Source organism: Salvelinus alpinus, chromosome 36, assembly GCF_045679555.1.
Source record: "Salvelinus alpinus chromosome 36, SLU_Salpinus.1, whole genome shotgun sequence".
NCBI classification, from domain to species: domain Eukaryota; kingdom Metazoa; phylum Chordata; class Actinopteri; order Salmoniformes; family Salmonidae; genus Salvelinus; species Salvelinus alpinus.
Genome location: NC_092121.1, coordinates 9675308 through 9747396, shown reverse-complemented (window position 1 = coordinate 9747396; position 72089 = coordinate 9675308). Strand labels below are relative to the sequence as shown.

Sequence of the window (72089 nt, the reverse complement as noted above, 5' to 3'; positions counted from 1 at the left end):
ATGACAGGTAGGCTAGTTGAGAACAAGTTCTCATTTGCATCTGCGACCTGGCCAAGATAAAGCATAGCAGTGTGAACAGACAACAACACAGAGTTACACATGGAGTAAACAATAAACAAGTCAATAACATAGTAGGGGAAAAAAAGGAAAAAAAAGAGAATCTATATACAATGTGTGCAAAAGGCATGAGGAGGTAGGCAATAAATAGGCCATAGGAGCGAATAATTACAATTTAGCAGATTAACACTGGGGTGATAAATCATCAGATGATCATGTGCAAATAGAGATACTGGTGTGCAAAAGAGCAGAAAAGTAAATAAATGAAAACAGTATGGGGATGAGGTAGGTAAATTGGGTGGGCTATATACCGATGGACTATGTACAGCTGCAGCGAACAGTTAGCTGCTCAGATAGCAGATGTTTAAAGTTGTTGAGGGAGATAAAAGTCTCCAACTTCAGAGATTTTTGCAATTCGTTCCAGTCGCAGGCAGCAGAGAACTGGAAGGAAAGGCGGCCAAATGAGGTTTTGGCTTTAGGGATGATCAGTGAGATACACCTGCTGGAGCGCGTACTACGGGTGGGTGTTGCCATCGTGACCAGTGAACTGAGATAAGGCGGCGCTTTACCTAGCATAGCCTTGTAGATGACCTGGAGCCAGTGGGTCTGACGACGAACATGCAGCGAGGGCCAGCCGACTAGAGCATACAGGTCACAGTGGTGGGTGGTATAAGGTGCTTTAGTAACAAAACAGATGGCACTGTGATAAACTGCATCCAGTTTGCTGAGTAGAGTATTGGAAGCTATTTTGTAGATGACATCGCCGAAGTCGAGGATCGGTAGGATAGTCAGTTTTACTAGGGTAAGTTTGGCGGCGTGAGTGAAGGAGGCTTTGTTGCGAAATAGAAAGCCGACTCTCGATTTGATTTTGGATTGGAGATGTTTGATATGAGTCTGGAAGGAGAGTTTGCAGTCTAGCCAGACACCTAGGTACTTATAGATGTCCACATATTCTAGGTCGGAACCATCCAGGGTGGTGATGCTAGTCGGGCGTGCGGGTGCAGGCAGCGACCGGTTGAAAAGCATGCATTTGGTTTTACTAGCGTTTAAGAGCAGTTGGAGGCCACGGAAGGAGTGTTGTATGGCATTGAAGCTCGTTTGGAGGTTAGATAGCACAGTGTCCAAGGAAGGGCCAGAAGTATACAGAATGGTGTCGTCTGCGTAGAGGTGGATCAGGGAATCGCCCGCAGCAAGAGCAACATCATTGATATATACAGAGAAAAGAGTCGGCCCGAGAATTGAACCCTGTGGTACCCCCATAGAGACTGCCAGAGGACCGGACAACATGCCCTCCGATTTGACACACTGAACTCTGTCTGCGAAGTAGTTGGTGAACCAGGCAAGGCAGTCATTAGAAAAACCGAGGCTACTGAGTCTGCCGATAAGAATATGGTGATTGACAGAGTCGAAAGCCTTGGCCAGGTCGATGAAGACGGCTGCACAGTACTGTCTTTTATCGATGGCGGTTATGATATCGTTTAAAGAGTGTATTTATTGATGTACTTGGTAAATATTTTTTTTTATGTATTTGGAAATGTTTTGTAAAATATATTCCAACATGCATTTAAATGTATTTGTAAGAAATACATTCTTAAATTAAAATGTATGGCAAATATAAAAAAATTGCCAAATCATATTGTAACAAAATGGTGAGTGTCTTAACAATGAAACTTTAGTAGGCTCTTAAGTATCACATGCACTTTTGTCAGTGTCATTAAGACTGTAGAACTAGCACTGTACAAGCTTAACCTTTCTTCTTCTTTGGTATTATGGCGGTCAGCAAACAAATGCTATAGGTGCATGCTGCCACCAACCGTATCGGCTCTAAATAAGCCTACTATTCTGTAGTATAAATTCATTACACATTGTGAAGAAATTGCCCTACCAACTAACCCTACAACCATTAAAACCTCATCACTATTCCACTACTTTGGCTCTATCTGATCCTACACCAGGTCAACAGCCTACGAGGACAGGACACTATCATTCAAAACTCTTTTGCAGTAAAATCTTGTATACCCAAGTATTTTTCTACAGCTGCAACCACAACATCTTTCTTCTGTGTAGATGTCCGTTTCATTCCTACGTTACAGGTGACAACCATGGCCATGAATGCCAAGAAAACAACCTTACTGAAGCATGTTGTTCCCATCACTCTCTATTGATCTCTGCCTGCTCACAGGGATCCTCTTAGGATCCCTCACCCTGGACCCATCTCCATCTACTACTCTCTTCACTGCTTCAGCATATGACACCTTCTGCTCTACTCTGATCCTGGCAACCTAAACCTGCCTTTCTCTCACCTGACACATCTGACAAAGCAATGTGTACCCCTACCATGGCAGTTTACACACACAACTTTTTACAACGACACTAAACATTCCTCCTGCACACTTCTCACATCTAGGAATCTCCCTCATACTCACAGCTGCCACATGACCATAACTTGACTTTATCTTGTAAAAACTCTGCATCAAAACTCAGTATTAGAGAGTGTCTTCTCTGTTTCACCATGCTCTCTCTGCATCGCACCAAACGGCAGGTGTCACAGACACCGGGAATCTTCAACTTCAGTTGGCCCTCCTCAGCACTTAACGCCACTCCAGTTATCACTCCTTTCAACGGCGCCCTGCGATGGAGAGGAAAGCAAGTCACAGTTCTTGTCCTTCTGGATGGCAGAAACGCAAAAAATTCAACATGATTCTACTTCGAGTCACTTTCACCGACCCGACATTCTCCAACCTCTTCTCCACTCAACCCGACACCACATATGGATCAGCCAGAAGGCAAGGACACATTCTCTCCAAAACTCTCCCTTACACTTAGCAAAAAAACTATTTATCCTCATCGGACGAGGCTCAAACTCAGCGGTCTTCCAGACACCTGCCACCGCAGTTAATTAATCCTCAGTCTCGTCATGTTCAATTTCCTTCTCCAGCACTCTATATTTACTCTTAATATGTTCCACTTTATTCCTTCTTTTCCTACCCACCTCAATGGGTTCCCCTGGCTCCATCCCCAAGTCCGACAACCATTCAGGTGTACTCCCCATCTTGGGTCTCCCCAGCAGCTTAACCTTTACAGAACACAATTTAACACATTAACTGGCATGACAAACCATCTCATGGGAGACTACACTCCAATCAAGCCACGCCTCCAAGTCTTCTAATAGGCTGCCGCCAATTATTGTACTTGACACATGCCAAAAGCGTACCAAAAGCACTAAGAAGCATTTAGATGACTACATAAATGACTACACACATGATACATTATCGGTCATGCAACCAACGTCCAACTTAACGTCTACTGGGTAGCTTTTGCATTCAATTGGCCCTCCCTGTTGCACAAAACAAGCTTCCATTCCCCCTGTCATGGCAGATTTAACTAGTAATTACCAATAATTTATAGATACACTAGATGACTGGTAGGGGGCGCTGTGTTGAAGCCACCGTGTCTCCATCTTGGCAATCCCCCATTGTAAAAAAATTATGACGAGTGCATTGCAATCAACTTCCAACTGGCAGAACTTAACATGTACTGGGTCGTTCCACGAAATTAGTGCCTTTGAAATGTTAAGTTGAAATGATGCAGCAATATTGCATTTTAAAAGGCTCTTATATGAAATGAAGTGCCCTTTAATATAGGTCACATGGAGAATTCAATAAATCAGATTTTCAATATGAATAAAGACTTGCTAAAGTGCCAATATTCAGCATTTTGACATATTCCAATGTGCACCCTCTGTGACTTCTAGTAACATTTTAACCTACTAACCCCAGAAAATACATAAACATGACATAATACGGAACATTAATAGACAAGAACAGCTCAAGGACAAAACTACATACATAATATGGTGAAACTAGTTATTTTTTAAATATTTCTTTCACAAGTCAAAAGTCAAATCATAGTGTGAAAGCAGGTGGACTGGTTCTTCTGTTTTTGGCCATTTTATGTTTTTTTATTGTGAAAAACTGAGCAGGTTGAGCATAACACGTCAACCTTGCTCTACCCTATGATAGACGGCTAGAAATGTTCTAACAGTTTAACAATTTTCGTGAATTTTCGCATTCACTTGGACCTCCCTGTTGCACAAAACAAGCTTCCATCCCCCTGTTACAATGGGGATTCATGTCTGATTTAACTAGTAATTATCAATAATTTATATTCAGTGCCTTCAGAAAGTATTCACACCCCTTAACTTTTCCACATTATGTTGTGTTACAACCGTAATTTAAAATTGATTAAATGTAGATGTTTTTGTCATTGGCCAACACACAGTACTCCATAATGTGGAATTATGTTTTTCGAAATGTTTACAAATGAATTAAAGCTGAAAAGCTTAAATGTCTTCAGTCAATAAGTATTCAATTCCTTTGTTATGCCAAGACTAAATAAGTTCAGGAGTGAAAATGTGCTCAACAAGTCATATACTAAGTTGCATGGACTCACTCTGTGTACAATAAGAGTGTTTAATATGATTTTTGAAGGACTACCTCATCTCTGTACCCCACACATGCAATAATCTGTAAGATCCCTCAGTCGAGCAGTGCATTTCCAACAGAGATTCAACCACAAAGACCAGGGACGTTTTCAAATGCCTCGCAAAGAAGGGCACCTATTGGTAGATGGGTACAAAAAACTAAAAGACATTGAATATCCCTTTGAGCATGGTGACGTTATTAATTACACTTTGGTGGGTGTATCGGTACACCCAGTCACTATACAAAGGTACAGGCGTCCTTCCTAACTAAACCGCTCAGGGATTTCACCGTGAGGCCAATGGTGACTTTAAAAGAGTTACAGAGTTTAATGGCTGTGATAGGAGAAAACTGAGGATTGATCAACAACATTGTAGTTACTCCACAATACTAACCTAATTGATAGAGTGAAAAGAAAGAAGCCTGTACAACAACAAAAAATATCCCAAAACATGCATCGTGTTTGCAACAAGGCACTAAAGTAATACTGCAAAACAAACTTTTTGTCCCAAATACAGTGTTATGGATTGGGCAAATCCAATATAACACATTACTGAGTACCACTCTCCATATTTTCAAGCATAGTGGTGACAGCATCGTGTTATGGGTAAGCTTGTAATTGTTAAGGACTGATGAGTTTTTCAGGATAAAAAATTAACTGAATGGAGCTAAGCACTGGCAAAATCCTAGAGGAAAACCTGCTTCAGTCTGCTTTCCACCAGACACTGGGAGATGAATTCACCTTTCAGCAGGACAATAACCTAAAACACAAGGCCAAATCTACACAGGGGTTGCTTACCAAGACAGTGAATGTTCTGAGTTACAGGATTGACTTATATCTGCTGAAAAATCTATGGCAAGACCTGCAAATGGATGTTTAGCCATGCTCAACAACCAATTTGACAGAGTGTGAAGTATTTTAAAAACAATAACGGGCAAATGTTGCACAATTCTGGTGTGGAAAGACTTACCCAGAAAGACTCACAGCTGCATTCACTGCCAAAGGTGATTCTAACATGTGTTGACTCAGGGGGTTGAATACTTATCTAATCAAGATATATTAGTGTTTTATTTTTCATAAAATATTTAATGTTAGAGTATTTTGTGTAGATCAGTGACACAAAATGCCAATTAAAAACATTTTTATCCCACTTTGTTACACAACAAAATGTGGAAAAAGTCAAGGGGTGTGAATACTTTCTGAAGGCACTGTATACACTAGGTGACTGATAGGGGGCGCTGTGTTGAAGCCAGTGTGTCTCAATCTTGCAACTCCCCAACCATTGTAGAAAATATTTTAGAAACTATAGAAATGCATGTATTAATGTCTACATTCGGGTTTGCCGAATGTATTATATTATAGACAACTTGATGCATAGTTTTACAGTGTGAGCTTAACATGTGAGTTATGTGAGCTAAACATAAAAATTAAAAATATATAAAAACATGTTCCTTAAAGTATCATTTATAGATGTTATATAGATGTTACTGTCCCCACGACAACAACAAAAATACTTAAATACATGTTATATTGTCCTTAAAACATTTAATCGAAATACTGTACAATTACATTAATTAATATGGAGGAGTGCCTCGACGAGCCAATGTGGCCGACTGGTTGCTTCAAAGCCTCTCAATGGCCAATACATAGCATCAACAATCCAGGGTTTGTATACGTCATTGGTAATTACCAGTTGAAGGGCCGTACAAGTGGATTTTTCCCCAGATGTGGTAAATTCCCACTTCCCACTTGGCTACGAACGCACCAAAACACAGCTAACCATCCACTGTAGAGCTGTATAATATAACTCAGTGGAAGCACAACACATACAGTGGGGAGAACAAGTATTTGATACACTGCCGATTTTGCAGGTTTTCCTACTTACAAAGCATGTAGAGGTCTGTAATTTTTATCATAGGTACACTTCAACTATGAGAGACGGAATCTAAAACAAAAATCCAGAAAATCACATTGTATGATTTTTAAGTAATTAATTTGCATTTTATTGCATGACATAAGTATTTGATCACCTACCAACCAGTAAGAATTCCGGCTCTCACAGACCTGTTAGTTTATCTTTAAGAAGCCCTCCTGTTCTCCACTCATTACCTGTATTAACTGCACCTGTTTGAACTCCATTTCCCACCTCACAGGCTATGCCAAGAAAAGAGCCTCTGACTGCCAAGGAGTTCGTTTCTTGGAGCGGAGCAGCCCTTTGTGGGAAATGTGGTGTTACATCACAACACCTATTGTCACATGACCAAAGACAGGCTGAACTGGAAAACATTTCTCATGTGCTTCAATGTTTTGAATATTACTGTAGCTGTTTGGCAGGCTCTGCTGTTTCTCATAAAAGTGAACACAACAAGGTTTCACTGTCTTGAAAAGCTGTCTACATCTGACATTTTTCAAACGAAAGCTTACCTTGACTTGGAAGAGTTCCAGCGTTGGATAGCCAGCTAGCTAACATAGCATCCCTCTCTGTCAATGTACCCAGAGGAAGACGGAAACTCGATATCCTCAGGCTACACCATGGTGCTGCCCTACAGAGTGCTGTTGAGGGTACTGTAGACCTTCATTGAAAAACAGTGTGTTTTAATCAATTATTTGGGGACATGAATATATTTAGTATAGTTTTATTTAAAAACAATAACTTTTTTAATGTTTCACTATTTTTATATTTAAGGATGGTCCTCCCCTTCCTCCTTTGAGCAGACTCCACTGATGTAGACATGATGAGGAGCAGCTGTGATCATTAATACTACCATCACCCAACAAAAACCTACCACTGAGGTCCACTCAGCCTGCTGAGTCACCATGTTGCCCATCATTCACATGGCAACTTACAGGCCTGTAATCAACCGATGACTGGAGTGTGTGTAATCTGATAATGAAGTTAGAGGGATCCGTCTCCTCTCTTTCATGACTCGGAGAGGAAGTAGCTCTCTTGTAGATCCCTATACAATGATTATGAAAATCATTCAGTGAACTGTATTTCTAATCACCAGCGGGTCAAACCGAATGAGGGATATGAAGGACTTTTATCTTCACTTCTTTTGTGAGAAAAGACAAAAGGGAATGTGTGATGATTCACAAGGAAATGTCCTGACTTGCAGCAGAAGAAGGTGAAAAAGCTTTGCAGCAACTGAGGGTTTTGCTATGTGCAGTGAAACATGTATTAACCTGTCTTGTGGGATATGACTTTAGCTAAATAGGAGAGAAATGTAAATTCTTTGGATTAATTGAGGTTGGGTTAGAAGAGTATTTCTCATTAAAATACAGAGGGTTGGAGCCATGCAATTCAGCTCAGTATAACCTGTATGTGGATACAGGGGCGTCGTGCACCCATTATTTTAGAGGGTTCACAAAGTACGTGATGATGGAGGGGTAGGGCATTGGGACTGGCTAGCTAAAGCAGAGCTATAGCTAAACTCAGCAAAAACAGAAACGTCTCTTTTTCAGGACCCTGTCTTTCAAAGATAATTCGTAAAAATCCAAATAACTTCACAGATCTTCATTGTAAAGGGTTTAAACACTGTTTCCCATGCTTGTTCAATGAACCATAAACAATTAATGAACATGCACCTGTGGAACGGTCGTTAAGACACTAACAGCTTACAGACGGTAGGCAATTAAGGTCACAGTTATGAAAACTTAAAACACTAAAGAGGCCTTTCTACTCACTCTGAAAAACACCAAAGAAAGATGCCCAGGGTCCCTGCTCATCTGTGTGAACGTGCCTTAGGCATTCTGCAAGGAGACATGAGGACTGCAGTTGTGGCCAGAGCAATAAAATGCAATGTCCGTACCGTGAGACGCCTAAGACAGCGCTACAGGGAGACAGGACGAACAGCTGATCATTCTCGCAGTGGCAGACCACGTGTAACAACACCTGCACAGGATCGGTACATCCGAACATCACACCTGCGGGACAGGTACAGGATGGCAACAACAACTGCCCGAGTTACACCAGGAACGCACAATCACTCCAACAGTGCTCAGACTGTCCGCAATAGGCTGAGATTCACGTTTATCGTCGAAGGAATGAGCGTTACACCGAGGCCTGTACTCTGGAGCGGGATCAGTTTGGAGGTGGAGGGTCAGTCATGGTCTGGGGTGGTGTGTCACAGCATCATCGGACTCAGCTTGTTGTCATCAGCCCAGATCTCAATCCCATTGAGCACGTCTGGGACCTGTTGGATTGGAGGGTGAGGGCTAGGGCTACTCCCCCAAAAAACTTACGGGAACTTGCAGGTGCCTTGGTGGAAGGGTGGGGTAGCATCTCACAGCAAGAACTGGCAAATCTGGTGCAGTCCATGAGGAGGAGATGCACTGCAGTACTTAATGCAGCTGGTGGCCACACCAGATGCTGACTGTTACTTTTGATTTTGACCCCCCCCTTTGTTCAGGGACACATTATTCCATTTATGTTAGTCACATGTCTGTGGAACTTGTTCAGTTTATGTCTCAGTTGTTGAATCTTGTTATGTTCATACAAATATTTACACATGTTAAGTTTGCTGAAAATAAATGCAGTTGACAGTGAGAGGACGTTTCTTTTTTTGCTGAGTTTAGTATTACAGAGAAACAACAAAACATTTTTGTCTTATGTATTCATCAAGAAGGAATCAATAGGCTACATAGCTTGTTCAAAATAATTTACAAACAAACCTCCTGCAAGTCCTGCTCATCACCAGTAGCTAAAATCGAATCAAATGCTGTGTGTCAATCAACACTCTCTCTCCTCCTTCACTGGCGATACTGTCTGCACACACTAGAGTATCTAACGTCCTGCCTAGCATATGTTTGCTCATGATGCACCTTGGAAGGAATCACTTACTAGGGAGGATGTAGGGGTACTCTTTGCCTGGTCCAATCAGTGTGCCCGCTCTGCAAAATAGGTATTTTTAGAAATAATTCATGCATAATAATAAAATGTTTAGTTATTATTTTAACAAAAGCAGGAAAAATATGAGGTCCCCTTGTGGCACTTATGGCCATGACACCTCTAAGTGGATATAGCATCCTTTTTTATCATGTGTTCACCATGAGTGTAACGGTTGTCGTCTGGAGGAGAAGAAGAGGACCAAGGTGCAGCGTGGTAATTGTTCATCTTGTTTTAATAAAGGTGAACACTCAAAATACAAAAAAAACAAAAGTGACAACCGAAACAGTTCTATCTGGTGCAGACACACAAAGACTGAAAACAACCACCCACAAAACCCAACACAAAACAGGCTACCTAAATATGGTTCCCAATCAAAGACAACACAAAACACCTGCCTCTGATTGAGAACCATATCAGGCCAAACACAGAAATAGGAAAACATAGAAATACAAACATAGACTGCCCACCCCAACTCACGCCCTGACCATACTAAATAAAGACAAAAACAAAAGAAATAAAGGTCAGAACGTGACAATGAGAATGCATTTTGGCTCTATTTATTGCACTTTAATTAGAGACACTATAGACGCAAACATAGACGGCCCAAACAGATTCTGCCAAACAAGAGGCCATGCAACAAAGTTGTTTGTCTTAACATTTTCTCTGTTGTTCGGTCCCCGTCCTCTACTCGTCTCATAATAGACATTCATTCATTTGGTTTGGCTGCAAAAGGCCTGCATGTGCTTCTGGTTAGAGGCTGGGCTGCACTGCATTAATCAGCAGAGGAGGCGTGGTTCAGCTCAGCCCGACCTATCTCCCCATCCCTCTTCCTTGACCCCATGACTCATGAAAATTAGGAGTATGGTTCTGTGTGGACTAGCAATGATCTTCTCTCAGTCAGGCAATACTAAAACAAAGAATGCAGACTACTAGGTCGCCACGCAATTATCCCATAACAGGAATAGAGGGAGCGAGAGAAAAAAACACTTGGCCATGGATCATGAAATGTCCCACTGGGCACAGACGTCAATTCAAATCAAATCAAATTGTATTGCTCACATACACATATTCAGCAGATGTTATTGCGGGTGTAGTGAAATGAATGTGTTTCTAGAACCAACAGTGCAGTAATATCTAACAATTCACAACAATACACACAAATCTAAATTAAAAGAATGGAGTTAAGAAATGTATAAATATTACATTGAGCAATGTCAGAGTGGCATAGACTAAAATACAGTAGAATAGAATACAGTATATACATATGAAATGAGTAAAGCAGTATGTAAACATTATTAAAGTGACTAGTATTCCATTGTTAAAGTGACCACCCCACTTCACCCCACTTCACGCTTCTACCATCCAGATGGCGAGGTCAGTAGAGGTGCGTCAAAACTGGGACCGAGAGACTGAAAAACAGCTTCTATCTCAAGGCTATCAGACTACTAAACAGCAATCACTAACTCAGAGAGGCTGCTGCCTACATTGAGACCCAATGGCCACTTTAATAAATGTCTCACTAGTCATTTTAAACAATGCACCTTTAAATAATGCCTCTTTAAAAATGTTTACATATCTTACATTACTCATATCATATGTATATACTGTATTTTATAACATCTATTGCACCTTGCCTATGCCGCTCATCCATATATTTGTATGTAGATATTCTCATTCTCCCCTTTAGATTTGTGTGTATTAGGTAGTTGTTGGGGAATTGTTAGATTACTTGTTAGATATTACTGCACTGTCAGAACTAGAAGCACAAGCATTTCGCTACACTCGCATTAACATCTGCTAACCATGTGTATGTGACCAATAAAATTTGATTTGATTTGATATGTTTGGCCTTCCTGTGACATTGGGTGCTGAAGGTGTCCTGGAGGGCAGGCAGTGTACCCCCGGTGATGCGTTAGGCAGACCACACCACCCTCTGGAGAGCCCTGCAGTTGCGGGCAGTGCAGCGGTGATACAGCCCAACAGGATGCTCTCAATTGTGCATCTGTAAAAGTTTGTGAGGGTCTTAGGAGCCAAGCCAGATTTCTTCAGCCTCCTGAGGTTGAAGAGACGCTGTTGCGCCTTCTTCACCACACTGTCTGTGTGGGTGGACCATTTCAGATCGTCGGGGATGTGTACACAGAGGAATTTGAAGCTTTCAATTGAACGTCTATGCCACGTTGATTCAAAGTAATTTCATTGAAATGACGTGGAAACAACGTTGATTCAACCAGTGTGTGCCCAGTGGAGTAGGTCTTGCACGATATTCTATGTAAGTTGTGCCAGTCAGCATTTTAAATCCTATTTGATCTTTTCAACTGGGAGGAGAGAACGCATTCCATTTGGTTTTATATTCAACCTACAGTAACATTTCCCTTAGAACAAATGGCCTCGCAAAGGTAAGAAACATGATCATTTGCAATGATGGATTGAACAAAGGGAGTCTTTCATACTATTTGTCACCATTTGATGTAAGACAAAGGTAAAATAAGCACCATTGTGCAGAGTTAGGGCTAGATGACGAAGCATAGATCCTGGTGAAAATGGAGCATGTCTGTCATGTGAATAGTCAGAACCCTGTCAGTACAGCATCCTTGAAACACTGTCAAGGGGTTTGTTGACATTCTGCCAGAGGGCCGAAGCATAGAGACATATTACCTGCCTCTTTTCCACAGTGTTCAGACTACGGTGGACTCATAATAGCTGGCAGTGCAGCTTGTCATTGACCTACAACAACATGGCTACATCCCAAAGTCATAACCCAACCAGCCAAAATATCTCTGAGTGATTTCTTAACCACTGAATCAACAGGAGGATCTTATTTTGCCTGTGTTTTTACCTGCCTATTTAAAGACAATAACAACACTACCTACATTTATTTTCTGGCAGCTTTGCCTAATGTAGATGTATCTTTAGGTACAGTACATGTCTATTGTGGTTGTTAATTAAGCTGTTACTCCTGGGTCTGCATGCTAGAGAGCACTGGGCCAGAATGCAGTCAGCAGGGCCTGATACTGATTCATTTGGGGGCTTCTCTCCAAGGCCTGGCAGTCATATGAGGAAGCTGAGCTCTACTGCACAGAGCTGGTCTCCAGGGATGCCTGTCAAGGATTCTGGATTTAACAAGAATCATAGATTCAGTTCATGTAAATCCTACTTATTGCTCAGTGAGGAAAATGTGCTATGCTGTGAATTGGAACTTTTAAACCGCCCCCAGTTTTGTTTGGGAATTGTACATGCACTTAGATTTTCAATAGCCGTGTCCAATTGTGTGGTTTGTCTATGCACTTGAGTGTGGTTAAAAACCGTGCTTAGCAGCATGACAGTGAAATAAAGCAGTCCACATCCCCATATGTCTAGTAATTGGTCCACTTTTGATGACCCTCCTGAGTGTTCACAGGATAACGTTCAAGTATGGTTTATAGATGTGATTACTACAATGAATGTTGTCCAAATATGCTCAATGCTAAACACATTTTGCCTTCACAAAGCAGTCTTAGAAAACGAGACATGTGAGATGAGTCATAGGATCCGCACCCCCTAAAGGCATATTCAGTGGTGTAAAGTACTTAAGTAAAGTAGTTTTTTGGGGTATCTGTACTTCACTTTACTATTTATATTTTTTGACAACTTTTACACAGACTTCACTGCATTCCTGAAGAAAATGATGTACTTCTTACTCCATACATTTTCCCTGACACCCAGAAGTACTCGTTACATTTTGAATGCTTAGCAGGACAGAAAATGGTCCAATTCGCAGACTTATCAAGAGAACATCCCTGGTCATCCCCTCTGATCTGGCGGACTCACTAAACACAAATGCTTTGTTTGTAAATGATGTCTAAGTATTGGAGTGTGACCCTGGCTATCCGTAAATTAAAAAAACAAGAAACTTGTGCTGTCTGGTTTGCTTCATATAAGTAATTTTCTATTATTTGTACTTTTACTTTTGATGCTTAAGTGTATTTGAAAACCAAATACTTGTAGACTTTTACTCAAGTATAATTTTACTGGGTGACTTTCACTTTTACTTGAGTCATTTTATATTAAGGTGTCACGGCCGTCGAAAGAACTGGACCAAGGTGCAGCGTGGTGAGCGTACATTTTCCTTTTATTTCAATAAAATGACGCCAACAAAAACAATAAACAATACAAAATGACCGTGAAGCTTAAGGGCAATAGTGCCACAAACAAAGACAACTTCCCACACCAAAAGGAGGGAAAAGGGCTACCTAAGTATGGTTCCCAATCAGAGACAACGATAGACAGCTGTCCCTGATTGAGAACCATACCCGGCCAAAACAAAGAAATACAAAAACATAGAAAATAGAACATAGAATGCCCACCCAAATCACACCCTGACCAAACCCATAAAAAGCTCTCTAAGGTCAGGGCGTGACAGTACCCCCCCCCCCCCCCAAAGGTGCGGACTCCGGCCGCAAAACCTGAACCTATAGGGGAGGTTCTGGGTGGGCATCTATCCGCGGTGGCGGCTCTGGTGCGGGACGTAGACCCCGCTCCACCTCTGGCTCACCCCACTTTGGTGGCGCCTCTGGTGCGGGGACCCCCGTCGCCGACCCCGGACTGGGCACCCTCGTTGCGGGCCCCGGACTGGGCACCCTCGTTGCGGGCATAGAATGCCCACCCAAATCACACCCTGACCAAACCCAAAATAGAGACATAAAAAGCTCTCTAAGGTCAGGGCGTGACATAAGGTATCTTTACTTTTACTCAAGTATGAGAATTGAGTACTTTTTCCAACACGAGGCATATTATAATTTCTCGTGATTCAAATAGGATCTCGGCACGGTAGTTACACAAATGTATATTGTTACAAACCCAATAGCTAGCCTACTGAAGCTACTTGTTAGATATTACTGCATGGTCGGAACTAGAAGCACCAGCATTTCGCTACACTCGCATTAACATCTGCTAACCATTTGTATGTGACCAATAAAATTATCTAGGGGTTCTAGGTGTAGTTACATGGTCTGTAACCTGAATCAATGTGTGCATTTATGTGAGAAATCAGCGTCTGATGACAGTGTTGGATGCACATGTGCCCAGGAGACAGCTACTTACCGAGTTATGGGCCAGCTCCATCTTGACGTATTGGATGGCCATATATGAATTTTGTTTAAGTGAGAGCGACAACTTGGTAATATTTGGCTGGACAAATTTCTATTGTCATTATTACCTTGTCATACCAAGAGAGCACAGCCTACATTCATTAATCTTACTGTGTTAATCATGTTTGGTGTCTGATTCGAGCATAAGAATCAAGAGAATCATCTAAATTCCTTCCCATTTTGCTTCAAATGCACCATGATGTCCTCTGTTCGCCGTTTCTACTGAAGCTCTAAATATAACTGCTGAGGCAGAAAGGGTAAATGTATCCCCCTCGCTGTGTGAGGGTGGCTTGTCATGTGAGATTTTTCAATATACTTTACCATGCAGAGTTCCCCTGCAAGGTCTCTGTGTGTGTCCCTCTCTGTCTAAGTAGTCCTGCTTCAAAATGGGACTTCAGCAGTGTGTGCAGCTCAGTGTGAATGTCAAAGGAATCTGACATCAGCAACAGTAGAGCACTCAATATGGCCTTATCTACAATAGGATTAGATGTGGGTGGGAGTCTTGGCTGTAAGGATTTCATACCGTTCCTATTGCTTCACACATGTCTTGTTGTTTTGGACAAGGAAATATATATTTTTCTTGACTAACATTGTTCTAAAGCATTCCCAAATGGAACAATTCCAAACTTTTTTATCATCAGAATGTGTAACACTTACATTGCAACAAGTGTTGTTATGACATTGTTCTTACACTGTATTTTGGGTCAGGATTACTGTAATTACAATACTTGTTGTATTACTTACAAGTTAAATCAGCATCTGATGTATGCTGAAGGACTGAAACTAAATGTGTCATCCCATCTTGTGGTCCTGTTCAAGTATTATGTGCATTGACAAGAAAAGGCACATTTCATCTTGCTATGCCACCTGGTATTTTGTTTAAAAGCTGTGTGTGTGTGTTTGTGTGTACGTGTGTGTGTGTGTGTGTGTGTGTGCATGTGTGTGCGTGCTCTTGGCCTGCTAACTCTCACACCCTCAGCTTGTTGTATCTGGCAGGCTGTCAGTGTGGGGACCTGCGAGCAGATATTATTAAACAGTAAACTGGGTCTGTGTGCCCTTCTCACTCTGCTCTGCCTTGTCTGAAGACCACTAAATAACACTAGGAGGACTCATGTGCATGAGCGTAGTGAAAGAATGCATGCCACCATCTTCTATTCACTCATACATACAGATCCATTAATCCTATGATGAATAGAGGGAAGGTTCTTGAAGACAGACACATACACTGAGTGTACAAAACATTAAGAACACCCTCTGAATGGCACACATACACAACCATGTCTCAATTGTCTCAAGGCTTAAAAATCTGTCTTTAACCTGTCTCCTCCCCTTCATCTACACCGATTGAAGTGGATTTAACAAGTGATATCAACAAGGGATCATAGCTTTCACTTGGATTCACCTGGTCAGTCTATGTCATGGAAAGAGCCGGTGTTCTTAATGTTTTGTATACTCAGTGAAGTAGAGTACTATACGTTGATGTAGAAGAAGCCTCTATAGAGGAAGGTTGTACAATTAGAAACACAACAGTCTAAGAACTGCAAGGACCAGGAAATATTGGTCACATCTGGAATCTTAACGGTGGTTGTGACAATCCAAACCATTTTGTAGGTCATTGTGAATGTACTTTGCTAATTCAACAAAAAATGATGTTCTCCAGTGCATTCCTCTCCTCTGACGTCAGTTTGTCATAGCAAGAGGCTTTTGGGGATTAATTTTTGCAAAGTTTACTAGTTTATCACAGAATCTAATCAACATGGTTTTGGTTTATGCACAGCAATGCGTCAGAAAACATTCTACGTCGTTAGGATTTGAGGGATCATTTAATAGAGATTACTCCAAAGTATTACATCCATTGGAAAAAAGTCAAACAAGCTTATGCTATTATCTCATTATATTGAACATCAAATGTCTCAGATGAATATCTTGCAGTCCCTTTGAAAGATATCTCAACTATGACAGTTATTCACCTCATCATCTACTTCCTGAGGCACCAGGCACCACATGATGCAGAAATTATACCAACAATTAGAGTTTCTACTATCATTATTAATCAGTCTATAAATAGTTTATCTGTTGCTTTCTCGTCTTGTCATTCACAGTTTAATATTTTAAATACTCATATTGCAATATTCATATTTCAATATTATTACCATAGGCATTCGCTGTGATGTTTTATTTCAAATCAATAAAGGCACAGATCCTTTCTGCTATGTCATTTAGACTGGAACGTTCCGTTGAAGGTATAGGGTGTCAATAATGACTTCCCCAGCTGTAACTGCCTCCCTCACGATAAGCAAAGACAAACCTGTCTGGAAAGCCAGCAAATGCTCTGTGATTCAACACAGCCTGACCATATTCTTCACACACAGCGCCTTCACAGCAAGGGAAGGTGTTTGCGACTCCACCATCACATCTCACGATGTAAATTATGACAGTTTTGATTCCGTATGTCCATGGCTAGGATATGTTTACAATGATATAGATATTTTGAGAGATTATTTAGATGGGCTTAGTTATAGAGGGTTCTCCTCCACTGATATTCTTCTATGAATGCAAATACAACAATGAAATCCAAAATACTTTTGTTTCCTGACCCATTCTGTCAAAATCATTCTGATTCCGTCATCAGTTACAAGGTAAAGGTGAAGAGAGCTAAATATCTATTCTGCTCACTCACAGTATATCCCACATAGAAGGAAGTGCTCTCCTGATAGCAGTAGCTACAGGCTTGTGGACATACAGAGAGCATGATGGGTGTGAATGACCACTAATCACCTGTTTTATGTCTTAGCCCGCTTGCTGTGCAGCATATTTCATGAAGATGAGCAGAATTGCAAATGGCCTACTGAAAGTGTTCCTTTTAATCAAAATTCCTTTGGTCTTCATCTGTTCACCCTCATCTAATTTACAAAACATTTTGGTAATCGAACTAAACCATCGGTTTGGTATTTCAATTAGTTGATCATGAATCCACAGCTGCTGTGACTGCACTACACTGTAAAAAAATATTCAGGGGCTTAGTAAATATTATCCCCAAAAATATATGATTTTCACATACAAATTCAGGTTTCGGGTTTTACTTCAATATTTGTAATACCTTACTTCATTTGTATGTGTTCAAAAAGCATTACATTTGAAAATGTCAATTCAATTTAATATACAGTGTATAATTTGCTACATTTTCATAATATTTACTCTCAGCTTAATAATACATTTTTTTTGCAACAACTTGCCATGTGGCCTCGTTTTTAGAGGATTGTGGGTAATTCAAAATTGTTTGACTTTATGATACTTTTACACAACTTTATATGCATGTTTCTGTATCAGTATTAAGCAGCTTGTTGTGCTATGAGTTATAATGGATAATGATGAACTGATATGAAAACCATCGGGCAAATTGACGTTCAACGATGAGACCACCCATTCCCACCATCAACAAGGTTACACAACCCTTAATGCCAGAGGCACATGCAGCATCTTACAATGCCTGCAGTTCCAACTCCACTGACTGCTAGTGGAATGCGCACTGTGTTCAGCAATGGGTTAAAATGGCAAATAATCAAAGACATAAAAAAATATTTGACATGATCACTGAAAGTAACTGATCAAAAAGATGAATTGAATTGATGAATGGAATTGTATATTATACACAGTAATACCTCATGTTGGAAATACTCAAAAAGCTGAGGCAAACAGCTAATTTTTTAAAAAGTAGAACTAGCACTTTTTTTTTTACAGTGTATAGTAATTCAGTGATCCCAGTCATCTGGAATTTAACAGGAAAGTGATACACACACAGGGGCTGTGAGAGGACCTTGGTGCAAAACAACTTAATTGTGCACTCAAGGCCATCTGTAAGAAGCACAAATTGTAGGCATGACATTATGTGAACTCCCTACCAAACGGCTTGTTCAAGCCAAGGAGATACACTGGTAATGTTAACACAAACAAATATTGAGCAGTGGCTTGTGTTTGTGTCACATGCTCTGAGCACTGAAAGAGTGTGTTCTGGCCTCTGCCTCAGGACTAGGATGGAACAATCTGGGCTTTGAAAGAAGACACGGCTCCTTTCTTTATAGGGAAATTCTAAGAAGTCAAAACTCCCCTGCGTTAATATTTTGAGGAATTTGAACGCCTCTTTACATGTTGTAATTGACTCAAACCTCTCACAATTGATATAAAGCCAATAACCATACTGAATTATGATTTATGCAATGCAATCATTATTTATTCATCATTAGAAGCGAGATAACAATCTATAAAATTATAATTTGTCTCCTACCTACAGTACATGTAATACTATTTATAAACATTACACTGTGGACCTATTTGCATATATGACCAATAAACTAAATACAGGTATAACCTTTTCTTTATCCTTAGGCATGAAATTAACAATTTGACAGAGATGTACTCTCTCGTTCAAAAGTTTGGGGTCACTTTGAAATTTCCTTGATTTTGAAAGAAAAGCAATTTTTTTGGTCCATTAAAATAACATCAAATTGATCAGAAATACAGTGTAGACATTGTTAATGTTGTAAATTACTATTGTAGCTGGAAACGGCAGATTTTTTATGGAATTTCTACATAGGCGTACAGAGGCCCATTATCAGCAACCATCACTCCTGTGTTCCAATGGCAAGTTGTGTTAGCTAACCCAAGTTTATCATTTTAAAAGGCTAATTGATCATTAGAAAACCCTTTTGCAATTATGTTAGCACAGCTGAACACTGTTGTCCTGGTTAAATAAGCAATAAAACAGGCCTTATTTAGACTAGTTGAGTATCTGGAGAATCAGCATTTGTGGGTTTGATTAGAGGCTCAAAATGGCCAGAAACAAAGACCTTTCTTCTGAAACTCGTCAGTCTATTTTTGTTCTGAGAAATGAAGGCTATTCCATGCGAGAAATTGTCAAGAAACTGAAGATCTCATACAACGCTGTGTACTACTTCCTTCACAGAACAGCGCAAACTGGCCCTAACAAGAATAGAAAGAGGAGTGGCAGGCCCCGGTGCACAACTGAGCAAGAGGACAAGTACATTAGAGCGTCTAGTTTGAGAAACAGACACCTCACAAGTCCTCAACTGGCAGCTTCATTAAATACTACCCGCAAAACACCAGTCTCAACATCAACTGTGAAGAGGTGACTACGGGACGCTGGCCTTCTAGGTAGAGTTCCTCTGTCCGGTGTCTGTTCTTTTGCCCATCTTAATATTTTATTTTTATTGGCCAGTCTGAGATATGTCTTTTTCTTTGCAACTCTGCCTAGAAGGCCAGCATCCCGGAGTTGCTTTTCTTTCAAAATCAAGGAAATTTCTAAGTGACCCCAAACTTTTTGAACGGTGGTCTACATTAGCTCATGTTTCAACTTTATTTGTCCCAGAAGGCAATTGGTTTTGCAGCAAGGAGCACATAAGACGTAGAAACATTTTAAAAAAAACTTTTGAATCACAAAGATACCGAATGCAAAGGTAGTACATACAATGCTAGTGCATTAGTCATGGGTGGGCAGCCATCAATATAAATATATCAATATTAGCAATAGTACAAAGTAAAGCTCAGATAGAAGTTAAGTACCTTATCAAATACATCAAGTCAACATCATCATCATCAAAAATATGCTGACCTAAAACTAAACATAAAAAATGATGATTACATTATCATCATCATCAACATCATCATCAACATCATCATCATCATCAGCCCATGTAATGGAATCCAAGACAATAAAGCTAGTTAGGACATTAATCCAAGGGCACTGTGAAATGTATAGAGGGGAAAGAGTTGGGTTAGTTTAATCTGATATATATTTTAGTTTAATCTGATATGTATTTTGGTTTAATCTGATATATATTTTAGTTTAAACTGATATGTATTTTGGTTTAATCTGATATATATTTTGGTTTAATCTGATATGTTTTTTAGTTTAATCTGATATGTATTTTATACACCCCCATAAGCACAGCGATAGGAGATCAGTGCAAGAGCAATAAGGATTTTTAGGGGCATTATGATGGTGAAACTGAAACACAAGTGCCCCCAAAAGCCCCTCATTCTCCCTGCGACGTTACATTTGAACTTCACTGGGCACCACCGCCTGCCACTATTTTGACTATTTATTCTGTCCCAACATAATCACAGTATCATACAAACAAACATAAAGTTGGGCTAATTGGTTTTAAGATGAGAGGGTGAGTCACAGAAGCGGGACTTTGCAGGCCAGTTGGATTCTATTCAAACTCATCTCGCCCCCAAGATCCCGTGACTGAGATCACACTAAGGCCACCTGACATTCTCATACACATTACAATTACTTATGGATACAATATTACATCATCCTCAGCTTTGGTCCTCAGTTCATTTTCAAAGAGTGCAATTTGTATGTAGGCTATTGCATAACTGACATTGGGTTATGGTCTAGGTAGGGGTTTTGTCTGGCTATAAAAGAGATAACACACATCCACTCACTGTTATTGAGAATGTGTCTGTGTCAGCCTGCTATAATGAATAGTAAATCTAGCTACATCCTACATGACCTACAATAAGGCTGGTTTCATAAGAACAACGGCTTTACAGTAGCCTGTGTATTTTATACAAATGATGTGATTACTGATTATGCAATCCTCATGATTTGAATCACTGTGCAATCCTTGAACATGTCCTTTCATAAACTACACACTTGATTAGAATCAAGCTGACATTTCTTGTACAATAACTGGATTATAACGTGCACATTAATATCATATTGCTGCAATATACCCCTCTGTATAGAATGTAAAACAACATGTTTTAATATACAGCTCTTGTGTGCGTTAGTGAATTCAGTGGGCGTTAGTTGAGTCCCAGACAGTGTCTGGTGGTCCCTAGAGAGTTCAGGTACTCTCAGACACAATCTGTCTGCTACTCTGAGAGACCACCCCTTGAAAAAACCAGCACATTTAATACGACAACTAATCATGCATACCTAATATCAAAACAATAGCATTATCTAAACATTCACAGACAAGTTTAGCGTTCATTGTGCTTTTCAAAATGATCAATAACATAGGCCTATAATTATTAGATAATCGGAGTGACAGCAATAAGAATTCCCCTCACACCTGCTGGCCCTCCCAGCCCTGGTAGACAGACGAAATGACAGCCGCTCCGACCTCTCAAGCAAAACATCTTCCGTGTATCATGGATATAACGTCGCTTTAAACTTACCATGATAATATCAGACCAGTCAGCAGGATAGGAAAGAATGACTGTCTGATTTTATGTGTTGTTGTTTCTTTAAGTATCCGTGCTCCTAGTGGTGAGCTCAGCAGTGTCTGGCGGACTTGACTCAATGCATTCAAATAAAATCTCGATACCAGCGCCTCAAACATTGCTTCATGGTCACGCCACGAGGTAAGAGAGGCGGTGAAGGGGGTGATGCAGTCTCAAAAACAGACAACAGCAATATGGCATTTATCCAAATAAATTTGCTTTTGTTGTTAATTATAGGCTGTTGAAATTCAGAAAACCATTCTAGGGGGGGTCGTATCAGAGTCAGTTATGGCGTTGTCCTGCGTTGTTGTCTGCAGCTATTGGGGGGAAGGTTTGGCATATGCTAGGCCCACTGTAAATGGAATTATGAGTTTTATTTTCGTAAAACTATTATACAAATATTGAAACTGGGAATTGCATTCCTCGAAGTCCATGGAAGGTCACACTGTTTTGTGCGTTTATGGTGCCCAGAACAGGCGCGCCAAAAGGTTTTCACAATAATACTAATGATGAAAGGGTTTGAAAATGCAGATGAAATGGGATGTAACAAAAACAAAACATTGCGTTGTTTTATAAAATTCTTACAAAAGTCCCCATGTCTCTTTTAAAATATGAATATATTGCGCAATTTAGCACACTAATTTAGTCAGTTGCTGCCTATATGTCACGTTTCACTCTTAGGTAGCTACAATGTTATGTACTTATTCATTGTAAAGGAAAGATTGTATAGACGCATTAAAGACATTAGTGTTTGCTGCCCCCTATTGATGCTAAAGTAGTCCCACACAATATTTCAAAAGTAATGTATGCAGTCGAAGTGAAAATCAACACAAATATGACTATTGTTGTGGCTAATCACGCTTTCTATTATAAATTCTATTTCGAGTACGGAAATGGTACATCGATTTTTGATTTAGCAGAAATGCTATTGATAATCTCCTAAAAGGCACGGACGGGGTTCGAACCCGCGATCTTCGGTTTACGAGACCGACGCCTTACCACTTGGCCACCGCGCCTGCGCTGGTTAGCGCATGAAAGAGTGTTCCATATTTCATATAGACGAAGTAGTATGTGTTACACAGCTATCTCGTGGCGGTCCTATGCAGTTAAATTCCCCTGAAATTTTTTTAATTTGGAAATGTTTTTTTTTCATGGCTTATGCCGTGTGCATGTATTTTGGTCTATGTTCTACACTCAAACTATTTAAATTGGAAATAGGTCATGTTTTGTTTAAGACAGAAGTAACACAAATTCAGTTGAAAGGGAGTAGCTAGTAGGGCCCCTACCAATGCATGTCAAATATAATGTATTTTAGCATAGGCCTATTTAAATGAACTGTTACTTTGGAAGTGACATTTGGTGTGAGTAAAAAAAAAAGAATGAGAAAAATAAAATGTTTCGCATGAACCACAGGGGGAGGCTATTACACTGCACTGTCTTTCAAAACTTCACAAGACTAGCTAGTACACACACGCACGCACACACACTAAATTTATGAAATATACAGATCAATTAAAATGATTATTCAAACAGCTTTTTACATTTAAATGACCCTTCAAAAATCTGATATTCAATCAGGTTTTCGTTGTTGCAGACATGGGACACATTTGTCACAACATTTTAAGCATGACCAAGCTAGTAATGTAAAGTGAATGTAGTTGCAGTGAAATGTGTTGTTTTACAAGGTCAGCCATAGTATTACGGCGCCCTTGAATGTCTTGTTCAAGGCACATTGACAGATGTTTCACCTCGTCGGCTCAGGTATTCAAACCAGCTACCATCCGGGTAACTGGCCCAACGTTAACACGTCTGTAATTTTCGTCCATTCAAACTGTGCTCAAAATTCTTATTGAGGCCTAAACAGGAATGCAGAAACGACAAGACGCCTAAGCAGAAATGCAATATAATCTGTGAAAAAAAATGTTTTGTTAACGGGATCTGTGAAAAAAAATGTTTTGTTAACGGCAGTATGTGTTCTGTGCTGTTGCCGATGTGTTCTTAGAGGCACAGATGGTTTGGTCAGCTGAGTTACACCAGTTGTTTTACTGGGTCCTTTAATTTTCTCTGTCGGTGGGTTCTTCGACAGTGGGAGTGGGCTTCAGTCCTACAGCCTGGAGGGAGGAATAAACAAACACCTTTGGGAGAGAGGAGAGAGAGAGAGAGAGAGAGAGAACGGAGACAGACTGCTAGTGATGGGGGAGGGGAGAGAGTCATGAGACAGGAAATGTAAGCGTGAGATATATCCTTATTTTCAGACTGTTAATTGCAGAACACTGGGGACAGAAGGATTAACATTCAAATTGGATTGCCTGTTCTAGGGGGGAAATGTTACATTGTTACTGAGGGTGTATGGTTATAGAAATACAAATCTGTATTTTAGAATACTGCAGATATATTTATGTGTTATTTCTGAGTCTACAGGGAAAATGCACCCCAGAAAAGGAAACGAGTTGAGCTGCTCTACGGTATTGATATGGATAGTCAGTACATTTGTATTGCCTCTACATTTAGTGATACAATATGCATGAGGCTGGTGGAGCTCTCACTACCTTCTTCTTCCCCGAAACCTCAGAGAGAAATGCTTGCCTTAGGGCTTTCATTTGATCAGATATCCTAGGGGTTGTTTCAAAGGCTTTCCAAAATGAACAAGACTCATTACCATTGGGAATGAGGCAGTGTTGAAAACCAACAGATGTTGTGGATGAAACCTTGACCTGCTTATCCCTAATCGTCAGTACCGAGAGACGAACAAAAACTTGCTCTGTTTCATGTTAAACTATTCTTGAGGTTTGCTGGTGCTAACAATGTATTTATTACACTAGTGTTACCTTTTATGCTTAGTAAGTATAGCAAGCAACTATACTGAGCCATATTTAAAACAAACATTTTAAAGTTTAAATCAAAAATGTAAATCTAAAAGCACGCAATGAAAAATATGAGTTGTGTTTAGTTTGTCTTTGCTTGCTACATCACGGCACAGGCATGGCAAACATAAATGGAACATCCACCACAGCTAATGAAGTCCCAAATAGTTGTAATTGTTTCGGAAGTAACATGAGCAGAGTGATTTGAGAAAGACAATGGAAATGCAATATGTCTTGATGCAATGTTCAGGACACAAATGGTTTGAATGAGCTCTGCTCCTGCCATAGTGTCTATGACATACAGAATGTGTCAGTCAAGATTAGTTGTGGAGGGTGTCTATTGTTTGTTTCCGTTGCTCATTGTTTTGTTTCTGACTGAATTGTAGGTTGAGATTAAAAGTGACTGCAGCTGCTGGCTGCTACTTTGTCCCCTGTTGATCATCGGTGGAATTTCATTGTGCGCGGTTTATCTCAGGGTTCCATGTTCTGTAGTCTGGGGATGCTGATAGGTGCAGGGCTGCCCAGTTAGTGAAATTAGGTGAAAACAACACCAATAGTAGGAGATTATTTGTTGGTTCACAAGAATTGTGAAATCCATAAATACAGGTTATACAGTGGTGAAGCGATTAAAGTTATGGAATTTGTGGATTACAATAATCATCAACCACAACCCAAAGCATTTCTATGAGGCCTAAATGATGCTCCTTGAGCTCAAAAATACTATTGTGAAAACAATTAAAATTGGTAACAAATCTGTAGCTCACTAACCAAATTCGGTATAAGAATGTCACTTGTATAAAGAGGATGGATCTTATTGTATTCAGTAGTGACTACCCACAGACATCAATACATTTGAGTCATTCTTATCCAGAGTGACTGCATACATTTTTGTACTGGTCCCCTATGGGAATCAAACCCACAACCCAGGCATAACAAGCTCTGTGCCCTACCAACTGAGCCACACAGGACCCTCAGTCAACATCTATTCCACATTGGTTCAACGTCATTTCATTGAAATGACACGGAAACAACGTTGATTCAACCAGTGTGTGCCCAGTGGCTAGAATCATCAAACACAGCAACACACGAGTTGGGTTATTCTTACTTTTCTGCTCTGCCAGGCCCTTATTATAAATGCCAAGCACATACACCTGCCTATAACATCCAGAATATATCACACTCTCCAGTAGCCAGAGCTCAAGGTTCTGTCCAGAGCTCAGTTGGTACAGAAAATGAGGCTCTGGCCTTGGACATCCTGATCCACACAGGAGGACATTCATCCTAGCAGTCCTTACCAGCCATATCCATTGCACTTCTGTTGGTAGGATTTTGTTCAGTGACTTTAACTAGGCTTTACTGCCCATTATGGATGAAGAACAAAGGCCGCAGAACATCTAGTCTTTATAGTAAAGAACAGGTATCTGAGGCATGGAGAATGTAGGGGAACATTTGAAATGAGACTGAAACAATGGTGCCTGCTCTCTTGTTTGAATCTTTATGACAAGAAATTGTATCCTTGAAACTAAAATAGTATGGAGTTTGTAATGTCATACAGCATTGATTCCGTAAATCTGTATACAGAATTGTAAATCAATTCAGTTGTAAACCCTGAGAGCTATTTCTTAGCCTGAAATTTCATCATTATGAGGCATTTTTATTCATGTGGTGAAACACCAAGAAACTCACTTTCTCCCTCCGAGAATAAGACAACTATTTAATGTGGCTATCTTTTTAATAATGCATTGCTCCTTGTTATAGACACACTGGCCAAACTGCTCTTTGATAAGCAGCGCTTGTTTTTCTGTTCATGAGGGGAAATATGGGAGTGAGTGTGTCCATGAAAACACAGTCGGCTTCAAATGAGAAATCCACCACTATGGAATATTACCTGATACACGCACAGAGTACAATATAAAACACTTGTGTGGCCAGAAGTCTTAGCACTTGTAGTTTATTTTGTCCAAACTGAGGTCTTTGAGTGTTTGTCTCTGTGGTCGTACAATGTAGATGTCTTCATTTGTGTACGTGGCGGGGTAATGTTTGCTTTGTATTTTTGCCGTAGTGGATCTGTTTGACGAGTCTCTCTGATGTAGTGAGGACGTCATAGTCAGAGAATGTGCAGAGAATGCTGGAAGGTGGCAATACGAACAAAATCAAACACGATATAGAGAGGACAATATGTTCATAACACACCCATGCACACACAGACTATTTTGTAAAATGTGCATCTACTATAATGGTCACTTCCACCAAATGAAAGATTTGTAGACTGAACTTTGGCGCTGGATTTTTTTTCTTCTCTAATCCATCTGTTCAGGTAAAAATACAAAAAAATGTCAGGCGAAACTTTCGATCAAATTTCCTCTCTGTAGGTCTGCGTTCCCCTGGGGGGGCGTCAGAGAGAATCTACAGGATAAGAAAAAAATAAGACAAAATCCTTGTGTCCATGACAACTTACAACTCATCTTCGATGAAGAGCGAGGTAAATCAAATCTTTCTCCCCAAGCCAGGACTTGACTGCTCCAACATCTCACCCCTCCCGAACATGAATCCCGGCTCTCCTTGATACCACTGGTCAGCTGTTTGTCCTATGGTGCTCTCTTCTTTTTAAGAGTTACATGTCTTTGAGTTTTGTAGCTTCTCTTGTTTCTATTACAGATGCTGGCCAATGTGCCCGAAGGAGCGAAAAGAGAACCACTGAAATCAAGCGAAAATCTGAAAGTAAAATTTGTGTTAGTGTGGCGCAATCAAGGCAAATGCAAGTGGCAGGCGACACCATGGATGTTCGTTGGGGTAGTGTGAATGGAAAATCGGTCATTGTGGGAAGGGTTTGCTAAATCTGACCCTGGCTGCTACAAGACAAGCAAGTGTGAAATTCATATGAAAGGTAAGCAGCTGATAACGCTATACAACAAAGGCAATAATCATCTCTCCCCCTTTTCCCAATGTTCTTTTCACTACTCTCATCTGCTTATACCTCTTCTCAGTGGCTGTTGTGTGTTTTGTGGCATTTCGCAATCTTCACTATCCATTAAACACATGCTAGCTTTGATCTAAAAAGAACCAAACTTCAGGTTTTATAACAAAGCACAGCTATTTCCACCACTCTCCATGGCTAGAGAGTTTATTTTTTAACCAGACTGGATAAAACCAGACTGGATTGCGGAAGAGGACTCCGTTCAGCTTTGTTTGTTCAAAGCCACTTTCATTTTTGTAATTGTCTCCCCTAAGTCTCATCGCAAACTGTGATCATATCCGCTAATAGTAAGTGGGCTATTTCTAATGTTTACCCAGCAATTAGGAGCAAGTCGCTCATGCCTGCGGGATCTGTTGCTATAGTTACAATAGGATTCTGCAGACTATCATCTGGTCCTCGCATCCTCCAATGGGGTTGCAGTGAAGAAGCTGCAACATGAAGTAAAGATGCACATCTTTCAGCAATCCACGAGTAAGAAACAGAAACAGGTTCATGAGTATAAGAAAGTAGTCTAGAGTGGCAAGCAGGCGACTGCGCCCAGTCATGGCGGACCAGAGATATCAGAACCGACGACACACTCAGCAGGAGAGCCAGGTGAGAGCTTCGACCATTTTGAGTCTTAACTGGTTAGTGCACGAAAAAAGTACTTTACGGAACCAAAAAAAACTGTGACAGTAAACAAGATTAGCCTTAAAATCGAGTCACCGACCATTAAAGAGGGAAACGAGTCATGTGAGTGGGGTGTCAGAATGGATGAAGAGCATTGTCGGGATGAAAGCAAAAAAAATGTAGTCAAAGGCCTCAGAATTGTTTTGGTTTCAAAAGCCGCGATCATAGAACTCCAGCTGAGCCCTTGTTTACTTACGATATGTTTTTTTTCTCTCGATTTTTGTACATCGGAAGAACAACAAAGTCGGATTGGTTGGATCAAGCGTTTGTGTCTCTAATACCTTTGTTATCCGTAAAATATGTGACTGAGACTGTACGGGTGACAACAAATTGGCCTAGATCAATCAAAGTCCTCTAAATCTCATTACTCGGAACATCTGACAGAAAGATGTATTCAATAGACTCTATTGAGGAGCTTTGAATTTGGCCTTCCACACATCAAAGGCCTCAGTGCTGAGATACATTTTTGTTTGGAATCGCTATTTTTTTGAGAAAAAGTAGAAATGTGGTCAGCGAATGTGCGGCGAGGTAAAGGAGAGCGGCCAATGCTTCTTGTTTTGAGCTGCCCCCCTACCAGGCGGCACATGAGCCTGTCGATATGGCGGTTTGATGTCAGTCAGAAAATAAGAACCCCCACAACAATCACAGAGGGGGCCAGGACGGAGAGACAAGAACAGAGTAAGAGCGGGGAGAAAGGACAGAACCATCGACAGATGAACTCAGTCGTGATTAAAGATGGCGGCTCCGCATACCGCAGACTGCGTAGCGCGGGACGTGATCCATAGCAAGACAACCGGAGCAGTCTGCATTTCAGCAGAACAAAAACAAGCATCGCGTAACAAGGTAAATTCAAATGGAGGTGGTAGTTATGCTGTCTGCACAGCGTTGAACCGTTGAGAGCGATGGCTGCTTTTGCATTGTTTATCGCTCCATTTCTTTGTCATTTCGAAACAGTTTCCGTTTTTTCTTTCCCAGATGATCTTGCTACTGTCACGGGCCTCCTTGTTTGCCAAGGCAGAGCACATCAATTGTTTTGACTGCTTGAAGTGCATCCCAAGCCCAAAATACTGGGCATAATGACAAGCTTTCATGCCTAATTTCATGTGCATTTGTCCAACCCAACAGATCTTCTATGATCAGAAGACCTTCGCCATTGGGTGCATGGCCACCGCTGTATGTCACTTCAGGGTTCCATTCCATAACAAACATAAAGCAGCCTGAATATGTAGTTATATTATATGCATGTTTCGAAGAGTAGAAAGTAGTAAGTAGTAATATAAACTCAAGACGGCAAATCATTTAATCCTATGTGTCTAATCCACTCTTGGTTTTGTTAGTCACGATATATTCAGCAATGACAAAGAACATCAGCAGGACTCCAGAATACATTTTCTGACAGTCTTTCGGGTATTGCTCTTTTAAGACGTTCAAACACTAAAAAGAACAGCCTATCAATACACCAAAGAGACACTCTTTCTTTTAAGTCCCTTCTATTCAAGTAACTTAATTATTCTTGACCAAAGCTTGACCAAAGCTTGACCAAAGCTTGACCAAAGCTTGCACTGTGGTTCACAGTATCCGCAGCTGGAAAGTAAAAACTCAGCCGCTGAAAACATTTGTGCGTGTTTTATTTCATTGAGTCTTGTTCCGTACTTTTTTAATGAGAACCTTGAGACAAATACATCTTTTTTTATCGCTTTTGTTCTTATGCAAACTTCATTTTTTTGTGAGTGACTTGAAAACGACTGGTTTTGAAACCTGATACCGCCGTGTGTGTACAAAGAAGTAGAGCATTTATTTTAATGTATAGATGGGCTATTGTCAAGTGAAGAGGCCTCTCCAGAGATAAGCCTATTTCAAGCAAGGCCTACAAGGGAGTGAAAATCCACATTGGCAGCTGGAACAAAAGGCAATCGAAAAGAAGACCTGGGGATGTATTAAGTTGTTAAGATTATTCCATGAAAGGAAGCTTGCATCATTCAATTAGATGATTGCAGATTTTTTTTGTTTGTTGATTGCCATCATCTTTTATCCTGTCACGAAGGAGAGGAAACACAAAACATTCTGATGAAGGTGATTTTTAATTCTTCGTCATTCGTTTCCATTGTCTGTATTTTAACCTCAAAACCACCATCATTTATCTTTGTTTATCCTGATTCAGTCCAATGATAATGCAAACAAATTAATAACATCAAGTAACAAATGTGAAATTAAGGATTTATTCATGTTTATTAAGAAAAAATGACGGTGTATCCATTGTATGTATGCTTCGTCCATCCATCTCTGCATCTTAAAACTGTTCCTAGTGCAGCTAGAATGGTGGCAATTACTATATTTGCAGTAGTATTGAGTCGATGCCTATTTCGAAAGATCTCTCTACAGCCAACAGTGGTTCTCCAGAGCAGTGTGAAAGGAAGTCAAAGGAACATCTGCAGGTCGCATTCTGTTCCCTCTCAATCTCAATCAGCCCGTTATGGCTGTCATTGCCTGTTAATTGAAAGCTTGAGCTGCATATTATTCAGTCACGGCCACTGAAATAGTTGGAACAGAACTTGAGCATTTTGAACGGGTACATGAATTAGTGACATACAGCTGAGAGATCGGAATGTCTTTTGTCTTCGTTCCTGCTGATTAGGATGTAGGAGTGATTGTCCAGCATGTCCTCAAAGGAAGTAAGAAACTCAGAAATAAAAAGCAATGAATCAAGTAAGTAGGCTTAAGCGTAAAGTACATGTGCACAGTATCCTAAACTGGGTCGTAAATGCCATACACAAAATAGGAGTTTATGTGTCTGGACTTTTGGCAAAGTGGTATATAGCATGTTGGGTTGGCAAGCATCATGTAAGTGCAGATCCCATTCTCAGTACTATCCACATTTCTACAGCAGTGAATAATGTGTGACATACTGAAGTCATTTCGAGAAATAACTCTGCAGTCAGTAAATTATCCCAAAAAGGAGTGAAATTGCAAAAGAAAGGCATGCCCGTTGTTGCTTCATTACATTTCATGAGCTGATATTCTGGGATGTGACCTTTAACATAGTCACTGTCAAACTTGCACATTGGTCGTTTTTCCCCTCACCAATGAGACTTTACTGTCTTTAAGCAAACACAGCTCTCAGATGTACAAATGAGATAAAATGGGCAGGCCCATGGGAGAGCCCTGAGATTTATTTTGGATTTACAGGAAATGTGTCTGGAAAATGAGAAGCTAAGCAATCTTAAGGAGAGGAAGTGAGGAGGAGGAGACGAAATTGAAATACCACTTGCTATGCAGAAAGCTCATTTCATTCCATCATGGTCTAAGACAGTGCATGAATTCCCTGCGTGGCCCAGGCTCCATTCTTGTGTGATATAACTCACTGGAGGGATCCCTGTAGAAGCATTTTCATCTGCTGTAGGTGAGCAGATGGCTGGGTCACAGACAATGGAGAACATGAAAGACACCTAGAGGCCTGGTTTAGGTTACCTTATCATCTTCGGCAGCTGTGAATTGCAGCACAGGAAATCAAGTGCGCCCTAGCCCATAGGTGGCAAATGTTTAAGCTGCTGTTAATTCAGATATGAACATTTTGACTTCTGGTCGATGAGACATAAATAAAGATGGAGTATTCCATTGCGTGTGCCTGTTCGTTCTATTCACTTGTAACACAATGGATCTTAGTTCAGTGAATATTTAACTATGGGCTCAATTCAATCAAGCTCACATTGCAGTAGCATAAACATGCTTTTCCACATTAGGCCCCCCCCCCCCATACAGGTAAATGTTTACAATTTTCAAAACAAGACTTGTAGTCTTTGGTGGAGAAAAAAACTATACAATTCTATGTCCGGTCTGATTGAATCACAAGTTTTACTTGGATTTTTCCACTAATGATAAAAGGCCTCATGTTAAATTATAACTCAATTCATAACACGTACTATGTTGACGGTAAAGCAGTAGGATGATTAATTGTCCATGAATATTCTCTTGCAATAAAGCAGTATGGTATTTTGCATGCACAGCACAGCAACTTTGTAAACCTTGTACTTTGCACACAATATGTTGATAGTGTACCAACAGATAATAAGTATTACTTGGACCGGTACAATGAATTGAAGGAATCATCCATGCGTATAATATAAACATTGCATTATTGTACCCAAGGGTTTCTCTCCTGATAATTCAGAGAGGAAGACAAATTAAAGCATAGCTGAAACCAAGATATATTCCTCTGTATTGCATCACTTTGTATTGTTTCACGTGCACAGAAGAATCATCAACATTTGAGACATAATTGAACAAAGGCATTCAAAAGGAAATCCTTCTTATGTACAGTATATGTCCCTGTTTTAGGAGCCAACTACCACCATGATGTAATGATGTCAGGTTAATGTGTAACGTAGAGGGTATGATAGGGTTGGGATTACCACTCTGATGTCCTGACCTCCTTACTTATGCTATGCTCTAGCTCTGCTACATGCAATGATAGGATATTTGACCATTTAACTGTTTGTTGATCTTAAAGTGATTATATTACAAGCACCAAAAGGCTACATTTTTCCAATTATACTTATGAGAATAATGTGTAATATTGTTATGTGAAGTTATGTGAATACTTATAAAGGAAGTGACATCATTAGTTATAAGTGGAGATAGTTGGATGGCATGGTGTCAATAAGAAAGAGAGAGCAAGTGCTTGGTTAATGAATGTGTTTTATTTGGTTAGATAATAATACACTGCAGTGGATGACATCATTGTACACTATGGGATCTATTTTGACAAACTAACCTCTAACATAAGCGCACTCAAGTTGTGGGTGTGTCAGAAATATTTTGGATATTTTGACAGCGGGAATTATGAGCGCAAGTTGTAGGTGTTATGAGGGCTTGACCACTCACTGGCCAATGAAAAACTGCTCCGAAGCTTTTTGTGGTTGATTTAAATAGTGTATTTACGGTGTTTGGTGTTCTGTTGTCATAAACTCCGGCGGGAGAAAATGGATGTTCGTCCTATCCGTGAAAGATAGGGCTACTAGTTTATTAAATAACATAGAGTATAAATAACATACAGTAGTAACCCTATAATAGTCCTAGTTATAACACATTTTTATGTATCCACATTTTCATATGACTTTTAAAAAAGATAATATCCTTCAATATGGGAATGTTGCATTAACATTTCGGTAGCCTATAGCCCAAATTGCATTGCATATCCGAACAATAGACATTGCCTACCAAATGTTATAATAAGATTAGCCTACCTTCGCAGTGATATGGCCTGTATGGTGGCTTTGCCATGTGAAGAATTTTACAGGTAAACAAACAAACAAACAGTCAAATATTAGTCTCCATATAGGCAGAGGGGTGGGTTGCCTCCCAAAATGTATCCACCTAGGGTCGGAATTACCAGACTATGCAAATATTAATACAATAACGGATTCAGCAACACGGACAACAATCAGAATTCCTGCGATTTGACATCAGCAGAGGGCAGTGGAAGATTCATTTTTCAACAAAATGATAAACGAGAAACAAGCAGACTTTTTGACAACTTGATGTTTCTAAATAGGTTTCCTACACATAACTACTTGATGTTTCTAAATAGGCTTCCTACACATAACAACTTGATGTTTCTAAATAGGCTTCCTACACATCACTACTTGATGTTTCTAAATAGGCTTCCTACACATAACTACTTGATGTTTCTAAATAGGCTTCCTACACATAACTACTTGATGTTTCTAAATAGGCTTCCTACACATCACTACTTGATGTTTCTAAATAGGCTTCCTACACATAACTACTTGATGTTTCTAAATAGGCTTCCTACACAAAACTACTTGATGTTTCTAAATAGGCTTCCTACACATCACTACTTGATGTTTCTAAATAGGCTTCCTACACATAACTACTTGATGTTTCTAAATAGGCTTCCTACACATAACTACTTGATGTTTCTAAATAGGCTTCCTACACATAACTACTTGATGTTTCTAAATAGGCTTCCTACACATCACTACTTGATGTTTCTAAATAGGCTTACTGACATCTTTCATTCAATGGGCATCGCACGTGTCTAAAGTTTTTTACAGGAGCTGGACATAAATATTATCCAAAAACTGCTCGCAAAAGTGATTTTTTAATATAACATTGGTGATATGCTATTCTATTGATTAGGATACCGGGTGCCTCCGCAGGCTAATTCCATGCCATAGACAACAGCCATACTGCCGAGACCAGCTTTTAGTCTGTCTTTAATACCCCCACAGAGCTGCCTGAAATTGGCACTTTAGCGTACGTTTTTACGGACACACCTCAAATATTTCCACCCCTCCCTCCTCAGCGCAAGCGAGCTGATATAAGACAGGTAAATTACCGACCCTGGCGCAATCGTTTGAAAAGATCAGAGTGCCTGCTTTGGAATTGCAAAAATATTGTGCATTTGAGAATTGTGCTGGGTTAACGGCAGCCCAAAATAGAGCCCTACACCTTTAAGAGGCTGTCATCGTGACATGTGCTGTGTCACGTACCATTCTGTTCTTTAGCTGGGTTTATGGTCAGGGATGCCCTTGAAAGCTAGTTAATACCACTTGAGACAGATAGACTGTGACATGGTGTCATGATTTTAAAGGTCAAGGAGAGACCGTTAAACTCCCTAAGTATATGGTAATGGTGGTACGTAAAAATCTCTTGCCACCCCAAACTTGATGTGCACCCCATCTTTATTTTTGTTACTGCACTGTGCTTTCCCTTGCATATCAACTGTATATTCCAACCAAACCTTGTAAGGCAGATGACAAGATTTGCCATACCTGCAAAGCAAATGTGATTTCGTATAACACAATGGTTTGTTGGACCTTCACTGTACCTTTGCTGCTGAGAAATTGGCATTGGTCAGAAAAGTTAGACTGATGCCGGTTATACTTGTGATTACAAACTCAGTGGAGTTTTCCTTATTCAAACTTGTTCTGAGGGCAGTTCTGCCTTGAGGGCAGGACAGAAGACAGCCCTTACTGTCAATAACACACCCACCCCTCACTAGCTTGTCAGCTGCCTTGTAGAGGGGGCAGGTACTAGCAGCCTGCACCTGTCATGTCATTTGTCAATCAGTCCCAAGGCCAATCAACAGGTAGCTGATTGGCATCTACAGCTGCCAGTCGCAATCCCTACACATCATAGTAGAGGAAAACTGCCAAACACAGCTGTCAAATGATTCTAATAGTTCGCTCTATGGGGGGAACATGATGTCCATACGTTATGTGCAGACATCGATATAATGTCAAATGAACGTGGCCACAAGCCAAATAAAATTCATGCAAGGGTTAACGATTATTTGAAGGCAGCTTCAATGGCTTTATGTAATACTTTATGCAAGACTGACCATAATTGCAAAGGTAGTTCCTCAATCTGTGTAAATCGTATCCATTCGCTTGGCATTACGCCCAAACTTCTCAGTTTTTTCTCTTGCTGGTGAGCTGGTGTTGAGCTGAATTGGTATTCCCTGGAATCCCGGAGGCCTGGGGTTTGTTCGCCGTGGGGGGCCCAGCGATCAAATCCAGGGCCCAGGAAGGCCAGGGAGAGGGCTGTATGTTGTGCAGCTGCTGATGGCATCTGATGGGAGATCTGCTCTGCCGTTTCCATTCAATTGGGGAACACTGCTACAGACTTGTGTTATTATTCACCAGGTTATGGTAATGTTGAAATAGCCCCTTATCTGGATGACAGTGCTACATAGCTGAGAAATATTGAAATAAACACAGTCTTGAGTTAAAAAGGGGTAAGGGGCTTCTGCACAGCAGTACGTCTCCTTCAAGGTGCTGTTTCTGGCAGGTTTTAGATATTATTTTGAGATGCTGGTTTATTCTATAAATAATGGCATAAATTAATTTGATGTTTATGCATTTCTTCAATTTCTATTTGAGTGAGGTGTCAAAACGTTGAAAAATAAAAGCACAAGTAAAATTTTCATTGGCATTTCACATCCTCAGAGCATTGTTGTCAAATTGAAAATATTTTATATTTGGTGATAATGCAACCAAATGTTTTCTTGTTCCTCTGTTTCAGAACCGAATGGATAAAAAATACATCCTGGTATGGCAAGATTCTCCATGGGCAGGCACCTTCATTTTGCTAGTATTGAGAGAGATGTCTTTACTGGCACCTGATTTATCCAATGAGATTGCAATGGGAGCCTCAGCAAATGGGTGTCAAATTGGAGGAGAGGAATCCATCAAACAATGGAGTAACGTTTTACTAAAGGTAAGGCATGTTGCTTTACATAATTAAGAAATATGTTCTTATTTTATTTCAGAACTTGTGGCATTTTTCAATATCGAGCCTATTCATTATGTTATGTCTTCAGTCACATGGGCCTGCAGCCTAAGACTTGAGCTCTTATTTATAATGAGACACAGATGTCAGGCAGATACAGTATGTCTGTGAGCAGTGCTGCATGTCCTCCTCTCTTCATCATCATCATATAGAATAGCCCATGGTTAGGTGTGGTCTTTCAAATGGTTTTCTTCACCCAGAGATTAGAGCATCCTTTTACTAGCACACCACTCTGCTGCTGTTTCTGTATCTCTTCTGAACATATTTCTTGGAAATGTTATACACACCGCACACTGCTTGCTGTGCAGTCATATGTAGACACTCCAGATAATAAATGCTTATACCACGGCAATGTTTGATTACTCGTTTCTGATTGGCTTGAAGGGCATTCTAGAGTGTGCATTATTTCCCTTTGGCGCACGGTAGAATTTTGAAAACAAAAGTGAATTGAAAACATTAATGGCATTGTTGAATTTGATTTTCATAATAGAAAGCTAGGATTGATGGTTTGGTTAGCTAAACTAGGAATAGTGTTTGGTTACCATCTAGTAAACTTGCTAGCTACTTCAGTGGATGTTAAACACATTTCTAGCAGCAAAATAACACGTCTCGCGGCAAATGTGTTAAATTACAGCCATGGTATAAAAGGGACAATCAACTCATTGCTCGATGCGTTCTCTGGAAAATAATGCAAGGTCAGTTCCACTCCGCCAGTGTGTCGTTCATTAGTTTCCATAGAATGCATAGCCTCTTATCCCTTACATAATGAATACATGTACATGTGTCATAGAGGAGGTGTGATTAGTGCAGGGGCACTGCACTCCAAGTCACTCTATGTTGACAGACAATTCCTCTAGTCAGCCATGCTGTGTCATTTGAGACCTCTGGCATGCTGTGTGCCCTTATGGCTACAACGGTTGAATAATAGTGCACTTGAATGCAACTGCAAGGGCTTCGTCAGGAAATTTTCACAGAGGCAATTCTCTATAGGAGGAGAGAGAAAGTTCAGACTTAAAGAAATGTATGTCACTGTAGTTTACAACTTGTCCTCATTGTTTATGGCTGATTCCAGCATGATGGAAATTACATTTGCATGAAAAATCAACAACTTTAATGTCTCACAGAAGGGACAAACAAAATATAAATGAAATGTTTCATGCGTGTGTCTACAGTACCCCTTAGGGTGAGCGTACATCCCCTAAAAGTGGACTTCTAAATATTGGCATGTTGGAGAAATAAAGATAAGAAGTGTTATGGATGTTAAATTAAATGGACACACTTTTTGGGGAGACTGATGCTGCACATCCCGAGTGGCACAGTGGTTTAAGGCACTGCATCGCAGTGCTAGCTGTGCCACTACAGATCCTGGCTCGATCCCAGGCTGTGTCGCAGCCGGCTGCGACTAGGAGACCCATGAGGTGGCGCACAATTGGCCCAGCATTGTCCGGGTTAGGCCGGCCGGGTTGTCCTTGTCCCATCGCACTCTAGTGACTCCTGTGGCGGGCCGGGCCCAATGCACGCTGACACTGTCGCCAGCTGTACGGTGTGGCTGGCTTCCGGGTTAAGCGAGCATTGTGTCAAGAAGCAGTGCGGCTTGGCGGGGTTGTGTTTCGGAGGACGCCCGGCTCTCGACCTTCGCCTCTCCCGAGTCCGTATGGGAGTTGCAGCGATGGGACAAGACTGTAACTACCAACTGGATATCACAAAAAAGGGGTAAAAAATATAACAAAAATAATAATAAAAAAACAAACATATCTACAGGCTCCCTGAATAGAATACAAGGCCAGGCACCACCTTTTAAAAAAACCTTTAAACATATACAGCTTCCTCCAGTGTTAGTTGTGAAGATGAGATGTTAATGAAGCAATACAGACCCGTTGACTGTAGACACAAATATAAGATGTTTTTGTATAAAAAAAAACTGAAATATTGTAACAAAATATGCACATGAAACAATATTCATGTGCTTATATTGCCGATCCACTTTTTTCCATTTGAAAAAGACAAACAAATTGTTGATACACTCTTCTCACCTTTCTATCTAAAAAAAAACAGCACTGCATTGTGTGAGAAATCAGAATATATTTTCCAAGAGAATCTTATCTAGAACACATCATTTTCAAGATATCAACAATTACTTCAGGGCAAGTCTGAAGAATACTTCTCAGAACAAGCACACAAAATGTGGTGAATTCACAAGCTTCTGAAGCTAAGATATGATACATCAATATCCATCACATCCACAACCGTTATGGATGTTAAGGATATCATTGCGCTGAAAAAAGATACTCATAATGAAATGTAAGAAACCAATTATAGACCATATGAAACCTTGTTGAAAGTTGGCTTTACAGAGAAAGTTTCAAGATGATCCAATGTATGGTGCATATTTTACAACAAAAAATCCTGGATGGATGTTACATTGCCTGTCCCAGTCACCCCACTATCTTTATAAGATAGTAGAACATAAAATAAAACTTTGGTCTGTATTGCTTCATTAACATCTTCATAACTAACACTGGAGGACAGCTGTTGGTGGAAATATAAGCTCTGTGAGCCCTTTCTGAAAAGCCTTTTTTGAGACTTGGCAGCCTACTCTTTAATGGTCCAAATTCAGGCAATTTCCTACATAAACTGGTCAAATGAAGCTTGAACTCCAACGTATAGAATAATTATCAACGTGGTTTCATTTGGAAACGACTAACTTTATTTGTACATGCTCAGGTTGACCTTCCCACAGAATCACCCGTATCTTATTTGTATTGCACAGTGGTGTACTTTGAAGCACACCATTGTGGCATAAAATCTGCACTTCAAAAGAATATAACAAGAATTGAACCTTCATACAACTTATTTCTCAGAGAGCCTTTCGTATTTGTCCACCTTACTTTAAAAAACAATACAAAATGAATTGACCTGATAAGAAGAGTCAAAGAAAAAAAGGATGAGGTCACTGAATTCTCAGAAGAAGATGGCTCCAAGCCAATCATATAAAGTAGATCAGTTACAGTACATGACACACACCTTACTGTTGTTACATTTTTTGCCATTGGAGGTGAAAGAGTTTATGAACAAGAAAAGATAACTTGAGAAATACCAGCAAATAGCTTGAGCAAGGTCAAAGTACATTTGTATTTTGCAAGTGCACACAAAAATTCAGCCCGATGAGAAGTTATTTTGAAACTTTTTTTTTCTTCAAAATAATTATTTTTGGTTGACAAAATCATTAATTGAATAAAAATGACAGTTGAAGTCGGAAGTTTACATAAACTTAGGTTGGAGTCATTAAAACTCGTTTTTCAACCACTCCACAAATTTCTTGTTAACAAACTATAGTTTTGGCAAGTCGGTTAGGACATCTACTTTGTGCATGACACAAGTAATTTTTCCAACCATTGTTTACAGACAGATTATTTCACTTATAATTCACTGTATCACAATTCCAGTGGGTCAGAAGTTTACATACCCTAAGTTGACTGTGCCTTTAAACAGCTTGGAAAATTCCAAAGATAAAATAAAGTGATGATCCTAACTGACCTAAGACAGGGAATTTTTACTAGAGTTAAATGTCAGGAACTGTGAAAAACTGAGTTTAAATGTATTTGGCTAAGGTGTATGTAAACTTCCGACTTCACCTGTACACCTTAGCCAAACACATTTAAACACAGTTTTTCACAATTCCTGACATTCAATCCTGGTAACAATTCCCTGTCTTAGGTCAGTTAGGATCACCACTTTATTTGAAGAATGTGAAATGTCAGAATAATAGTGGAGAATGATTTATTTCAGCTTTTATTTCTCTCATCACATTCCCAGTGGGTCAGAAGTTTACATACACTCATTTAGTATTTGGTAGCATTGCCTTCAGATTGTTTAACTTGGGTCAAACGTTTCGGGTAGCCTTCCACAAGCGTTGCACAATAGGTTTGGTGCATTTTGGCCCATTCCTCCTGACAGAGCTTGTGTAACTGAGTCAGGTTTGTAGGCCTCCTTGCTCGCACACACTTGTTCAGTTCTGCCCATACATTTTCTATAAGATTGAGGTCAGGGCTTTGTGATGGCCACTCCAATACCTTGACTGTGTTGTCCTTAAGCCATTTTGCCACAACTTTGGAAGTATGCTTGGGGTCATTGTCCATTTGGAAGACCCATTTGTGACCAAGCTTTAACTTCCTGACTGATGTCTTGAGATGTTGCTTCAATATATCCACATACTTTTCCTACCTCATGATGCCATCTATTTTGTGATGTGCACCAGCCCCTCCTGCAGCAAAGCACCCCCACAACATGATGCTTCCACCCCCGTGCTTCACAGTTTGGATGGTGTTCTTTGACTTGCAAGCCTCCCCCTTTTTCCTCCAAACATAACGATGGTCATTATGGCCAAACAGTTCTATTTTTATTTAATCAGACCAGAGGACATTTTTTACAAAAAGTACGATCTTTGTCCCCATGTGCAGTTGCAAACTGTAGTCTGGCTTTTTGATGGCGGTTTTGGAGCAGTGGCTTCTTCCTTGCTGAGCGGCCTTTCAGGTTATATCGATATAGGACTCGTTTTACTGTGGATATAGATACTTTTGTACATGTTTCCTCCAGCATCTTCACAAGGTCCTTTGCTGTTGTTCTGGGATTGATTTGCACTTTTCAAACCAAAGTACGTTCATCTCTAGGAGACAGAACGCGTCTCCTTCCTGAGCGGTATGACGGCTGCGTGGTCCCATGGTGTTTATTCTTGCGTACTATTGTTTGTACAGATGAGCGTAGAACCTTCAGGCGTTTTGTAATTGCTCCCAAGGATGAGCCAGACTTGTGGAGGTCTACAATTTTTTTTTCTGAGGTCTTGGCTGATTTCTTTTGATTTTCGGGACCACTTTTGGCTCCTGAGTGATACTTTCAGAACTACTGGCTAAAAAGTCTACAAAAGTACACAGATAATCTCTATAATAAAATGTTTCTTGAAGCACATACAGTCATATCTAACCTCAACCAGGTTACAACAACACTGGGTGTAACTAAGTATACCTCAAGATGTTGTTTACTCTGATCCTTTTACACAACACCAGGACCTCCAATTCTTGAAGGGCTGCACATATGCCAGATTTGTGTTGGCTCATTCAGTTGCAGTGCAGGTGTAAAATCCCCCCTAAAATATAATGTAGTTGACAAATATGTACAGTCAGTCTCTGTACTTTTTGAATGATCTAATCTAATCAAACCATCAAGACCAGTAATGGCTTTCTGCATTCCAATGGCCTTTGATCTCAGTACAGTAAAGCCTTGAGATTACAGACCTGATTGTTTGCAGGAATGTGCAGCTAGTTTGCAGGTCTAGATCAACACACAATGTGTGATACACAGTCAAAACACACATTGCCCTTGCAAATATACATTCCAGTAAAAATAAATGTTAATTCTTACTCCCTTGTGTATTTCTTAAAGGGGGCAAAAGATTCGAATAGCAAGTTGAAAGGCACCTGCATGAACTTTTGTCGAAGCATTTCTCTCCTTTGGTCAGGTGGAGGAATACAATCACAGGCATACCTTTGATCTTTATCTCTTTACAAGCTGTGAGAAGGGAGCTAGAAGAGTTAAAGAGTACCATCATACCACCCTGCATTTCTCTTTGGTAAACTCCGACAGAGCTGATAGAATTAAATGATAAGATACAATAATTCATTGGCTGTTGTAATGTAGTGGACATATGGTGATAATAGACCTCTCTCTGGCTCTCTTCTTGTGTGACATTCAAGGTAGATAAGCTGCACTCCACATTCATATTCCCTGTGTGTTGATATTGATGTTTCACGGACATTTTCAAAGTGAACTAACTACAGTACAGTGGCAGCAGGCAAACACAATAACTCCATTCTTCATTATTCTGGTGCCAGCCTTATACATAAAAGAACAGGGGGAAAGGACAACCACATTAAATTATTACTTGCCTTTTTGAATCTATATTCTCAAAACAGTTCCTTGGCAACAGTTCTTGTGAAAATATTGTAAATAGCATTCCTAAAGAGACAGGTGGTCTACTGTCTCTTATTGCCACATCATCTGCTTTTACATGCGGCATTGTTCCTCTCCTTACAAATGTTGTGTTTATCTCTGTAAGAATATCGCTTATAATTTTTTCCCCTGACATGAGCGTTTTCATTTGACCCTTTCTGCCAAAGGATTTCCAAATAACGGTATAGATGTAACGTTATCATTCTAGGCTTTTGATTTGTTTAGATGGTTTGATCAGGTTGTCTTTATTATCATCTATACATGTGATAAATTATATTGTCGTCTGGGTAGAGAAAGCCTAGCTACACTATAGAATATTTGAAGAGAATGCACATCATCCCTCTCCCTCCAGTTCAGCCCCCCCCCCCCCCATTTCTTCTACACGCGGCAGTATGTATTTTGAACGCTCGTGGCGCTGTACATCTTCTGAACCACCACACAGACAGGAGTGAGAGACAGCCATGGAGAGGTGGAGAACGGACTGTTTTCTTTGTTATTTTTAAACTCTTCCCATTCGCATCTATGACACGATTCACAGCGAGCTGTACAAGCAAAGATTCCCGATGCACTCGAAAACGGCAAGTAGGTTTTCACAGGTGAAGTACAGAGTACTTTTTTTTCAGCTCATGGTTTGGGATTGCGGTAGCCAGAGATGATATGTGCCATCGCTTTGCTCTGTGTGTGTGTGTGTGTGTGTGTGCGCGCGCGCTAGTCAATTCCGAGATCGAGTGTTCTATCTCTGCTGCGTCTTTTATCGATTCTGAAAAATGGTGGGGTGTTGGTCGTGAACAACTCTAAACATTCATTACCTAAGATACTTCCATTTTAGTAGGCAAATAGTGTTGCAAAGTTGTGTACTAGTCGGTCGGCTGCGGAAGGGCCTGGCTGTGTGTACGGAGTTTGTTTCTGCCTCCCCTCCCCCATCCGTTTCTGCTGCTGTGCTGCTCATACTCAGAGGCCAAGACATGAATGCAATGAATGTGGGGATCACTTCAAAGCATTAGGGATGGTAGGGAATGGGTGTAGTAATACAGTTATAGTAGCGACAGATTACGCTCTTTGGAAATGTACGTGCATATTACGAAACTGAAGACCGCAACACAGTATTTGTGAATGTGCGCATGATAATACTTGCACGATCTACGTGTTCACAGTTGGAATCATATCACAGCCTGTTCTTGATAATGTGATCTTGCTATTTTGGTAAATGTGCTACTACGTAGGCTACATTGTGGTTTAATAGAATTCCAGCATCAATATTGTTACTTTTTTTTGTTCCAGTATAACGTCAGCTTCCTACATGTTTGTTACGTTGTTGCTGGAATGCTATGTTGCTAAGTTAATTGATTCCAACAGTGTTGTTTTGGTATTGTACACAGTGAAAGTTGAGAATGAAAAACGAATCCCACAATGAATTCACACCTAAGCTTTTCCCCCTGAATTTTAAATTGAGCCGTTTAATTAAAGCAGTAAAGAGGGGAACTTAGATTTAGGGTTTGATATTGACATGACCAATTGCATATAATGTTGATGATTGTACAAATCATTCTGAGCAGTTGGCTGAACTAATGCCTAGTGGTCAACGCAGGTGTCATTAGTTACCGTCCACACCTACTGTGTCAATAAAGATCAAATTCTTATTTACAATGAGACCTCTCAGGTAGCAGGCGCAACACAGTAACACACAAATAGGTTAAACAATATCATAGATACAACAGTCAAAAGTACACACAATGCCCAGTCAGCAAAATATTGAGTAATGTGCAGCATTTAATTAAGAGGCAGTGGGAAAACACATGCAGTTATCAGTTAAAATCTCAGACAGTTTGTTTTTAAAAGTACCAGTTGGCTCACAATAGCATAGTTTTAGTGTTTTTTTTAAAAGCATGGTCCAGTCTCTAGCAGCAGGTAATTGAAAAGCATTTTCAACCAAGATACTGAGTGTCTTGGGGATTGCCAGGTTTATGAAATTGCTGGATCTCGGGTTGTTGTTGGTGGTGTGGAGTCTTAGTGGCGAGCTGAGCTAAAGGGAGGTCTTGCCGGGGAGGGATTTGTATATGAATGTGAGCCAGTGGGTTTTATGTCATACGTGTAGGGATGGCCAGTTAATGAATGACTATAAGTCACAGTGATGGGTTTGGAATGGGGCACTAGTGACAACTTATGGCAGTGTGGTAAAGTACATCCAGTTTATTGAGGGTGGATTTGGGGCCATATTGTAGATGGCATCACCATAATCCAGGATGGGAGTATTGTCATTTGGACCATGGTGTGTTTAGCACTGTGTGTGAGTTAAGCTTTGTTCTGGTAGAGAAAGCCTATTCTGGACTTGACCTTTGCTTGAAGATTATTGATGTGCGTGTGGAATGATAGTGCCAGATACCCAGGTATTTATCTGAGCTGACATTCTAGGTCAGTTGGTGTCTAGATAGATGAGGACATTCTAAAGATATTGAGATCCTTGAAATGTAACATTTTAAAGAGAAGTACTACTCCCGCTACTAGAATTGAGCGTATCACATCTTTGTGTAGATTCATCATCTCCGTCAACGTGAAAAGGAGAGATTTAAGGATAGTTAGTGTTTCATTGCACTGTGATGTGTAAAAGACCCTGTCTGTCCACTCCATAGTTCCCGGACAGCCACAGGGGAGGGCCACTTCCTCCAGGTCTCAGCAGGGACTGAAAATATTTGACTCAAAGTCGTCCTCTGATATGATCAGTCGGAGTGCCTGCCTGGCTACATTCACCACACACAGCGGCCATGGTCACAGTCATGGCAGATTGGGCTCTGCCTGCACCCCACAGTTCCTCGTTTAACCTCCAGAATCCTCTGCCCTTGTCGCGCTATTTCATGCTCAGGGTCGGCTCCTGTAGTACACTGCTTAGATTTGTGTCTGTCATCAGTGGCCTCAAGTGGCGTTTTTGTTCTCTGTATCCTTTACATGACACATGTCAAACATGCAAGTTTATTTTCAATAGTGAAGAGGGGCCGATGTGCACATCTGTCTCTACTTACAGGGGGGAAAACAAAATAAGAACCTGACAGTATTAAAGAATGGAAGGAAGAGAAACCCTACTACTCGGTGTCCATGACCCTTTTCCGTTCAGTTATTTTCAGCCAACCATTCCAAGTCAGAAATACATTCAATAGGATTGTGATGAAGCACTTAGGCTATATCTGAAATAGTGTTCTTTATTTTCGCTACCTCTGTATTTTATAGAATAGATTTCATTCACACTAACATATAGCCTAGCCGCAGTTCAGAAACCCAACAATAAAAATATGTTCTGGAATCTTCTGATGTTAAGGTATTGCTGTAGGGAGTCATTAATGGAACGCGCTAATCTGTGTGAACATATGACACACAGATCACTTTTTTTTCGTGAGCATCGATTTCTTCAATGCCCTTTGCTTTAGGGGATATTGAATTTTATTTCTTAGTAGTCAAAATATTTTTTCAACCTTTTAAATGGGTGCTATCGATGTGAGCAATGAAATAATTTATGGCATCTCTGTTTTGGCAGGATTTCTTTTTGAAATATTAGACTTGTGTGAATTCTAAGCGTAGACATAGATATGCAGCCTGCTTTTATTTTCTCAGTATTGAATGGATTTCCAATTTGTCTCAAACGTTTGTTCTTTTTTACTAAGTTGTCAAAATGAGATAATAAACGTCTGAGTCATTGCCTGTGAATATGTTTAAACGTGTGTTTTAAGTTTCCACTCATTGTATATTTTTGTATTTTTCTTACAGGAGAAATTCTTTCACCGTGGCATAAGTAGAGGGGTGGATCTGATAGTTCTGCACTGTGGGCTGTACTGGGACGGGGTGTATGGACGCTGTGAACATGAGCGTGGGCGACAAGTTGGGGGGTTACCTGGTGGATCTGGGGGGCAGCTTCACTGAGGATGCCCCCAGACCCCCGGTCCCTGGGGAGGAAGGAGAGCTGGTGTCCAGCGATGGACGGCCCTACAGCCACGGCTTCTATTCCTTCAAGAGCGAGAGCCTCAAGAACGAGGCCGCCACGCCCAGGCGACCTGACCTGGACCTGGGCTATGAGCCGGAGGGCAGCGCCTCCCCCACGCCGCCCTACCTTAAGTGGGCAGAGTCCCTGCACTCCCTCCTGGACGACCAGGATGGTATCCACCTCTTCAGGACGTTCCTCAAGCAGGAGGAATGTGCCGACATGTTGGACTTCTGGTTCGCCTGCACTGGCTTCCGGAAGCTCGAGGCCAACGAGGGCCAGGGCGAGGAGAAGAAGCTGAAACTGGCGAAAGCCATTTATAAAAAGTACATCCTGGACAACAATGGAATAGTCTCGAGACAGATCAAACCGGCCACCAAGAGCTTCATCAAGGACTGTGTGATGAGGCTGCACATTGACCCGGCCATGTTTGACCAGGCTCAGACTGAGATTCAGACTATGATGGAGGAGAACACCTACCCGCTGTTCCTCAAGTCAGATATCTATTTGGAATACACCAGGACTGGGGGGGAGAGCCCTAAGCTCTACAGCGACCAGAGCTCTGTCTCTGGGGGTGGGAAGGTTTTACCAGGGTATTTGCCCACGCTGAACGAGGACGAGGAGTGGAGATGTGACCACGAGTTGGAGGAGCAGCAGGAGAGTGATCCCACTCCCAGCAACCGGCTCACACAGAAGCTGCTTCAGGAGACAGCTTCCCAACGCGTCACCAGCACCAAGAGATTCCAGGACAGTCACGAGTACAGGTAAATCCTCTCCCGACATCCTCTCTCTCTCTCTCTCCAGTCTCTATATCTATCTAGCTTCTCTGTGCAAGTGCTGAATTAGAAATAAACTTGTCCTCCCCCCTCTGTGCGAGTGCTGCCTGAAGTTGGAGATGAAAAGTGCCTCTGAGTTTAGCACAGCGGACAGCTTAAGATGAGAGGAATGCAGTGTAGGCAGAGGCCTTTAAGTACCTGTGATGGCGAGGCAGTGGCAGGGGTCGAAGGGAGAGCATTTGCCGGTTGTTAGAAGGTGGAGGCAGACGCTCTTTGTGTTCCCCACGCAGGTGTCCCGTGAATGGCAGGCTTTTCTAGTGGAAGAAAGGTTCTCTCAGAGAAAAGCTCAACATGATTTCTCTTTTGACTGTGGAAAATGGAGAAGTCTGGTTTAACTGCAGCCGAAAGTCAAAGGAACTATTCCCTGTCTAAGGAAATGAACCTGGCACATGAAAAAGGAATCACTCCCCATATTTCTCTTCTGGATGACTAAAATAGGATTGTAAAAGTACAGTCTTGTTTGTCTGTCTTCCATTCTTTAATCAATAGTAATATGATGCTTATGTTATATTTGACAGAAGCCTTTGTGTCACAGCCTTGTGTCATTTCATTTGCGCAGAATGGGATTGTGCGATGTGACTGACTACTTAAAACTCTAATCCTCGTCCTGTTGGAACAGAAACAGCGCATCTGGGCTTTTTAGCCCACTATGCAAAGGATTAGGCCCACAAATGTTCCTGCCAAAGTCTGTGAATTAAATATCAATATTTTTTTTAAAGACATTCACACATCTCTGATTTTGTTCCATATTTGTCACTAAGCAAAGCTGCTATCACCAGTTGTGAGAAGAATATGCGGAGGGATTTTGCGGATTTATTTAGCCTTGCTCTGAAATATGTAAGAACACAGCATTTTTACTTTTCAGATGTGCTTAAGGATACTGTATTCACTGTTGGCATTGTCTGGTGCAGAGATCGAAGATTGCATAATTCTATCCCTAGAAGTTGACCCACTTTTCTATCAAGAGTCTTAGACAAACCTTGACATATGCAGAAGATGCAGTAGCACTCTGTGCAGAGAATGTGTTGAAGAGTTGTGCTTGCAGGGCTGAAGGACTTGAAATCCGTCTTCAATTAGCCTGACTAAAAAAGTAACGTTTCCAAGTCTTTGTTTTAGTTTAGGACTAGTGTTGTGATTTTGGAAATAGGTCTCAGAAATAGCACTTTGTTTAGACTATTGTCCTATGCTAAGGACTATTGTTTTGTCTGACTTTAGTCTATTTGGATGCTCCGAACAGTGTTTTTAGTATAGTTATAGTGTATAGGCCTATATGTTGCCTTTTCTCATTTCCAGCTGGCCTATAAATGTGACAAAATGAAAGACTAGGATATTTTAAAACCACAAACACTCCCCACTCCACCCTACTTCTGATTGTGTATTCTATGGCCTCTGGATATGATTTGCTTTAATTAGTGAGAGCAGTGCATTTTTTAGGTTGTTTTCAAATTACTATTTCATTAGGTCTAGTATTTGGCGGAAATTACAACAAGATTACCCTCCATTTTTAAATAGCCTTTTAGCATCACCCTTCGGGTTTTTGTGCAACTAAATTTTGCACCAGTCAGATGTCTCTTAATGTGTGAAGACCAGAATCCAGGGAATTAAAAGGGAGCAGCTCTGTAGTGAAGATGAATATGGAGAAAAACATTTTGTTTTTTCACAGTTGTGTAGTAATGCACAAAAAATGTTGCGGGATGTTTGTACGTTGTTCTCAGACAAGCAGGTGATAGCCTCAGCGAGTCACTGTTCTTGTAGAGACAAAGCTCTCTGAATATGTGTGCGTGCTATGATGAGCATGAATACACATTTTATATGAAACTGTTCATTCTGAAAGACTCATTTCAATCTGTCGGTCTTATTCAATTCACCCCTGTCTCATTTTCCACCAGGAACATTTCTCCTGGTGCCCCTCCTCTCTCCAGGTCTCCCTCGGAAAGTAGTTTAGATGGTTTACCTCAATGAAAATTTCTGGTTTGAACAGGTTAGATATATAGCCTCCATTTTTATATAACCCTATCATCTTCAGAGTAATTGTAGAGAGAATGTAATGAGTAACTAACCTGCTAGCAGGTCTGATTCCTTCACCTATAGTCAGAAGTTTACATATAGCTTAGCTAAATACATTTAAACTCAGTTTTTCACAATTCCTGACATTTAATCCTAGTAAAAAATCCTTGTCTTACGTTAGTTAGGATCACCACTTTATTTTAAGAATGTGAAATGTCAGAATAATAGTAGAGTGATTTATTTCAGCTTTTATTTCTTTAATCACATTCCCAGTGGGTCAGAAGTTTACATACACTCAATTAGGATTTGGTAGCATTGCCTTTTAAATGTTTTAACTTGGGTCAAACGTTTCGGGTAGTCTTCCACAAGCTTCCCACAATAAGTTTCCTCCTGACAGAGCTGGTCAGGTTTAGCACTGAGCACTGAGTCAGGTTTGTAGGCCTCCTTGCTCGCACACACTTTTTCAGTTCTACCTACAAATGTTCTATAGGACTGAGGTCAGGGCTTTGTGATGGCCACTCCAATACCTTGACTTTGTTGTCCTTAAGCCATTTTGCCACAACTTTGGAAGTATGCTTGGGGTCATTGCCCATTTGGAAGACCCATTTGCGACCAAGCTTTAACTTCCTGACTGATGTCTTGAGATGTTGCTTCAATATATCCACATAATTTTCCTGATGCCATCTATTTTGTGAAGTGCACCAGTCCCTCTTGCAGCAAAGCACCCCCACAACATGATGCTTCCACCCCCGTGCTTCACGGTTGGGATGGTGTTCTTCGGCTTGCAAGCCACCCCCTTTTCCCTCCAAGCATGACAATGGTCATTATGGCCAAACAGTTCTATTTTTTCTGTGGATATAGATACTTTTATACCTGTTTCCTCCAGCTTCTTCACAAGGTACTTTGCTGTTGTTCTGGGATTGATTTGCACTTTTCGCACCAAAGTACGTTCATCTCTAGGAGACAGAACGCGTCTCCTTCCTGAGCGGTATGACGGCTGCGTGGTCCCATGGTTTATACTTGTGTACTATTGTTTGTACAGATGAGCATGGTACCTTCAGGCGTTTGGAAATTGCTCCCAAGGATGAACCAGACTTGTGGAGGTCTACAATTTTTTTCTGATTTCTTTTGAGTTTCTTATGATGTCAAGCAAGGAAGCACTGAGTTTGAAGGATTGCCTTGAAATACATCCACAGGTACACCTCCTATTTACTCAAATAATGTCAATTAGCCTATCAGAAGGTTCTAAAGCCATGACATCATTTTCTGGAAATGTCCAAGCTGTTTAAAGGTACAGTCAACTTAGTGTATGTAAACTTCTGACACACTGGAATTGTGATCCAATGAATTATAAGTGAAATAATCTGTAAACAATTGTTGGAAAAATTACTTGTCATGCTCAAAGTAGATGTCCTAACCGACTTGCCAAAACCTATAGTTTGTGAACAAGACATTTGTGGAGTGGTTGAAAAACGAGTTTTAATGACTCCAACCTAAGTGTATGTAAACTTCCGACTTCAACTGTATGTTGCTGTGTATGAGCAGGGCTTTGATAAACCAATCGGTGGTAATCCAGGGGTGGCTGCACTCCAATGTAAAGGGGAGTGACAAAGGACCAGTAATTATTCTCTAGGCCCAAAGAAATGCCCAAGTCATTGGAACAACAAAAGGCCCTACATCTAATGATTTGGCATTGAGCTTCGATCACTGTGCATCAGGAGGACAAGTTCCTTGAGTTTTTCAGGACAAGGGTATTCAAAGATATGGATGATGTTTTGATGGGCTTTCTGAGAGGTATTTCCTCATGTTCATCAAAAGCCGCCTGGCCTACTCGTCGGTCGTAAGAAACGTGATGAAATGTCATCCATTTACAGCTGTGCACCCACACTGTCATAGCTAAACAGCAGAAAAAATCAACCATGATGAAACCAGTGTTGGTTCGAAAGCATATCTCATCTCCGGCTCCATCTCTTTGCTCTCTCTCTCTCTGTGATTCTGTGAACATTGACATCATGGCTGCTGCTTCAATCATTAGAAGATTCTAGATCATGGGCTTGAGTGCTGCCTGGGAATAATCATCAGAGGCTGCAGTAATCCGAGAGCTGCTTCCATCCCTTTCCTCCTCTCAGGCTGAACCAGGCTGGGTTTAGAGGCTCATAAACAGATGCCTCAATACCAGTCAGTAGGATGGATGGCCATGATTCAGGTTCTGGTAGGGGGCTGCCATTTTCCACGTGGTGCCCTGAAGAGAGAACGCAGCCAGGTTGTAGAATTGGAAGCCCTGGCTTCTAGGAGGCAGCAGGGGAAGCAGGCTTCCAGGTCAAGGGGAAACCCTGGTAGAAAGGAGGCTTCCTGCTTGGCGCTCGCTCCCCTGCCGTGCACACTCCTTAAAACACTGTGGCCTCCTGCAGCTGCCCCTTTCAGTTGCATTTCCTCTCGTAACACTCCTTCCTTTAAATGAATCCCACTCATTTGAAACCTTGGCCATAGAAGGTGGTCGTTATCCACAACCACGTTGCACCTCAGCCACAAAATGTACACTTCTATGCATTGACGGCTCGTATTGGTTGGACTTGTTTTTGTTTGATAAATGTAGCATGAGGGATGCCGTCATGGTGTGGGTTTTGTTCCTCAAAGCAGTTTTAGAGCATCCGGAGCAAATAAGTGTTCTCCTCAGAGCCTCTGTTTTGAGAAGTGTATCGATTTTTACTACTCAACTTTTTTTTATTGTTTTTTTGTTGTTGTCATTTTTGACTTCAATGGAAACTCACTTTTATTGCAAAATTGCTGACTATTCCAAATGAAGTACTTATCTGAGCTCTTTCCCTTGTTTTCTTAGTTGTTCACGTTATGACATTTCATGTTTTTGTTAGATTTGGCTTGTAAGCTAAAAGCAAATGGTCATGCATGTTCGCCATGGGTAATTCAGTAGACTTCCCTTGAAGGACAGATGATGTAATGGCTTACTGATGACAGTGCTTATGGACTGAAAATACAAAAAGGCCATCATTTAATGACTAGAGTGCTTTAGTATTCAACTGTAATCTCTTTTCCAGTGATAAAAGCTGATAGGACTTATGGTTGATGGACAGGACAGGGCTCTCTGTTCAGAAAGCATGACTGTACACCTGTTCTTTACGAAGACTAGACCTGTGTTTATGTCCATGTTATGTTGAATAGGAAGTGAGGTATATTTCTGTGTGGGGGTTTTTCTCGGGGGAAATTTGCCTTCGGGATTGTCGAGGAATAGTCTCTTACTTTTATAGTTGGACACCACCTTGATATGATCCTGTCTGAATGTGACGGCAGTACCACTAGCCTCGGTCCTGTCATTTATAGCCAATAACCACGTTTCCATCCATACATTTTGTGTGAGTAAAGTCATACAGTATAAAAAACAAAATAAATAACAGCTGTGATGGAAACAGGAAGTTCCAGTACAATGTTATAAACGCTGACGGATAAGTTGTTCGTTTGACATGGTGGGACCTTTTTGTTTCGGTAAAATGTTATTATGCGAGAAATGGTGGTGGAAATGCCTTTATGCGCAAATATGTAATAGCCATCATATCGAATTAAACTTGGAGTCACTTGATGACATGGTGTGTGGTCCTCCCACTATGACTCAGGAAACCATGCACTTTATTAGGCTACAGATGAAATAAGTTATGGTGAACTTCACAGGGCGGTGAAAGTGCACGGTGATCTTGATGCTCCTTTCCAATAAATGTTGAGGGTCTTATTCTGGTGACATGATGATCGATGCTTGACTGCCGTTTGACAAAAGAAAATAATATTCTCTGTGATATCATCATGTAGACTAACCTTCCGCAGAGCCTACCCGATCTGTGTCCGTGAGCTGTTGGCTAAAGCACACGTACCAAAACCAGACCAGTCACATTTTGCTATTTAACACCAAAAACAATTGTGGCAAAACTGTCGGTAGAGTTGAAATGTGATGGAAACACGTTAAACATTCACATTTTATTCGGTAAGCCGAGAAAGGACATTTTTGTGTGCACCACGTCATCATGCACTGATTCTTATCCGCGACAATTCAGTTTGGTGGAAACACCACTGGTGGGAAAATGCGCATGTTTACTTTGTGGATTGAGGAATATTCGCATGGAAATCTAGTTTATATCGTCATTTTATTCGATAGATAGGCAGTCTAGTTATGACACAATAAATGATATCTTCTGTCACGACTGACATTGCTTTTCATAGAGAACCAATTGTAATTTGTCGTTTCTAGACATATTAGAATCTCATCCCTTTACTTACATAATGTAGAACTAAAAGACATTCTTCAACCACTCTCCATTCTTCTCTTAATCCAAACTGATTTACCACTTCGTAATAGATCTTATTTTTCTTTCTTTGGCTAGAGTATGGGCTGACTGATAACCAGTCAGAAGTAGCCTGGGTTTGGTTTGGTCTCTGGTAAGACTGAGAGCTTCAGAGTTCCCAGGGAGGGAGCACGCACTGAACACTTTAGGGATCTTCTTCAGTTTAATGATGAAGAGAACAGAGGCCTACCCAGATCTATAATTCACGTGAAGGGAGAAGTTTGAGGAGTGTGTTGAGGGAGTTTGAGTCAATGATGGAGGCTGTGGTGATGCGATGCCTCCAATCAGAATTAAATCAGCATCTCTACTCTACCTACCCTTAGAAACCCTCTGAAGGATATTCATTATGACAATGTGGGTGGTTTTGTGTGAAAGGCATGTATTACTACAGAGATACTACAGTAGTCTTATTTGGAAATGTTTCTTTGTTTTATATCTAAATGACATTTACATTGTCACTCAGTTCTTATCGGCTCTTATCCAGAATAACTAACAACGTCCTTCTCTTTTAATGCTATGATAATACAGTGCAATAATCTTTGTAAAATGTACTTACGTGTGTCTCATGTGAACCTGAATCTATTGTTTAATGGTGCTAATACACTCTGACATCATTGATTGTGTTATATCACGTGCTATGTATTGTTAATGACTTTGCCTTAATGCTATCTCTCTGAACGTTGTGTTTCTTCTAGACGTGTGCCGTGGCGGGAGCCTGTCAACCCGTACTACGTCAACACGGGCTACGCCATGGCCCCTGCCACCAGCGCCAACGACAGCGAGCAGCAGAGCATGTCCAGTGCCAGCGACGTCGACACACTCTCCCTGACAGACAGCAGTGTGTACGTATTCGCACAGCCTCCGCATCACCTCCCACTCACACACACAATCGGTCAAACTGTAATAGTACATACCACAAGTAAGGGCAGAATGTCTTGAGAATGAAGGTTAACTTCCCTGTTCCTTGCTATTCAGCACGAGGACCGTCACAAACAATTTCATGACATGTGTGGGTGTAGAAAACAATAGTGAGAGCGTGTTATTTTCAATTTCACCCATGCCCAGTATATCTGAGCTCTACCTGGGTCGTATTCATTAGGGCACACAGTAGCAAAACGTTTTGCCACAGAAAACAGAAACAAGTTTCTCATTGAACAAGTTCAGGTAGTCCCTCTTTTTGAGAATGTTTTCTTCCGTTTGGTGCCGAATGAATAGGGCCCTAGTCTGACTGTAGCGCCTCCTGCTGCACGCAGACTGGTGCCATGGTGCCTTTTCCCCCTGTCTGTCTGTCTCACTGGGAGCAGCAACACATCTCTCTCTGCTCCTCTCCTCAGAGAACAGCCATCTGTTCATTACCCACACGAATGATCGCTGCTAAATGTCATTACTTATGCTAATTATAGAGCTATAAACTGGGAGGTACGACAGGGCCAAAGTATGTCATTTGAAGGCATTGACCTGTTACCCTTTAAATCAAGTTTCCCGGAATTGTGAGGAAATGGTGGAGAATTGACGGTAAAAGGTTGAGTAGATTATGACAGGCTCTCATAATTGTGTAAAAGGAGTCGGTACACAAAGAATACAAATAAAATGTTATAGCCTACGTCTTATATGACCTACCCACATTGCTTGACAACGGTTTGTTTCAAGATGGGTAAATGTATAAGCAGCGCCTTTGGAGGATCCCATGTTGGACACAAGCTGTTATTTAGCGCAGCGATCCTCTTTCTTCCGCCTTAGCGGGAAGCACACTGTTTCCCTTTAGAGTAGATGGAGCTAGGATGTGTTGGCAGAGGGAAGCCAGAGAAGACAGGAACGGTGCTGTAACTTCAGAGATGGCACAGGGGAACGCATGTTAACGAAACATCAAAGGCTGCTCAGCAGGACAAAAACATGTGTCTGAAGCAGGTTAGATTGGAGGCCATTATCTGCTGTTTGCTCCACAGCTCCTGGCACAGACGAGGCAAACCCAGCAGTACCACTGAGACGTGGGATAAAACAGTTCTTGGTGTTGGTGTCAGCGACCACACCAGCTTCAAAGTAACCTATGAGTTTTCCAGTTTTGAATATGTTTGTAAAATTGTCCTTTTTGTTTTTGTTCCAGAGATGGGGTTCCACCATACAAATATCGCAAACAGCATCGACGAGAGATGCACGAAAGTGCCAAAGCAAATGGGCGTGTGCCACTACCTCATATTCCTGTAAGTTAACCTTGGTTTAGCTGCACACACACACCCCTACACAAACAAGTACGCACACATACCTGCAAGATCCCCACTCGCTCATCAAAGACTGCTGACATGGCTGTAACCTGGTATTCTAGAAACATCAGTCTTTCTCAAATGTTCCCATCTCTCCACCTTCCTGCATTTGTAAGATGCCAGACTGCATCTCTCTCTGGGCCCGTGTAGGGTGTGTGAATAGCTCATAGTGAGGCTTGTGCTTTCTAAACTGTGCCTGGTGCTCTCCCCAGCCCTCAGCTGTCTGTCTGAGTTGAAGCCCATCAGACAGCAGTGTTTCTCCTCTGTGGCAGTCCCGCCTCCCTGCATGCCTCTGCAGCTCCCTACAGGAGAACTCCCATCCTAATTGGGCCTCAGGGTCAAGAGTTTAACAAAACTCTCCCTCACATTAGGATGCATGTATGTTTTTGTGTAGAATATATCTTTTTTCATCGACTTCTGTTTTTCGGGACACAGAATACAAAATAATAAAGAAACGAACTATGCATAGCAGAATAATGGAAACGCTGGCTGTCTTGTCCTTCATTGTTCTGTTTTTGTCTAATGGATTAGTCCCTGACACATACTGCAGTGGTAATGGAGAGACGTACAGTGCATTTGGAAAGTATTCAGACCCCTTGATTTTTCCCCCCCACATTTTGTTACGTTACAGGCATATTCTAAAATAGATTAAATAAAAAATTATCCTCATCAATCTACTTAATAATGACATTTTTGCAAATGTAATAAAAATCAAAAACAGAAATACTTTTATTTACATAACTATTCTGACCCTGTGCTATGGGACTTGAAATTGAGCTCAGGTGCATCCTGTTTCCATTGATCATCCTTGAGATGATTCTACAACTTGATTGGAGTCCACCTGATGGTAAATTCAATTGATTTGACATGATTTGGAAAGACACACACCTGTCTATATAAGGTCCCACAGTTGACAGTGCATGTCAGAGCAAAAAACAAGCCATGAGGTCGAAGGAATTGTCCATAAAGCTCCGAGACAGGATTGTGTCACGGTACAGATCTGGGGAAGGGTACCAAAAAATGTTGGCAGCATTGAAGGTCCCCAAGAACACAGTGGCCTCCATCATTCTTAAATGGAAGACATTTGGAACCACCAAGACTCTTCCGAGAGCTGGCGACCTGGCCAAACTGAAATCGGGGGAGAAGGGCCTTGGTCAGGGAGGTGACCAAGAACCCGATGGCCACTGACAGAGCTCCAGAGTTCCTCTGGAGATGGGAGAACCTTCCAGAAGGACAACCATCCCTGCAGCACTCCACTAATCAGGCCTTATGGTAGAGTGGCCAGACGGAAGCCACTCCTCAGTAAAAGGCATATGACGGCCTCCTTGGAGTTTGCCAAAAGGCACCTAAAGGACACTCAGACCATAATAAACAAGATTCTCTGGACTGATAAAACCAAGATTGAACTCTTTGTTCTGAATGCCAAGCGTCACATCTGGAGGAAACCTGGCACCATCCTTACTGTGAAGCATGGTGGTGGCAGCATCATGCTGTGGGGATGTTTTTCAGCGGCAGGGACTGGGAAACTAGTCAGGATTGAGGGAAAGATGAACGGAGCAAAGTACAGAGAGATCTTTGATGAAAACCTGCTCCAGAGTGCTCAGGACCTCAGACTTGGGCAAAGGTTCACCTTCCAACAGGACAACGACCATAAGCACACAGCCAAGACAACGCCGGAGTGGCTTTGGGACAAGTCTCTGAATGTCCTTGTGTGGCCCAGCCAGAGCCTGACTTGAACCCGATCGAACATCTGGAGAGACCTGAAAATAGTTGTGCAACGACGCTCCCCATCCAACCTGACAGAGCTTGAGAGGATCTGCAGAGAAGAATGGAAGAAACTCCCCAAATACAGGTGTACCAAGCTTGTAGCGTCATACCCAAGAAGACTCGAAGCTGTAATCACTGCCAAAGGTGCTTCAACAAAGTACTGAGTAAAGGGTCTGAATACTTATGTAACTGTGATATTTCTGGGGGGTTTTCTTCCATTTAAAAAAATAATAATCTGAAAATCTGTTTTTGCTTTGTCATTATGGGGTATTGTGAGTAGATTGATGAGAAAAATGTAATACATTTTATAACAACCCTGTAACGTAACAACATGTGGAAAAAGTCAAGGGGTCTGAATACTTTCTGAATGCACTGCATACACTGAGTGTACAAAACATTAGAAACACCTACTCTTTCCATGACATAAAATGACCAGGTGAATCCAGGTAAAAGCGATCAACCCTTGTTGATGTCATTGTTAAACCCACTTCAATCAGTGTAGATGAAGGTGACTATAGGTTATGTGGATTGTGTATGTGTGCCATTTCAGAGGGTGACTGGGCAAGACAAAATATTGAATTGCCTTTGAACAGGGTACGGTAGTAGGTGCCAGGTCCACCGGTTTGTGTCAAGAACTGCAACGCTGCTGGGTTTTTCACGCTCAACAGTTTCCCGTGAGTATCAAGAAAGGTCCACCACCCAAAGGACATCCAGCCAACTTGACATAACTGTGGGAAGCATTGGGGTCAACATGGTCCAGCATCCCTGTGGAACTCTTTGACACCTTGTAGTCCATGCCCTGATGAATTGAGGCTGTTCTGAGGGCAAAAGGGGGTACAACTCAATATTAGGACGGTGTTCCTAATGTTTTGTACGCTCTGTGTACAATCATCACTAATAGAGGGTAATAGCCACAGTAGTGAAATAATTTCTACAACCAGGTCTTCTAATGGCCATAAAGCTACTCTGGGCTGTTTGTGTGTAAAGCTTTGTCTGTGTTGGGTAAAATGAATATGAATCCAACTGAAACCAAATTCAAAGAGAAAATAGCAGTCAGAGCTGGAGAAATCTCCGACTTTGTAATCAGCATGTGGACATATCCTGTGTGCTTGGGTGGGGCCCTGAGTAAAACGGCCCTCTACAATATTTAGGCTGTACCCAGAATGTACTTTAATCTCTCTTTGCTAGATTACTACAACAATGCACTTTACAGGCTTGAGTTGTGTTGGGAATACCAGCTACGAGCTGCATATTCCCAGCATCTCCCTTTGATAAAAATGTACTTCACTCTGCTGCCTGTAATTAAACATGCAATGATAGGGATTATTTTGAACGGACAATCACCTTTTAGAGGTGAAGTCTGGTCTGTGGTGTACCCGTGGGTTTTCACAGTGTTTTTCCAGACGTGGCCTGTAGCTCAGACACTGTTAACCTTTATTTAACTAGGCAAGTGGGCCATGGTGTCACGCTGCAACGGGTCGATCTGGAGATTGATTTCGCTGTTTTCTTTTTTAATGGCTATTATAAAGTCACTGACCAACAAAGTTGTTTATGGCTGATATTTGACTAACTATCTTGTGCATTTTCTTTAACTTTGGAAGTACCCTATGTTGAAACTTCGTTGTTGAGATGAATGCCTGTGGCTTACAGCATACATTCTGCGTAGTAGCCTATATCAGACTATTCAAAGCCTTAAACCATGTCAAATCAGACCTTGTAGGTACTACATTAGCTACTAAGCAGTAGTCTTCTTGACTTTGGTTTGAGGTTATTGTTTTGGCACGTTCATTTCCATTACAGGTCTCCTGTTTAGCTTTTCCCTGATAAACTGTAGACTTGTTTGATAAGTCTTTCCTCCTTATGTACCATTTTCTCCCTTCTGTTCTATCAACCGAAGTGAACAGCATAGGGGACCACAGGTTTTACCTTTTTGAGGAGAAAACGGCAACAATGTTATCAGCGAATGACTACCGGTACAATTTGAAATGAACTGAAAATTGTGTGTTTCCCTCTGTTAGCGCACAAACCGGATACCAAAGGACATTCACGTGGAGCCGGAGAAGTTTGCGGCGGATCTGATCAGCCGGCTGGAGGGAGTGCAGAGGGAGAGGGAGGCCCAGGAGAAACTGGAGGAGCGGCTGAAGAGAGTCCGATTGGTACGTTGTTGTCCACAGAAATACCACTATGCTGTCGGTGTGATCCCTCTCCCTGGTGGGGCGCTGTACTACTCTATATGCCCCCATCATCCTCTTAACAGCCTCTTACCATGTTCTCTATAGCTGGTCGCTGTTTGTCTGGCTGTCTATCAGAAGGTACACTGTAATATCTCAGTTGTTTTGAAAGGACTGGGTTGATTCATTCAAAGGAAACAGACATTATTCCATTATGAATCATTTATAGAAGTGTAGCTCTGGCCTATCAGGGATCCATCCCGCTGTATCCTGGATCCCTTTGTCTCTGGCATCAGATGGAAGACCTGTAGACAGCCTGAGCCACTTGTGAGCCTGGCGCACTGTAATGACTTTGTTTGAAGTCAGTTGGAGCGTGAAGAAATGCCTGCGCTCACCGCAAATGGAATCTCTTTCGGTACACAGAGCCAGGTCTTAAGTCTCAAGGCAGATATTTTATGTCGTTTGGCCCCTCTGTAAGAGGAGCCGCCATCATGGAACAGTAGGTTTCTCTTTATTAAGAGCTGGTGGCAGACGGGAGTGACAAATAGTGACTCTATTAACTGATATTCTTACCTAAATCAAAGATAAGCTAGTTCCCCCCCCAAATTCCTCTCCACTGCTCTCTAACCTGGTTTTCATCCACAGACTTACACCCTGATCTCACTGAATGTGGCCTCAATCCAATGTTGATTGATGGAGAGGTCACATCCGGTCTCGGCATACTCCCTCAGTAGTGTCTGAAAGGAATGGGTCAATATAGCAGGATAGCCTGTGGTATTATGGTGCTGTTGACTGATGAAATCATTTGTCGTCTTCATCTCTCCTCTAAATAATACAGAACCTTTAGGATCAATGCATTGCTGCCACTGAGAGATAAATAACTTAATAGGCGTTTTTCGCTTTACTTTTCAACGCTCTGAATATTGGCCCACCTAATGTATAATTTACATGTTCAATAGCAGCAGTACGTTCCACTTCCCTGAGGTGAGAGTGAGTGAGAGAGACTCAGTACATCACATTCATTAGTAGATGCCTTTTTAGCAGGATGGGCTCAGCAGGTCTGGATCTGGCCTCATTTTGGCACGAACAGGGTAACTGAGAGTGCAGAGCAATGGCCTGCACAGCTGCTCTGAGCCAGAGACCGAGAGCCAGGCCAATATCTGCACGCGCCAGTCAGACCCTCATCAAAAAGTCCTTAGCTCCCGCCCAGGATTCCTCTACCTGGAGTGAGCATCAAAGCCTCCACCACATAAATTGCCCACTGTTATTTGCCAATGATTCCCATGTTGAAATGCCATCAAAGGTGTGTGGGAAGGGTGAGGCGGTGAGAAGCCAATGGGGGCTGATGTGTTTTAGTTAGGGGAGTGGAAGACCGAGTCCACACATCCTTAGCAATTCAGTTAGTTGCAGAGACGGAGACAGACCTGGTGAAATAAGGGCACAATGATATGCACAGCTGCTACATGTCATACAGTTAGTTACTATGGCTGTATGTCTCATACAGTTAGTTACTATGGCTGTACGTGTCATACAGTTAGTTACTATGGCTGTACGTCTCATACAGTTAGTTACTATGGCTGTACGTCTCATACAGTTAGTTACTATGGCTGTACGTGCCATACAGTTAGTTACTATGACTGTACGTGCCATACGGTTAGTTACTATGGCTGTACTTGCCATACGGTTAGTTACTATGGCTGTACGTGCCATACGGTTAGTTACTATGGCTGTACGTGCCATACGGTTAGTTGCTATGGCTGTACGTGCCATACGGTTAGTTGCTATGGCTGTACGTGCCATACGGTTAGTTGCTATGGCTGTACGTGCCATACGGTTAGTTGCTATGGCTGTACGTGCCATACGGTTAGTTACTATGGCTGTACGTGCCATACGGTTAGTTACTATGACTGTACGTGCCATACGGTTAGTTACTATGACTGTACGTGCCATACGGTTAGTTACTATGGCTGTACGTGCCATACGGTTAGTTACTATGGCTGTACGTGCCATACGGTTAGTTGCTATGGCTGTACGTGCCATACGGTTAGTTCCTATGGCTGTACGTGCCATACGGTTAGTTGCTATGGCTGTACGTGCCATACGGTTAGTTGCTATGGCTGTACGTGCCATACGGTTAGTTGCTATGGCTGTACGTGCCATACGGTTAGTTACTATGGCTGACTGCGCCTTTGTCTAGGAACTAGTACATAGCAATATTGTAGCTTGAAATATATAGAGCTATTTAATTGTAGTAAAAATCAAGGGTCTATTGAGAGCTAAGATTATGCTGGCAGACATGATGTAGAGCGAAATAGCTTTGCACCACAGAGGAAGAACATTGCCTCTGCAGCAGAGCCGTGATAATGCCACGGCACGTGTTAACACATGGTCTCGTGGAAGTGTGCCATCTGCTGGTGTGACTGATTGGAACAAATTGCCTTTTGCCTTTTGAAATGACTTTAGCAGTTGTTCTTTCACAATGCTGAGTTGGGGCTCCATTTATTTTCTTGGGAAATGACCAGACGCTGAAGCTCATACATGTGGGTTGTAATTGAGATATGTCTCAATGTACAGCAGAAATGAATGTGTAGGATATATTTGTGTATTATATACTGATGTGATCTCTGATATGCCAACTTGTAGTATTGCTGTTGAGTTGGGTAGTAACCACCTTCAGTATATTTAATGATCATTTATTTTTCTTTCTGGAAGGAGGAAGAGGGTGAGGATGCAGACATCTCCACATCCACCTCGTTCTCCAGTCACAGACTGCCCCCTGGTGCCCACCCACAGCACTACAACAACCCCCGCTACTCTGACATTGGCTACAACGGCCTGGCGCTGCGTCCTGACGCCCACGAGGAGAACCCCGAGAGCATCCTGGACGACCACGTCCAGCGAGTCATGAAGACCCCCGGCTGCCAGTCCCCGGGCACCGGCCGCCACTCTCCCAAGTCCCGCTCACCCGATGGCTTCCCTGCAGGTGGCAAGGTGCCCGGACCTGGGATGCCACTGCCCACAGGCCCGGGCAAACACCCAGCTCGGCTGGGGCCCAAGGGGGAAGCTGCCAGCCACCAATACCACCACAAACACGTGCACCACATCCACCACCCGGCCGGAGGGAAGCCCAAAGAGCAGGTGGAGGCTGACGCAGCCATGAGGGTCAATGGTAACTTCCACTGGGGGGTGGAGCAGCACAACTATGGGTCCAAGTCTCGCAACTATGCTGACGGCATGGGCCCCAGCCCGATGGATCCTATGGGCTACAGGTACACACAGAAGCACACAGCCTCTTCATGTCTCTTTGAATTATGTTTTTAGTTCTTCCATGTCTCCAATCTTTTTCTATTTCTTTTTTTACACTTGCCATTAACGTCATTGTCCTTTTTATCATGCAATTTCCGTAGTAGCAAAGGTAGCACGCTATCGAAGCGGCCGTTTAAGAAGGCTGAGGAGGTGCGGACCTTTGAGGTGCCCGTGCCTCCGGAGGACGTGGAGAGGAACCAGAAGATCCTCCAGTGGATGATGGAGGGAGAGGCGGTCCGCAACAAGAAGAGCCCCTACGGGTGAGTTCCGGCTTTATGGGTGACCCCTAGCTGTCTTTCCCACGTAGGGAATCGGTAACGTACAACCACAGTGATGCAAGTCAATTGAATTTACTCTGATCTGTATTATGGTGGTATGTGTACATTTGGGTCAAACAATGACAAGGATGTCTCCCAGGAGCACCACAGGGTCCAAGAAGACCCCGTCGAGCCACGAGGTGTCGCGGCCCAGCTCCGTGGAGCGTCCCGGGGCAGTGCATCCTTGGGTCAGCGCCCAGCTGCGGAACAATGTGCAGCCCTCACACCCCTTCATCCAGGACCCCACCATGCCCCCCAACCCGGCCCCCAACCCCCTCACCCAGCTGGAGGAGGCTAGGAGGAGACTGGAGGAGGAGAAGAAGAAGACGGGGACCTTACAGACCAAACAGAGGTGAGTCGGCGTTACCTGGGGAGGAAGGGAGAGGTCTCTGTCACAGCCTGGTTCTTCATGTCATGTCTAGCCATCCGTTGTATTGTTGTAGTGATTGTGACAGCCATGTGACTGAATCACCAAACTCATCCTTTTGATAATACAGGCAAAAAAGGAATAACGTTATCGAAAAGTAATGTTTGTGCTGAAACAGCAAATGTTGAGGTGAACTGAGGCATGACAGAGTCTCAGACTTCTAAAGAATGAAATATTCTTCCCTTTTTCTTCTTCACTTTTCTCACTGATCAAACCCCATTTTGAGTAGCGTGATGCACTGACCAACCTTGTTTTACATTTTCATTGCACCTCTGTGCATGATCACTGGTGTGTGTATCCTGGTTGGTGTGGCCCTGTGGCTGGTCCGCGTCTAACTCCCAGGGTTGTTGGGTCCTTCAGGTATGTGATGGAAGTGATCCAGCGTGGTGCCTGCCGCCAGGCCCGCCCTGTTCCCACCGCTCAGCGTGGTGCCTGCCGCCAGGCCCGCCCTGTTCCCACCGCTCAGCGTGGTGCCTGCCGCCAGGCCCGCCCTGTTCCCACCGCTCAGCGTGGCGCCTGCCGCCAGGCCCGCCCTGTTCCCACCGCTCAGCGTGGCGCCTGCCGCCAGGCCCGCCCTGTTCCCACCGCTCAGCGTGGCGCCTGCCGCCAGGCCCGCCCTGTTCCCACCGCTCAGCGTGGCGCCTGCCGCCAGGCCCGCCCTGTTCCCACCGCTCAGCGTGGCGCCTGCCGCCAGGCCCGCCCTGTTCCCACCGCTCTACGTGGCGCCTGCCGCCAGGCCCGCCCTGTTCCCACCACTCAGCGTGGTGCCTGCCGTCTCTGACACGGAGCTCTCCGAGTCCCAGTACGTCCAGTCTGGTTTACCCCAGTAGCCCTTAACACCCACCGTCACAGCAGCACCCAAACCCCCATCCCATTGGTCACAGCAGCACCCAAACCCCCATCCCATTGGTCACAGCAGCACCCAAACCCCCATCCCATTGGTCACAGCAGCACCCAAACCCCCATCCCATTGGTCACAGCAGCACCCAAACCCCCATCCCATTGGTCACAGCAGCACCCCAACTCACCACCTCCTCCCATGTCTATCACCAGCAGCATCCAGACCCGACTGCTCTGTATCTGCACAGCCATAAGAGGCCTGTCTGTATGACTAGACTCCATAGAGATTACTACCGTACATGTTTGGTTACTGGCATTACTACTTGTATCCCCATAATCTAGTAGTAGTTTCCTGTACAATAACATCTGTGTGTAGTTTAGTTTTTTGTAAATTATAAATTCATATTTGATCTGATTATTTGCTTATGTATGGGTGGGGATTGGAATAATCAGTCTCACCTTTTCAGCCATTTCTTAGTCAGACAGTATTCCATGGCTGCAGGGTGAAGGCTAAAACAGTGGATGACAGCGAGAATGATCATACCTCTAGCTTCACACTGGTGGGATGAGAGGGATTAGAATGATATTAAGTGGAGAGAGATGGGGAAGATAGAACTGGAGGACAGGGAGGGAGGTAGCAGGAGGCAGCAGCTAGGGAGAGGTGTACTGTAAGCTGCATGGGGCGAGAACGCAGAGCTTTGTTCTCTGTGTGAAGCTGCAGTTTGTTTGATGTCCCGTGGCTTCTTCCTCCGATGGACAGTTTAGTGATGTAGGGGGACAGGATAGCTGCAGTAAGGAGCAGATGAAAGCCTGGCTATCCTGGGCCTCCACCACCTCACCCCACACCATCAAACCCAACAACAGACGCAGGGGCGTGCAGTTGGAACACTACTTACTGTAGTAGCCTACTCCCTGCTGGTAGCATTTGGGCATAACACCTCTTCATCACAATCCCATTTAAACATGTGAGCATTTCCTTGCGGGAACAACATTACCTCCAAGAACTCTGATTGATAAATGAATACTTTCCCTGGACAAGGTCCTTAGGGCAATATTACCTGTACCGGGAGTGCTCAATTTGATAGCATTTTAGAGGAAATCAATGCTGTAAAGTCACACATTGTGGCTCATGAAGTATTCAAATCATGAAACTGATTCTTTGAATTTGTTTGTCAAACATATTTAGCATTTATTGGTTTTCTCCTTTTTGGCAGAACTCTGGAAATCAAACTAAGGCCCCCCACTAGGGGTCCCCGGCCCCCTGGTTGATTATGCTTCGCCACCTAAACAGTCATTCACTGCATAGCAACTCTGGTGGCGCTCACAGCCAAAACATTTCTAAGTTGTAAAGTGGGAGTATGAGTGACTTGAAATCTTGTTTCCTTACATCAGATTCTGACTGAGAGGAAATTATACCTCTGGATGTCAGAATTTCAGGCAAAAGATGAAAGGAAGCCTTGACTTGACAAATTGAATGAACCTCTTTCTTGTTTGTTTGCAGACATAAAGTGACGAAGAAGCCCGCGTGTGAGAACATTACGGTGGCCTACTACTTCTGTGGGGAGCCCATCCCGTACAGGACGTCGGTCAAAGGTTGCATGGTCATGCTGGGCCAGTTCAAAGAGCTGCTGACTAAGAAAGGAAGCTACAGGTGAGGTCACTACTCTACCTGGTGAGGCACAGGAAACTAGATTCACAGGATGATGTTATGTGACAGTTTAGTCTATTAAACTCTGCAGTCCTTGAAATTGAATATCACGTTTTTGTTTATGGTAACGCGGAAAATGAACCACATTCCAAAGTCAATTTTTAGTCTTATGTAAATTTGGTGCATAATAAATAAAGCTTTTTCAATGAACTTGAACTAACAACCAACTGTTCTCTATCCAACCGACTCTAGGTATTTTTTCAAGAAGGTAAGCAATGACTTTGGGGTGGTGTTCGAAGAGGTACGCGAAGATGACGCCGTCCTGCCCATCTTTGAGGAGAAGATCATTGGGAAAGTGGAAAAGATTGATTGACATGGAGGTGGAGAGGAAGGAGACGCTCACAAAGTCGGCCTGCGATGGCGCTATCGATGGATGAGCTGTTCACTTGAGAGAGACGGAGAGAAAGTGTTTGATTAGCGGGAGGATTGGCAGGGGAGAAAAGGTACCGGAGTAAGTCGCTACAGGAGGGAATGGATGAAAGTAGGAGAGAATGAGGAGAAGAGTGCATAGTGGTCACTGTGGTAGACCCTTGTGACTCCAAGGCTTTCATATCTGCTCAGTGCCACTGCATTGTGCAGACAGAGTAGGAAAGCGTTGGACAACAAAACAAAACAAAAGCTGACATTCTCTCCTTCAGTCTCTTTCTGAGTGTAATGTAATGTAGCATTGTACAATTTGACTAGATGAAAAATGCTATGAATCTGCTTACTAAAGCAGCATATTATTTTTGATATGACGTATCAGAAGGTATCCTTTCTAATGTAACCAAGCGTGTCATTTTTTATATGTGTTGGTACCAGATGTGTACAGATTGTCTGTTTTAAAACATAACGATAAAGTTTTATATTATCTATTTAAATATTTTGAAAAAAAGCGGTCGTTTTAATCCTTTTAAAGCGGTGGCGCTGTTCCAATTCCACGAGATCCAAGTGTTTTGACAGGGCTGTGTTTCAAGTATTGTAGGAACTATTATACAGCCCCATGTTCTACCAAGTGCTTTTTACAGGAACACTCAACCTTGCCGGTCCTCTAAAGTTAAGTGGCATTGAGTTGTCGTGCTGCACTTATCACTGTATTATGCATTAGTGTCAATTGCGCAAAATGAAAAAGGAATGCCTTCTTGAGGTTGCCCTTAACTGATTCTGCCTTCATGTTTTGTGTTTTTCAATGAGAAAGGGACTCCCCGGCAGTAGCTCGATCTGTGCACAATGTACTGTACTCTGAGGTCTCTTAACTTTCCCCATAGTGTACGTATGTATGCACATTAAATACATTATTATACCCATACCTGCAGACATCTGCCAACTTAAATTGATCCCCACTATGTTCAGTAACTTTCAGATTTTGCTACAGTTAGGTCTTAATCGTAGCAGATCAGGGCAGAAAATAACATCTTTGATAAGAGATAATCACAACCAGTTGTGGACATGCTACTGACAGTTCAAATCCAGATTCTATTTACAGTCTAGAGCTTTTGTAGGCATTTAAGACCAGAGTCCATAGTAGAAGTCTCCTGGAGGTTCATACACGGGTGTCTGTGTAGAGAAAGGGTCTGTGTGCGGAAGTTTGTCACAAAGTAACTACCGCGTTCAATAGAGCGTTGATCACCTAATGTGTGTTCACATGCATTCAGAAAGGCTCCTGACCCCATGCTTTCACTCTGGACAATGAAAGGACATAGTATATGTTTACCTAGTTAATATATCACAAATACAGCTGAATAATGACTTGTAGCCTTTCATAGCTCTATAGAGCTACATTTGGTGCCTGGCAGAAATTGTCTCTAGAAATAACTTTAGTATGAAATGATCTACTTTTTTGATAGGTCACAATACACCAAAGAGAACAGTAGAAGTTGATATATGTTTGTCATCCCCTTTTCTCTTCTTTATTTACCCTCATTCACATGGGTACTCTTTGATTATTCTCCAAATCCCTGTGTTGAAGTGGAATTCTCTTGTACAATGTTCTAGGGCAGGGCTCTCCAACCCTGTTCCTGGAGAGCTACCCTCCATGTAGGTTTCCGCTCCAACCCAGTTCCTGGAGAGCTACCCTCCATGTAGGTTTCCGCTCCAACCCTGTTCCTGGAGAGCTACCCTCCATGTAGGTTTCCACTCCAACCCCAGCTGTAACTAACCCGATTCAGCTCATCAATCAGCTAATTACTACAATCGTTTGCGCTAGATTAGGGTTGGAGGGAGCCTGCAAGGACGGTAGCTGTCCAGGAGCAGGGTTGGAGAGCCCTGTTCTAGGGCGTTGTGCCGGGGTCAGTGCAAGGTGGAATGTGCTAACCGTTGTGGTTAGGATGGTAAAGACCTGTATTGCTGGGTGTTGTTCTGTATCAACACCACATATAAGAGGACGATCTCCTTTTCTGAGATGCTGTTTTTGTATTTATTTAGATGGATATTTTTAAAGAATCTGTATAAAGTTAACATACGTAGTGGACAACCCTCTATTGTTCCTGTTTAAACATTTGAATAACCGTATTTTATGTTTTTATAACGAGAGGTATTTACTCCATGATCTTTGACAATATTGGTACTCAGCCATCATCTGTCACACTACAATGTAGAATTTGGCTCTCGGTTATAATTATTATTAGATGTTCACTGTCTGTATGTATTACCAATGGAGGGCAGTGATTCTTACTGTGAAAGCCCCAAAGTGAACTTCCCCCACTTATGGTCAATGAAATGTATATAACAACCATCACAGAGTGCCTTTTATTGCCATCTTCTCATGTCATCCGCTATGTGATTCTCAAGTATTACCAGGGCCTTGCTTTATATTTTTATTTAGCGTCTTACAAACAATGTTCTGTTGAAGTGTTTCCTATGTCACATCTCACTTTGGATAGAAAAGTTTTATGTAAATATGTAAAAATTGTACATGTCATCAACCAGCAATTCACTTAGGAGATATTCAATACCCTGGACCTGTTTCTGTGTGCTGAGTTGTGCGGTTATCATTTAAAGGTACTTGAACAATAAATACATGTAATAAACCTGAACTTCTGCATTACTTGTAGTCATTCAAATGTGTTAACTGTTTTACTGATTTTAAACTATAAACCAACAACACTTTATGAAATACTTAATATCCTATTAAACTATACTTTACTGTAAGGTGTTACCCACAAAGTAGATTTGCAATAAATAAATAAAGAATCTGCAGTGTTTTACTGGCACAGCTTCAACTGAAGATGGCAGTCTTGATTGGCTGATATTGTGAGCATTGCTTGAAGTGGGCTGGTTCTCACCCGTACATGTACCTGCACTTCAAGTGTTCTACTGCTTGACTACTGGGAACCTCGTATAGAATATTGGCTCTAGAAGATGACTCGTAAATCTGTACTGTAACCTATGGTAGTCCATGATCAGCAGAGTGAGAGAAACATTTCCTAGTGTGAGGAGTAGATTCTCAAACCTGGCTGAGATGACAGCAGTTACAGACAAATCCTTTGATAATGGTTCTGGAGGTGAACTTTGGAGAGTGGGTGTTGTCTGAATAACGGTTCAGGTTTCCAGATTGAGGTGATTAATTGGAACATTGCTACAGAATCAAATCTTGAGAATCAGAATCAAACTCTTGATTGCCTCTTGTTGTGGATTGTATTAGAACAGCTTTGCTTTTTGTTCACGAGTTTGAATCAAGTTTGAAGTATTTCAAGTCTAACTACAAAGGAAGATGTTGCAGTTCACTCTTGTCAGTTAACAATCCTTAATAGTCTATTGACACCCAAAACTGATGAGTCAATCTAAGTAACATAATTTAAAAAATACCCATCAAAATCTGTAAAATTAAGCTAGAGGTAACAGTTTGCATGGGCTGAGTCTCAATCCACTGATTCCGCCTGTGTCTGCCTTCCGCATCTGCGGTGGAAGGTAGTTGAGCTACAGCGGTATTTGTCAGAACATAAGACATCCTGAAAATCGTTTTTTTCACGGAAACTTCTGTAGCGTCCGAACGGTTTGGCCTACAAACTATGACCCCCACAAGTGTCACAGGACTAGTCTGAAGGTAACCCATGGAAGTATGGAGGTAGATTTGACTCCCAAAAATATGCGGTTAATTATGTGAGAAGAAAAAAAATCCGGAGCTTTCTTGTATCTCCTAGATATAGGACAGACACTTTACAACCTTATTCCTTATAATTATTTTTTTTTACTGTCTTTTTTTTACATTTATGATTGTGCCATTCAATGCATTTCTATGGGCTATAGTATATTTTTGGGGGATACCTAAAGGGGTCCTAAAATTCCAAATCAAATAACTAAATGATCTATGGTATGACCATCTTAAAACAATTGCACATGTTAGCTTTGTACCCCAACGACTTTTAGAGGTTAACCTGGCCCATCACTGGCTACATCAGAAATAGCTGCATATACAAACACAAGTCAGACGTGAGCGGTTACATTTAACGAATGATAGACTTGATTGATTCACTTTGATGTAGACTTACGAAGGGATAATGTTGTGATAAGAGTCCGATTCAAGCATTTGCGAGATGGTTTATATGTGAATAAATGTTATTAAGCTAAGATGGTTTGTGGAAATACTTGACATTTGTATAAAGCGGAAGCAACGTTACATTTAAAACAAGTGTTCTCAGAAATGACAGTGTTTCTAGGATCAAAACTGATGAAGTACATTTTGTAGGACGTTCTCCATTAACCTTCAATGACAATCTCTTCAAGTCTCTCTGCCGTGTGGGTGATTATCCATCGAGCAATCTCCTTATAAAGAGCTCTGTATATATCTGCACATTAGCTACTGTTACTGCTCAGAAATATCTTCCTTTGTCTTCCAGTCCCTAGTTTGAGGCTTGTCCTAGTCCCAGACAAGTGTTAAAAACACTGCTGCTAGCACACTGTTGGTTAATTGTGTTCTCGCTCACTTCTTTCCAATCCAATAGCAGTACTGTGAGGCCCCTGCTGTTTCATCCCAACAGGCACCCAGCTCATATTGACTTGTAATTAATTCTGGAACACAATGTTGGGCTCCGTTTAGAGAAGCAAGCAGCTTAATTGAAAAAGTAAGATCATTAGTGTGTTCTCCAGCAGTGCCTAAAACTAGCCAGACCAAATCAAAAGAAATAGGCCTTCATTAGTGGTCGCCACAGCTCCAAGATATATATATATAAATATACTGTATATATCCAAGTTGTTTTTGCTAAAACTTTGCTCTTCACACCCTTTTGCAATGAACATCAATTCGAGGTTGTCTGTAATGATCAGACGCGTGCTTTTCTTCTCTCTTCTGATGGAGACTCTGTGTACTTCCCAAACCTGTTTGATCTCTCCTCACACCATCCCTGTTGATGACTCGCTTTGCATGATGGTGTTATGTCCTTTTCCAGCATCCTCGGTTCTTTAACATGCACTAGTGTAAGTCTACCACGTTTTGTCAGACCATAGTGTTCTTCATTGTCTTGACACATGCACACAAGCAGCAGGATGCACCTGCTTAAAACATGAACATGCACTGACA

General features: G+C 41.7%; 1 protein-coding gene and 1 non-coding gene across 9 annotated transcripts; one reads left to right on the top strand and one right to left on the bottom strand.

Annotated features, from left to right (window-relative positions):
• Positions 1-22751: 22751 nt before the first annotated feature.
• Positions 22752-22823, bottom strand: trnat-cgu (transfer RNA threonine (anticodon CGU)). The gene has a single exon. It is a non-coding gene; the product is annotated as a tRNA-Thr (tRNA).
• Positions 22824-26846: 4023 nt separating this feature from the next.
• LOC139564754 (axin-1-like) lies at positions 26847-69606 on the top strand. Of its 8 annotated transcripts, XM_071384545.1 has the most exons (12): positions 43060-43232; positions 46393-47367; positions 54491-54637; positions 55900-55996; positions 59842-59979; positions 62707-63263; positions 63402-63560; positions 63718-63969; positions 64405-64436; positions 64771-64846; positions 66386-66535; positions 66785-69606. In XM_071384545.1, the coding sequence occupies exons 2-12, from the start codon at positions 46472-46474 to the stop codon at positions 66903-66905; spliced, it is 2625 nt and encodes an 874-aa protein (XP_071240646.1). In that variant the 5' UTR covers positions 43060-43232; positions 46393-46471; the 3' UTR covers positions 66906-69606. The 8 variants fall into 8 exon arrangements, with proteins under 8 accessions (XP_071240641.1, XP_071240639.1, XP_071240640.1 ...); XM_071384540.1 differs by lacking the exons at positions 43060-43232; positions 64405-64436; positions 64771-64846 and adding exons at positions 26847-27558; positions 36364-36558; XM_071384538.1 differs by lacking the exons at positions 43060-43232; positions 64405-64436; positions 64771-64846 and adding exons at positions 28011-28242; positions 36364-36558.
• Positions 69607-72089: the final 2483 nt, after the last annotated feature.

Coding starts and splice junctions, on each gene's coding strand:
- LOC139564754 (XM_071384545.1), top strand. CDS start 46,472: ATGGACGCTGTGAACATGAGCGTGGGCGACAAGTTGGGGGGTTACCTG. Junction 63,264..63,401: donor ATGGATCCTATGGGCTACAG/GTACACACAGAA, acceptor CAATTTCCGTAG/TAGCAAAGGTAGCACGCTAT. Junction 63,970..64,404: donor ACCTTACAGACCAAACAGAG/GTGAGTCGGCGT, acceptor TGGGTCCTTCAG/GTATGTGATGGAAGTGATCC.